We start from the raw sequence: 69315 nt of genomic DNA, 5'->3' as shown, positions 1-69315 counted from the left end.
AAAAAAACTTATTGTTAAATGTAATCCCATTTACTCTAAGCTTATACTTATGACTAATGATTATGACTCTAAGTTGATACTTGAAAGGGATTTTTTTCGTGATGTGCAAGTACGTATGTATGCATTTTGCATAACTCAAAAACGATTAGTTATAGAAAGTTGAAATTTTGTATATAACATCTAGATGTGCACCTCCCTTTTTATTCCAATTGGTAATGCTACCAAACGTAAATATGTATATATATATCAAATAAATTATAATTAAATGTAAAGTACATATATATATGTCCTTATAATTAAATTTAAAGTACACACACACACACACAAACATATATATATATATATATAATAAAGGCTTTGGCTTTTATTTTATTTAATTATCACTAAATAAGTTACTTGACTTTTATTTTCGCAATCATTGGTTGTAGTCAGGACTTAATTTTTAAAATTAGAAGTGCTGGAGCTCTATGGAAGGCCATCAGGAAAGATGAATAAATAAATAAATAAATAAAAATAAATAAAATAACTATTACAATAATAAAATAATTAGCAACTAGAATATTAAATGATTATTATTATAATTCAATAAAAATTTAAAGACAAATGAAAATTTAGTTAATTCTTAAATTAATGATGAATAACTAAATAATGAAATAAAGTACCAGACATCGTCTTGTTTGGGGGCTGCTGCTAAAATTGCAATTTAAGAACTAAGCCGAGCATTAGCTAAATTTAGGCTTTTGATGAGAAAATAATGTACTGTTTACCAGAGTATAGATAGAAATTTGGTTATGTAGCCCATTCTTCTAAAACGACGTTTCGTTGCTGCCTTCCACCACCAATTCTCTTTTTTTTTTTTTTCCGGTTTCGGTTTATTCGGTTACAGCAAAGCACACTAGGGCTATTGCCCCTACGGGAAGGGAGGCCTTCGTGGAGGATTTTTTAAAGGGAACTGACTCATATGCAAGTTACACACGGGGAAAACCATGAAAACGCCCGTGCAGCTAGCCGTTAGCCGGGAATTGAACCCCGGACCGAACTATTAGTGCTCACCGACTTTACCGCTCGAGCTCTGGTGGGCTCTTTTTTTCTTTTCATTCGCTGTTTGAAAAACGGTTGTTCACTTTACGATAAAGTAAGCACCTGTTTACTTCAATTAAAATGTGTGAGACGATATGACTCTTTCTACTTTAATCTCACTTAGCTTTTGATTTCTAATATTGATTCAATGTTTTCTGTAGACAAAGTATTCTGATTAGAATAATGGATATCAAACATGTTCAAAAGGTGTGTATCTGAATATAATTAGGTGTTTATAACATAGGGCCCATTTTATTAGTTTCACATAGTTCTAAAGTAATTGACCACAGTATCGCTGTTTTGAAAGAAAGTAAAAATGTGAGAAATGTATAATGAACATTAATATACAAGCTTTATTAAAAGTAGTCAGCCTTTTAAAACGTGACCGTCTATGCTTTTATATGATTTTTGGAGCTCTGTGCATTTGCTCTCGCATCTTAAAAAAGTGATGTTCAATATCAACGTATGTTTATGTTCTCAAAAATACAGGTTTCTTTCAGAAAGCGACCTCTTAGAAGTCGCCAATAAATCATTCAGTATAGTTATTTTCTAATAGACCATAGAATAAATTTATTTTAACGTCAATTTTAAAATGGCTGCTTGTACTAAGAGTTAAGAGCAATAAGACTCTAATTTTTCTTTCGCAATTAGCTGTCATGCCAGCTGAATTGTTTTCTGCAGAATCTTATTGTGTATAATTGAAATATTTAGCTATGCATTCAACAAATATACAACAAATGGAAGACAAATAATTAAAAAAATTAAAATTTGGAACATTAATAATAATTTTTTGTTATACATAAAATATTATTAATGAATGATGAATTTATATCATATTATATATAAATCAAAATTTAACTCCTATACCTTTATAATAAATTGGAGAAAAGCTATAAAGTGAATTAATTTTTAAAAACAAAACGAAAATTTAAAAAAAAAAATTTGTCATATACCTAGAATCTAAAACTGACGAATACTGAATTTTACGCCTCATGTGTGTATGCGTGTGTTTAATTATGGCAAAACACACTATGGCTATCTGCCTAAGGGATAGATGCTTTCGTGGAGGACTTTCTAAGGGAAACTGGCTTGTATACACGTTACACATGGGGAAAACCACGAAAACACCCACGTAGCCGGATCGTTCGCGGGATTTGAACCTCGGACCGAACTACCAGTGTTCAGCGACTTTACCGCTCGGCCGCCGGTGGGCCGTTTTACGACTCATATAATAATAAATGCATATTCATATTGTAACAGAAATTTTGTTAGAAGTCTAGCATATGTATAGTTATTTGTGATCTTTTAAAACTGTCGTAACATGATGCATATTTATCATTATTGTGAACCAAAACAGTATGCTTTACATCTTTACAAATATACGTGATAGATTTTAATATTTATTTCTGCATATACTTACGTTTCCCAAAGACACGAAAGCAAGTCAAGCAGATTAAGCAGACTTAAGTTCTCTGTTAGCTAGTGTAACATAATTTCGGATTCTATGAGCCTTCCAGAATTATTAGCAAAATAGTGGAAATGTCTTTACAAAGTGTTTTTATAAGCAAATAGCAGATGTACACTGAGCAGTGATCAACTGATATATTTCTTAAATGATTTGGTTTAGTTGATTATGACAAAACACACTGGGGCTATGTGCCTAAGAGGAAAATGCCTTCGTAGAGCACTTTCTTAGGAAAGCTGTCTCGTATGGTACGTGGTATGCTGGCTCGTATGGTACGTGGTAAGCTGGCTCGTATGGTATGTGGTAAGCTGGCTTGTAAGCTGGTACGGGAAAAAAACCACAAAACGCTTATGAAGCCAGCCCGTTTGTCTGAGATCGAACTCAGGTCGGAACTACCAGTGTTCAGCGATTTTACCGCTCGACCGCTGATGAGCCATTTCTTAAATGAATAAAGGTATACTCATAGCATTATGAAATAACATTGATTGAAATATTTAGTGCTTCACTATTATCTCTAATAAAGTAACATAAAAATGTCCTTACCTTTTATAGATTTCTAAATTTCTTTTAAGTTCTTTCTTAATTCGTACTTAACCTATGCATGTGCGAATGTTTTTATCGATTATATTGTTAAGTGTAAAAAGCAAGTTGACATTTATAACATAGCATTCCTTGTCTCAACAAATAACAGTCTCAACTAGGAGTTTTTGGAAAGGGGATGAATCGGGGAAATTTCACCCTTTCGCCATTAGCGGTTCTGATGAAGGGAATGGGGGAAGCAGCAAACGAAATAACGAATAACGGACAAATAACGAAAGCTAATCTTTAATGCGGTCTCCCAGTTTCTGTATTTTTATTTGGGAAAGTTTTATGGTCATTATGAAAAAGTGAAAATTTGATATGGATTCCGCATGACTTCCTTCTACGACTATTTAAATTATGCTTATTTTTGCTGCACTTCATTTAAACTTATTTCCTCGAATTATTCTAACTCAATTAAGCGATACCCGAAGGCAAGTTACAAATGACACCAAACATTGCAAATTTTGAAACTAAATTTCCCGGTCAATCTTTGTCCTACGGGACTCAAACTTCTTGCATTTTTATTTTTTCATAACAAGTATAAAACTTTGCCAGATATAAATATAGAAACTAGAAGACGACATTAAAAGTTAGATTTCATAATTTGTCCAAAATTAATTCTTTTTTAAATTTGATATTGACAAAATATGAATATTTTCGTCATTTAAAATACTTCTGTATTTTTGTCGCACCGTATTTAAACTTGCTTCCTCGAGTTATTGACATTAAATTACATTAATTCCATTATCTATTTTAAATAATTATAGCAAATCATCTATTTACAACATCTCTAAAAGGTCACCTTTTAAGAGATATTTTGGGGAACATAAACAAACATTGGTAGTGAACATCATCTTTTTAAGACCACCACATGTAAAATCCTCTAAAAGCATGAATGGTTGCATTTAATGAAGACCCATTACTTTTAATAAGGAATGTAACATTAATCTTAATTATACATGTTTTTGATGTGTGTGCCAAAAAGTGATACCGTACTTCCGTTGCTTTAGAAATGTGTGAAATTAAAAAAATGGATACTATACAACAAAAATGTTATTATATTCAGATACACACCTTTTGAACACGTCTGAAATTCATTATTCTGCTCAACATAATTTGTCTGCATAAAATATTAAATATTATTAAAAAATCAAAAGCTAAGTCGAAGTAGAAACAGTCATCTCCAAGGATAAATAAGTCCTGAAGTCTTCTAAGTCCTGAGTCATCTCTTCTAAACCATTTTAATTGAAGTAAACAGACGTTCGCCTTATCGTAAAGTAAACACTTATTTTTCAAACAGCGGATGAAACGGGAAAGAGGGAATTGGTGGGGGAAGGCAGCGAACGAAATAACACTTTTTCGAGCTGGGGATGAAATGAGAAAGGACGGAACGATACTAAGCCAATAAGACAAGATCTGGTATTTTACTTTATTATTTAATTAATCATCATAAACTTAAAAATTATTTTAATTTTTATTTGTTTTTACATTTTTATTAAATTTTACTTATAAGTATTTTATACTTCAGTTGCTAATTATTATGTTACTTTAATTATTCATTATTTTAATCACTATTTTTTATTATTTTAATTATAAAGTTTTTTAATAAGTAATTTTTTGTTATTTTAATTATTAATTAATGTTATTATTGTAATATTTATTTCCTTTCTTTCTTTATATTTTCCTATTTTCCTGACGGCCTTCCGTAGGCGCTTCTGACTTTAGAAACTAAGTCCTGACAGCAATAGAAAATTTAATAATGAATCATATCCAGTGCACCAAAAAATAATAGCCAAAATAAAGTGAATTATTTCTACTCAAAAATGCGACGCAAAACTCCCTATCGCAGCACTACCCAGTTCCCGCGGGGTAGAAAAGCTCACGTGATTCAATGCGATGCGACGTTTCAAGGCCCTTTTTAGGGCCGTAGACCGATAAAATAGGCTCAGGATACGGATACCGATGGATTTTACCGAAAGTAACGAGTAACGATACGATAGTAACGAGTACTGGTTTACCGAGTAACGAATACATACGGGTACACAATTTCTCGTTACTTCTACAGCACTAATCCTGATATCTTTTACAAAAATTTTCCCCAGCTGCTGATTACCTCTCCGATTTAGGTGTAAACCGTCTCTGGATAAACAAGTACTCCAAGAATAGTCAAAAGAGCTGCAAAAGAAAAACCCATCTTTACCTTCGTATGTTGCGAGAAATCTTGAATTTATGTTTAGTATCTTCCTATTAAGTTCTTGTAGGTGATACGTGTTACAATCTCGATATAAATCCGGGCATCGTGGGAGAACACCTGAAAACAGAATGACCTTCGGGTTTAATCGTTCAATTCCCTTATATAGACAACCATATTTACGATGAATTTCATCTGAATCGTCATTTGAATTACTGGTACCAACGTGGACAAAAACTAAATGAAAATGGTTGTTCATAAAGGCAATCTCACGTGTCAACCTTTCAATCCTAGCTCCTGGAAAGCAACGAAAATCAACTTCGTAATCAGCTAAATTCGCAGACAAATATTCTTGTAAATATTTAATCATAGAATCCCCGATTATGAGTATTTTCATCTTTTCAGATTGCTTAGACAAACACATAACTAAAATAAGATAATTAAAACACAAAATATCAGCGCTAATACTACGTACCTTGCTTCCCCACAGCAGCACGTGCAAGCAAAATGGCGAAAACGTGTATTGCTTACTTCGAAAAATTACATTTGGCTTCATTTTTCAATTTTGGCGCAAATTACGGTAACCTCTTAGTGTTGCCATCGGTCACGTGAGACCCGCTAACTTCCGTAAACTCTCAGCGTTTGCCGTCGCATATATCTGCAAACCTCATCAAAGGAAATCGTCTGTTTCCACCAACTCTTGGAGAATTTACAAGCCATCTGATTGCCTCCGCTCGTCCCCCCGTCTGGACGCTATCTCGCATTGGTCTCGACTGCTCCGCACTGTGCTAAGCTGGGATGACGTCACCTCCCTAGGTATTCGAAGTCCGCATTGGTCGTCGATGATTTCTACATGAATATGTTCTGGATGCTCTGGAATACTTATTTCTAGTCACGCTGGAAAAGAAAGAGAAAAGCAAAGAAATTTATCACGAAAAATTCATGCTCGGTATGAAGGTTGAAGTGGAGAGATATAAAGGAAGAGCAGGCCCCCTGCAGTGCTTCCGCTGTCAGGGCTTCCACCATGCTCAAAGTCACTGTAATCACGACGCTCGCTGTGTTAAATGCGGCGAAAAACATCAATCCTCTATGTGCACAAAATCCAAGGATACTCCTCCTAAGTGTGCCAATTGTAATGAAGTCGGGCACACTGCGAACTACAGAGGGTGCGTTAAGTTTCCCAAGCCTAAAACTGCTGTGCAAAAATCTTACGCGGATAGATTTGTTACCAACAAATCATACTCAAGTGCACTCACTGCAGGACTGGCTCCCGAAAGTGTCACGGAAGCTAAGCAAGTGCTTCATGAACTGAAAACTTTCGTTGCACTTATTAAGGACTCGGGGTTACCCCTACTTTTTAAACAACTAGCACATGATAAAAACACAACTGAAGATAGCACCGAAGAAGCAGCCAAATAATGGACAATCGGCCCACAAGTGTTACCCCAATTAAACTCTGCATCTGGAATGCAAATGGACTTAATACCAAATTTTTAGAATTTCAACATTTCATTCAAGAGCATGATGTGGACATTGCATTAGTTACAGAAACTCATGCACAAATGTGTCACCGGCTCAAAATTGCAAACTTTAGAGACTACAGATGTGATAGGACTAGTCATCGTGGTGGTGGTGTATGTATATATGTTAAAAATATCTTTTCTTCATGTTTAATTAGTGTATCAAGAAACTTTAATATGGAAGTTGTCACCGTATGTGTAGTACTACCTACTTTCAACAAATTGTATTTTACTGCGTGCTACAATCCTCCTAATAATAAACTTACAGATTTAATTTTAAATAACCTCTTACCTTCCAACTTACCTACAATTCTAGCTGGAGATTTGAACGCTAAAAATGTTGCTTGGAACTGTCGAAGATCCAACTTAAATGGCAAAGTTTTACATAACTTTATTATCAATAATCCAGTTTCCATTTATGTGCCGGATGACTTCACCTATCGTCCGGAACGCATCGAATTTTCAGACATACTGGATATTGCACTTTCCACAACGACACTTCCTATGGTCTTAGACGTGAAAAATGAACTTTCCTCTGACCATCTTCCTGTACTGGCATATTTAGGAATCACAAAGACAATTAATGGAAAGTATCGCACCAAAGTTGATTGGACTCTTTTCCAAAACGTTTTAGTGACAAGCAATTTGGCTCTAGGTAATCTTAATGACACAAATGGCATCGATAAAGCAATCAGTGACGTAACGCAGTCCATCCAGGTGGCGATCACGGAGGCTACTGAACATCTGAGCGCTAAGGAAAATGCTTTTCGCCTCCCCCGGAGCACACGTGAAAAGATGCGGCAACGCAATAGGCTCCGCAAAGAGTATCACCTGACATGGGACCCGCAAATCAAAAGCGCGATTAATCGACTTGGCAAAGAAATTAAATACGAAATTAATAACTTCAAAAATGAGATCTGGGCTGAAAAAATCTCTAATCTCAATACTCAGGATGGCTCTCTTTGGAAAATTGTCAAAAATTTTAAAAATACTTACGCAACGAACAGACCCATTATGCACAATGGAAACCCAGCCATTACGAATGAAGAAAAAGCGAACTCCTTCGCTACACATTTGGAAGAACAATTCTCGCCTAACTTAACCCCTTGTGATGCAAAATTTGAACATGATACTCTCATTAAAATTCAAGAATGGCTTAACTCCCCTACTGTTAATAACCTAATCCCGCTCACTACTCCGGCAGAAGTATCTACAATAATGAAGAAACTCAAGCCCAGAAAAGCTCCAGGAATTGATGGAATTACTAATCAATCTATTAAATTACTGCCTCTTAACTTCATCTGCAAAATCACCAGTATCTTTAATGCAGCACTGACTAACTGTTATTTTCCTACCGCATGGAAAACTGCAAAAATTGTCATGATCCCAAAGCCGGGAAAAAATCACACCCAGACCGATGGTTACAGGCCAATTAGCCTCCTGCCGGTCCTCAGTAAAATTTTCGAGCGCATCATACTCTCCAGAATCCAACACCACCTGGATGCACTTCCTCCGGAGCAATTCGGATTTAGAAGAAATCTCTCTACTACTAAACAACTGGTACGCATTATCGAATTCGCAGGCTCGGCTCTGCATAACAGACAAAATGTGGCTATCCTCATGTTGGACGTGGCGAAAGCCTTCGACCGCGTCTGGCATGAGGGATTAATTATCAAACTAATGAGCTACAACTTTGAACCCGAACTACTTCGCATCCTTCACTCGTTCATCACTGAGAGGAACTTTAAAGTCTGTGTCAACGATGATCTCTCCACTGAAAGGAAAATTAAAAGCGGCATCCCTCAAGGCAGTGTTTTGGGACCTGTAATGTATATTTTCTACGCTGCTGATTTTCCCAAAATTAGCTCTACCAACTCCATCCTTGCTTGCTATGCCGACGACACGGCTATTGCCGTGAAATCAGCTAACCTCAACCACGCCATCAAAGTCCTACAGAACTTCACCCCATCCATCGAAAACTGGTGTAGCAAATGGAAGATCAAAATTAATGCAAGTAAATCACAACTATTGCTCATCAGAAGAAGAAAACGAAACCGCCCTGTAAATAACAACCTTTTCCTGTTTAATGAAATTGTTCCCATAGTTCGCCAGGCCAAATACCTCGGGGTCACTATTAATGATAAGCTTACCTGGACACCGCACATTAACAATGTCAGGAATCAAGCCCTGAAAGTCATTAATTGTCTCCTACCCATCTTAGGAAAATACTCCAATCTTGATCTACGCAAGAAACGACTTATCTACTTGACTGCTGTGAGACCCATCCTCACATATGCATCTCCTGCATGGACTGCGGCAAAACCTGCCGACATTAATAAGCTGCAAATTGTGCAAAATAAATTCTTGAGAATCGCTACAAACGCCCCTTACTATGTGAGGAACTCTGTGTTGCATAGTGATCTACGTATTGACACCTTAAAAGATTTCCTGCACAAGAGCAACGAAAACTTTTTTCAAAAAGCATTTAACTGCAGTCAGTTAAACTTTTTTCAAACCTTAAACTATGAAATCCTTGCAGAAGACCAATTTCTACGTCCGTTTGCTGCATTTTCATTAAATGCCGACGATAATCATCCTACTTAATCTCCCAAAACCAAGCAGCATCCTTCGAAGGCCACAGTTCGGGAGGGTGGCCCCTCACGTAACCTAGGACTTAGAAAATTTCTATCTCTGCTTTGGATCACTCAGTGCTACTGAAATGACTGCACATATCTGTACATATTTTACTGATTCTTTTACTTTATAACCTTATTTTTATTCTATCCAATGTGTATATATTCCTCAATAAGCTATTTACAACTGCATATTTTCTGTCAACTGAGCACTACTGAGACTGATGAACTCTGTGCTATGCCACGCCCAGTGCTCATAAATTCTGGACTTTGCAGCAATTTCACGAACTGTTAGTGAAAAACTCTTGTGAAATCCATTGACTGGAACTCTTGCCCTTCAGAGAAAAATATGTTTTCAGTATTTGAATGACAAATATTAAAAAAAAAAAAAAAAAAAAAAAAATTTCTTAGCCATCACATGACATGGCTCCACTTTTGACTTTCTACGCTAACATTGTATATTTGTAAATACTCATATTTAACCAAGATTCAATTATGGAACTTCATTCTGAATAATTTTATTTTATTTTTGACTTTCATCATTTCAACTTTTTTGCATATTTGTATCTGATTTGTATTTTACACCACCCCACGATGTTACACTCTTTAGTGGCAAAGTGCTACACTTTCCCTTATTTTCACATCTTGTCTCTGCGACACCTTTGTTCTGTTTTTAGTACTTCCAGGAACCCTTATTAAACGACAACTGGCAAAAAGCCTGCAATCCACGCAGGCTAAGTCCAGTATAACAGCGGAAAATGGAAAATGGAAATCGTCTGTTTCCACCAACTCTTGGAGAATTTACAAGCCATCTGATTGCCTCCGCTCGTCCCCCCGTCTGGACGCTATCTCGCATTGGTCTCGACTGCTCCGCACTGTGCTAAGCTGGGATGACGTCACCTCCCTAGGTATTCGAAGTCCGCATTGGTCGTCGATGATTTCTACATGAATATGTTCTGGATGCTCTGGAATACTTTTAATTTAATTTATTAATTTGTCTTATTTTTATTATCGGTTATAGTGAAGTAGATGTTCAATTATTAAAGACTTTTTTATTACTCTTTGAGTTTTCCGGCATTGAGAGGAATATTTTGTATCGCTTAGTGAAAGTTTTTTTAATGGCGATATGAAAGCTCTATCTGACCGTATAACATATACAAATGCTAAATGAGTCAAATTTGCTGAGTAAAATATCAGCAGATATTATATTCCTGTGACTAATGCAAGGTTGGACTTTGTGTACACCTATGTTTCAAAGAATATCATACACTGTCTCATTTTGAAACATTGCTTACTTTTCGTTGTTTGCTCGTTGAATTTTTATGAAACATGGTTTTAATATTTTTTAATTGTGTGTAGTGTTAAATAAAATTTGCGATTGTTTGGATATTTTTCCATGTATATTTATTTGTGGGAAAAGGGCAAAATTATATTATTTTAGAAGGAGTATTTTATAAAATCTTTAAGGAAAATATAATAATAAAGGTTTAGAATTAATTCTGACGACTACCTGAATGTTCTTCTCATAATGTAACTAAAATTAGAAGGCGAATGTCATTTATCCTTTTTTTTTTTTTTTTTTTTTTTTAAATTTAAGTTAGGCTTAGCATAGTAAATTGCCCATCGTGAACGGGTTAATTCAAAGAATTTAGTTCTCCCCCTTCCTTGAAGTTTAAGATTTAGTTATTATGTCTGTAAGAATGGCTAAATCATAGAACCATGTATGTTCAATAATTTCTTCGTAAGTTTCTTTCCTGGAATTTTAAAATTCTACTATGAAACTTATGTTACAGAAGCTGGGATGGAACACGGGCAGCCAGAGAGAATGTCCCTTCCCCGTATGAAATGTTTCTATCATTTCTTTGAAAGTGACCTTATAATATTTCAGGATCAATACTCGTACACTAATAAATGTATATAGATTTTTTTTAATGTTAATACAGTCAAAAGTCGTTAATCCGGAATGATCTATAATCCGGAGCTCAAAGCTACAAACTTTCTGCGCATGTGTTGTGCGTACGGCAACGCAGTTGATAAACAGACGGCGCGCAATGAACTGTAAGTTGATCTGTCAGCACTATCCTTATCTTCAGGGCAGATGTTTTTATTTTATTCGGCTTATAATGTAGATTTCATCTCGATGTACTCAGTCTTTGATATGATTTAAATCAAATTCCTCGTAATTATAAATATCATGAATACAAATGAAATAGTTTTCTGGTTGCAATTTTCTACTTTCGACTATGCGTAATGTATGCATTACGCATGCGCGCTTTGAAAGAAATGTTTAATAAAGTAAACAAATAAATATTAAGTTTTTTTTTTGTAAATTTTGATACCCTTTAGATCATAATTGCTCTTTATTTCATAAATTACGGTTTCATATTTTTCATTTTATAATTTCTGCATGCCATCTTACCAGATTTAAACTGATGATCTATATAATCCGTAAAAATCGATAATTCGGAATCGCCGAAGTCCCGACGAGTCCGGATTAAAGACTTTTGACTGTATAATGCGTGTTTGATTCTTACAATATTTTGAGCTATTATATCACTAATTCTGTATGTGAATTAAGACAGTTTAATATAGAACACCTGCTTCCAGGCTAAAAGTAAAGTATTTGAATTATGTTTTACCTGTCGTCTGTTTTCAGACGCAGGTTCTATTCTACAATATATAGAATTTCTAGGTATTGGACATCTCAGATAGCTGACATAATTTCATTCTTATGTTTAGGTTTTATAGTACAATAAGTTGAGCATCCCTATATTAGTATATGACTTTTGTTCATTGGAAAGAAAAGGGAGTATCTTTGTTTTCTTGAATTTTTGGTCAAAGTTTTAGTATGTAGGTAATTGCAATAGCTCTTCCACAAAATTGCATTTAAAATTTTTGCAACATTTTAAAATGCTGTATCATTCAATTGTATTTGATGTGTTTTCGCTTTCTGTATTAAAGCTGGGCTGAAACCCGGGCAGCTAGACAACATGTTCTTTCCCTGAGTAAAAATTAATTCTGTTAAAAATACATTTATGTCATTAAATGAAGAGGTTAGATGAAATATTCAAATCGTCTAGCTTCTACATTTAGTTTGACAGTAAAAAGTCTGAAAATAATATTAATTCTTTGGTGAAAAATATCTTTATTTATACCAAGTGTTGCAAATCAATCTTAAGTTATTTCTCAGAATAATATATAAAAACTGTTACCCTCTAGCTACATTCCTGAAAGTAAGCATTAAGTGTTTAACAAATAGATTTGATCATATTTTATGCATCATGCAGATTATATTTCCAGCTCTTTCATTAAAGTGCAATTTATTTTCAGTGTATGAACATGAAATATCTTCTAAAATACTGTACAAGCTCAGTCACTTATTCGAAATTTAATTCAGTTTTCATATAAGAATTAAAATTTGCCAGACAATTGCTTTCTTAACAGTTGTAATTTAACACTTTTAACTATAATGTTTCAGAAATTTGCTAAATCGAGTGTATCTTTGTGTGACCTTGCATCAAAGGCACCGATAATAAATTTGTTTTGGCATTCACTGGTTAAATTTTTAAAGAAAACTTATTGATGTAAAAGAAGGAACAAATTATACTTATCTTGGTAGTATGTCTTATGATATTGTCTTAAGTTATCGCGTCTTATGGTTATTTATGGTGTCTCATGATATTGCAGTAACTTAAAGTGCATTTCATAGAACTTGTTGTTTCTTAAGTTGCATAACCTATTTTCATAACTTCTTGTGATCTTTATGTTTTACTGTTCCATGTTATCAAATATATATAAAAGGTAAATTTCTAATTAAATATTCTTCCATTCACAGCACAGTGATATAATGTGTGTTCGCATTTATTATACAGTTATGATCATTATCCATTATAGAGTTTTATATATTTATTATATGTATTTAATTTATATCATTATGTATTATATAATTTTGCTTTTAGAATACAGTAAGACCCCGCTTAACGCTGTTTCGGTTTAGCGCTCTTTTATTTCAACCCGGGGATTCCACGAAATCGCTTGCAGCATACGGGGATTCCCCAAAATATTATGCAGCGATAGGTTTCAAATACATATCCGAAAGAGTGTACTTGTATTTCTTGTTTGGTGCGGTATTGTACAGACATATTTTGAAGGGGTAAATGTGGAAGATGTCGAAGAAATAATTCAAGAAGCAGCGGCTAGTCTTTCTAATGATGAGCTCAAGGAATTAACTGAACAAGAAGAAAACAAAAATGTTGACAGCAGTGATTCAGAAGAAGAGCAAAATGAACTTTCGATGGCGTTTGTAAAAAGGAGTTTGTCTACCATAACTGAAATAATGGATCAATTCATTGAAAATGATCCGAATTTTGACAGGAGCTCAAAAGTAAGGCGTGGTGTTAGAGATGCTCTATCCGTTTATGAAGAACTTTTAAGAGAAGAACGCAAAAGAAAAAGGCAAACAACATTAGATGCTTTTGTCACAAAAAGGCAGAACACTGAAAACGCGGATGGCTAACTAAATATGACTGACTTAGAATTTTATTTGTTTTTTTTAAGAATATTCGTTTTGTTATTTATATTTTGTTTTCATTTTTGCAAGAAATAATAATGTGGTATTAATTTGGGCTTTAAGAAATAAATGTTTGGTTTTATTTTTATTAAAAAAACATACTTTTTAAATTTAATACCTAACCAATTTCCTAGCCATCTTCCCCTAACCCCAATATTTACATGTAAAGATAGCCTCGTTTAGCGCTGTTTCGCATTACGCTCTATTTTGATGGAATGTATCCCCTGCGTTAAGCGGGGTCTTACTGTATATCACAATATATAATTTGAATTGCTTATAGAACTATTATGTTTTTCATATGTTAATGAGATCTGTGTGTCTTTTAGGTTAATTATTTTCATAAAGGAATTAAAATAAAATCATACCCTTTTAATGCAATTCACATTTTACTATAAAAAAAAAGAATTTTTTAAAGTCACATTTGATAACAATATAAAAAATGTTGACAGAAACTTTAGAATTATTCCTATTTTTATTGGCAAGTTTAAATATTCTTCACAAAATTCCATTTCTCAGCACACACCATCACAATTAATTTAATCAGTTTCCAAATAAAAATTAAATTCAGTATGTCGCAGAGTAAGTACCAGAAGTAGAACTCCATGAAACACACAAGAACATATCCATATTTAGCCAATCACTATTCATTTCTAACTGTTAATGATTGAATAAAAGAAAATACAAGTATAAAATTCTATGAATAAAAGAACAGTTACACTACAGAAAAATTTTTTAATATATATTACATCTTAATTCTATATAATTATTCTTTTGTTTTTCACTTGCTCTTGACATTAGTTGATGACAGCTGATTCATATCAGATATATTGTTCTTTATAAAAAAATACACACATAAATTTTATGTTTTATTATATAGAAAAATCTATGTACTCTTCTGTTATAGGGACTGGATTCAGAAATGTATGTATGTGTGTATGCACTTTTATATGTGTGTTTATATACAAACATACATGCATACGTACATATATACGTGCATATGTGAACGCATTCATACATACATTTCTGAATTCGGTCCTGATAACAGAAGTGTACCAAATTTTGCCGCAGTTGTTAAATGAATAGTCTAAGGTAAAATGGTTATGGTTTATTTGATTACAGTAAAGCTTGCTCAGGCTCATCTATACCTAAGGGTGTAGATGATGCCCTTGTGTAGTGCTTTCGATTGAAAACTGGCACACATTAATATTACATGTGTATAATCAGCTATGAAATATGCACCAAGAAACTGAAATTGTCAACAGTAATTTAGTATACTTTATTCTGTGTTACATACGAATAGTACATTGTTTTTGGACACAGCTATATAAAGCATACACAATCAACCTCATTCAAATACTAAATATTTAAGTATTTTCTGATTATCCAACCCCTAGTTTCAGCATTTTATAAAAGTGTTAGGTTTTTTTTTATGCATTCCTGGTACACGTGCGACCAAAGACAGTGCATACAAATGGTTATATTATACAAATGGTTATGATTTTATAGTTAACCGTTATTTTGCTGGCAAATGCCTTTTTTATTATAATTATTAGAATTCTGGAGTCTATGTACTTATAAGAAAGAAAGCGTCGTCTTTCTTTCAAAATACAATGTTTTCCGTAAGAATAAAGAATAAAAAATGTGCATTATATGAAATTGTACTTTTTAAATGATCAAATTTCTACCAAAGTGCTTTTAATATTCTGTGATGGATGGAATTCTCTTATGAAAATTATGTTATGGTACTTGAAATGGTTTCTTGTTTGCTTAAGAATTTTAACCAGATAATGAAGCTCTTACAACAAATTTTATCTGATTAATGTAATTTATGCCTTTTTTTTTAAATGAAATGGCTGTTGTATATATTGATTGTAGTTGTTTATCTAAGAGGTGTGTTATATTTTCCCATGAAAATGTTATGGCATACTAAAATTCATTTGATAAATATATATATATTTTTTTTTTGGTATTATATTTCTGTTGCAAAGATATTAAGGTATATTGATGATTATCTTCAAACTCCTAATATTTTTACTCAACCTTTGACCATTTTGGGCAAACATAAACTGATAACAATGTATGTTAGCCCCAATAATGGATAAACATGATATCGAAACATACTCATAAATTCTCGTTGGTTTCTTATAGCACTGAGAAATTTTTAATAAACCACTTTTACCTCTTGATTATCGAACCAAATAAATTTCCCCAAATTTCCACAAGTTTCAATATATAATTTTTCAAAGTTTTTTATACGCTATAGCTGTATAGTTTCTGTTGATCATGTAACTCAAAAAGAAATATATGTTTCTCCAAATATATGTCAGAATAATTTTTGTAAGAACAATATTTCCATCAATCTTCTTGACTGACAGGAAAACACATGTGTAGATAATGTGTAAAGTTATTATAGCATAAAGACATGGCACCAATTTTACAACAAATCTGAATTTCTTTTTGTGTGTGTGTCTTTCTTTACTCTAAATGCTATAATTTATTCAGGAAATTTAAATAATTCTTTGGCATAATGTAATTTATATCATCTGTGTTGCTACAATTCTGTTTCAGTACAAGACCGTTATGTCAGTGTAAGATTTTGTAAGTGGAGACTTGGTTTCTAATCTTTGTGTAATATAATACGGAGAAGCTCTTACTGTGAATTTTGATATGTATAATTTATTCTTGTATTAGATTGAAATGGACTCGGTGTTTTCATTTAGGATGTTTCATATTCAAAGAGTTAGTTCAGTGTTTCATATTCAAAGATGATGAAGTTCATACAATGTTATTCATTAATAGACTTATCACACAGACCTTTTTAATAGACTTATTCTTAAATTTTTTGTTCAGACATAATGTTACTAATTAAAAACAGCATTAGAAAAGCAAATCTGGTTAAAAGAAAACTTCATTTATTTTTAAAATTGATATTTTATATTTAAATGCTTTTGTTAATATAAAAACAACAATAAACGCATTTCTAAATAATAAGGTGATTAAGAATCCTTAAGAAAATTTGGAACATTTATAAAGGTTTGCAAGGTGAAAACATCGATTTTGTTATCAATCACATGGATTTGACGTTTTGAGTATGCTCCTGCTGGATTGGTAGAAGCTTGGTGATCCTGTTATGAACAAATCTTAACAGATAAAGATATAACATGTGAATATGGAATCTAAATGAAAGGTAAGGTTAGATTAGGGTCTTTGAATATGACTAAGCACATTGGTTATCAGCCTGAAGAAGAATGCTTTATGAAAACTTTATAGGGGAAACTCGCTTGTATTCGAAAAAAAAAAAAAACTGCACTGCTTGTTCACCCGGATTTGAGCTGAGATTGAACTATCAGTTTTAACCACTCGTAGGACAAATCTAAAGAAAATGCTTGTAATATTATGTAATCAAAAATTAACTACACGTTATATGGCAGGATTGCTTTACAGTACTGAGTACTGAGTACTGAGGTAGAAAATACTTAATCTGCTTTTTTTTTTTTTTTTTTTGAAGTGTTTGGTAATGGTATTATTCATTTCATGTATTTTCTATAATACATATAGAACACTAATATTTCTTTTACAAGTGTCTTTTTTTCATTTTTAAGTGCTTTGCTTGTTGATATTCTCAAAATTGCATCTGATAAGTAGTGCTATTATGTATATAATAGCCAGTGCTTAAATTGCATCAGAGCCCAGAACTGGTACTTCTCAATTTTTAAAATAAATTACAATTCTAGCTGGAGCGCACCGGAGCCCTAACTAAGATGAGGTCCGGTACTTCATTTTACAAAACTGAACTACAATTTCAAGGGGAAAAAAGTAGAATTCCTAACGTTTTAGTTTAACAATAAGCAGATCTTGCAATACTCAATTTTCCTAGAAATGCGAACTAATGAGAACATGAGACGTTCAAGGAAAGTCCCCTCACTGATATTCGGAAACCTTTCCCTTTACGAATGGCAATAAATTTGGGGGACTTGAGTAGGAACGCGTAAATTTCTCGCCATGCTATCGTATCTAGTGTAATCGATGGTTAGAGTTAGTTATCCTCGCAGGAAGGAAAATTTGTGTTCTTAAATGTGCGTAAAGTGACAACGAGTACAATAAGAGTGAAATACTGCAATAAATGGCTCATTGCTTCTATACATCATCTTGTCACAGTATCCACAAGTGTAACCAAATACGGGGAGCGAAAAGTGTAACCAGTAACTTTACATTCATCCTTAGGATTCAGATTGAGGACTCATTTTACCCGTGACACACATCCGTTTAATGGCTATAATTATATCAACAAAGAGCCGCGGTCAAAGAAAACATTCTCTCTCACCAAGATTTCCCTCATTTTTTGTTTCCACCCTCTCATACGCTAACACCATCATTCTCTTTTGCCCTGTTTTCAGCATTATCTGAATTTCCATCAGCTATACTTTATAAATTTTAATTATTACTTTATATTATTTTAATAATATTTAATTTTTGTGATGATAAAAGAAGTTTTTTCACCCTATGATCAGAGTTTAAATTGGGCCGGAGCTCCCCGGATCCCGGCTCCGATGCTTCTTAGTTTTTGTAAAAAATCATAATTCCAGCCGGAGTGCACCAGAGCTCTAAGCAAGAAGGATGCTGCACTTGTAATTGAATATTGTAATTGCAGCTTTTATGTAACTGAATAACAATTTCAGTAGGAATTCTATCTTGAAAATTTTATTTTTAGCAATAAATTTATATTAAAAATCGCTTATTAAATTGAAATTTATCTGTTTACATTTAATTTAATTTTAAATATTTAATTACTTTAATCTTTAATTATTAAATCTTTCAATAAATAATTAACTAATTATCTAAAAGCTATCAATTAAATTGTAATTAATTATATATAATTATTGATTAAATAGCATTTAATAAACAATAATTAAGTAGATATTAATTAATTTCATAATAATTGACTATTGAATTTTAAAATTATTAATTAGTTTAATAGTCGTTTTATTTATTTACTCTTGTTCCCTATTTGCTGACGGTCTTCCATAGGGCTCCGGCACTTCAATTTTAGAAATTAAGCTAAATAGCTATATATTATGTATAAATTATAATATGATGTATAACATATAATGCTATGTATTATGTGTGCTATTATGCATGTATAAATACAATAAACGCATATATAGATCAATATATTTTTAGTATATAATGATTCAAAATAAATTTTATGGAAAAAAAACACACTTTTGACAGCAAAGAATTTCTGGACATCCCAAGTTAAATACATATGAAATCATTTGCTTACATTCAGTGAACGTTAAAATCAAAACAGCGACACAATGATTACAACAGCCAGCAATTCCTCCTTTACATGAACAAGAAATTAAAAAAAAATAATAAATAAATTATTTTTCCTTTTCCAACAATGAAATGTCCGTCGATTTCATGCGATCATTACACTATAGAACTTACCCTTCAATAGGAAGTCAAAATTTGTACATTGGGTTTTTCAAGTAAAATTCCGTGCTTTACCAAATGATGCGCTTTTTAAAATTCTCTCTGCTTCAGTAATATAGCGAGAATTTACGCCTCCTTGAACAAAATCAAACATTTCGCAAAAGCTAAGCAACTCCATTTTTGGATGGACGAAGTCAGATCACAAATCAAAATACCGGTTTTTATCCGCCATACCTACATGCGAATTTAATCGCGGATAAAAAGATAAGGAAAAGTAGTAGAAAATATCATATCTAGAGCTTTAGCAACTTTCCACACAGAATGGTCGGTGTGCGAAAGACTTTCAATGAAGTTATCCCAGCAATTGTTTCTGTACTCTTGGATAAGTTTTCTGAGGTTCCGATTGACAGCATTAAATCTTCTTTTGTCTTGGGTGGAGTGAGAACGTTGATAAATTTTTGTTAGTCTATTTTTCTCTGTAATTTTCTGTCTAATATTCTGTGGGACCGTATAATTAGTCTGTTTTGGAATAAATTTGGCGTGGTTGATGGCTTCGTTGATTTTACTGCTAAGATAGACTGTGGCATCATGAATTTCGCTTTTATTAGTCATTTTAGTGGTAGCAGATATGTTTTCTTCAAGGTGTTAAGCATAGTTTTCCCAATTAATGCGGCACTTTATAGGCGGAAGACCATGCTTTAAGCCATACAAAGTGAAGCGTACTGGTAGGTGATCTGAAGAAAGTTCATTATCCACTTGGAGAAAAGGTATTTGAGGAACATTGAAGGTAATTAGGATGTCTAATACATCAGAAGTATTTGAGATTTGATGAAGATGCGTAGGTTCATCTGGACCATAAATGTTGATATCAGGGTTGTTGATGATGTAATTATTAAGAATAATTCCGTCTGGATTATTTCGCCTGGAGTTCCAGTTAGCGTCCTTACAATTTAGGTCTCCCGCAATAATAGTTGGATAACTTGAGAATATAGTCAAGATCTTGAGTGTTGAGGCTATTGTTGAGTGGCTTATAAACAGCAATGATGAGATATTCTTTATTATCACTGTTCAAAATAGATACACTTGCTTCAAAGCTCATAAGGGGAAGAGGAAAGATGGTACTGTTCAGACATTTTTTCATGAGAATAGCTGTACCGCCACTACGATTATGAAGACGGTCAGATCTATAGATGTTGTAGTTGGGAATTTTAAATTTGTCATTTGATTTGAGGTGGGTTTCACTTCATAAAATTACATCCAGACTGTGCTGGTTGATGCAGTTTTGAATTTCAATTTTTTGATTTTTAATACCATTACTATTATAAAATATAAACTTGGCATAATTAATATGTTGCATGGTATTTGGATTAGTCGTATGGGCGTAATTTTTGGCCGATGCTATTGGCACCACCGGTGCGATTAGCCGCTTATGCTATTCGCACCAACATTAAGCACGCGTGCGCATTGAGTTGTAAAAGGCGGGTTTCTACCTTGGCGTAGTTTATCATATTTTAAGCGTTGGCGACTTTCAAAAGTTTAGAATGGAAAATGGGTTCCTTTTCTTATAAAAAGAAGGAACGCATTTCCTTTTACTAAAGTATATATAAAAAAGGCAGATTTTTATGTGTCGCAATGTTTATCCTTTTCCTGAACGGTTTGAATAGTTTAAATGACTGATTTAAAGGGGGGGAAATCGTGCTGACATTTTTTATACTTCTTAGAATACATTTAGCTTTAAAGATGTGTTTTGCTCAATCATGCCTTTAATTCATTCCTCTTTGAAAAATTTCGTCCGATAAAAGATACTAAAAATTAGACAGCGGATTTCTGTGCAGAAAATTTAGACATGAAATAAGTTAAAAGCGATTATATGAAATATTAAAAGAATTATTTTGTATGCCTGCTTATTTTTTTTATGGAATTCCTTGGCATTTTCAGGACACAAAAAGTACTTCAAAGAACTTTGAAATATTAGTACAAACACATTAATCAATTAAATTGAAATAAACAATGGGATGTAATTTAAAAGACAGTTATAATTTAATGTAAGAGATTTAGATTTAAAAATTTGCACACACAAATGATTTATCAGATTTTGTAAGGCTTTATTTCATAAATAACTTTAATTTTGAAATATGGCATTTAAACCTATAAACCTGCCTGGATACTGAAGAAGTGCTGAATATATAAGAATATTATCATTTTCAGTAAGTTTTTTACTGAATAATAAATTCTGACAGTCCTATGCTATCAGAACAGGTCTAAGTTTGCATAAAAATTCCTCTGTTAAATAAAAGAATTTAAATAATTTCTGTAGCCTTTTTGTCAACACACTAAAGATTTTAACTAATTACTTGTCCTCGCTTGCAATCAGAACCATCATTAAATCCCTATTTTATCTACTCATTTCCTGCACATTTTCATGTATATAGATTGACTTCGTCTTTGTAACTGATAATTATTACTTGCAAATTATTCTCTTGCTGGTGAACTACTAACAAACCTTTCTATTGCTGAGTTAGGGTTAACAACCTTCGCTCTCACTACCGCCAGCCTTACGGAAATAGGCGTAAAATGCTGGTACCTGGGCTGATTGTGCGTATGCGCGAACGTAGGTGGTGTAAATAGACTTTTAGCTATTCGCACCGTCGGTGCGATTAGCCACTGCGGTAAAATGCTGGTACCTGGGCTGCTTGTGCGCATGCGCGAAAGTAGGTGGTGTGAATAGCCTGTTAGCTATTCGCACTGTCGGTGCGATTAGCCACTGCGGTAATTATTCATGCTCGTTCTGGATGAATATCTTTAGTGCGAGCCATTGCATTCTTGAGCCTGGAGTCGGGGTTAGAAGCCTGCTTGTATTGCTGGTAAATTTGGTAAATTTCAGTAATGAACCCGGTGAATTCTTCAAAGGAATATTTTTCTATGTCTCTGTTTACTGATTTTCGTTTATTTTTGGAGGATTGGTCTTCTTTATCGTTATTATAGATTTCTTATTTATAGATTTCTTGAGGAATTTCCTGTCATTAACCGTGTTTGGGTTGCTCTTGGTAATCGCTCCATATGTTTGGTTGTACGGGGCAGTGCCCAAATTACGTGATTTGGGGGATTCCGAGGATGGACAGCAAGAGTGACGGTCGCTCGTGTGACGAGCTCCCGCCAACTCAGCTTAATTCGGGGAATTTTAATGTCGATAATGATGTTATTGATGCGAATATGTGTGATATTAGGGATCAGGCTCCCCCTGTGCAATCTGCGTCACCAGATGACGAACGAATGCAACTCATCATTCAATTTTATGACCTCAAGCAACAGTTCGAGGCAATCCAGCGCCAGAACGTTATGAAAAGAACGCCTTCGCCCCTGGACTTAGCTGGATTGAGCAACTGGACCAAGCGGGTAAGACCCTTTTTCATAACATCAACGACATTGCCAATATCTTAGATGTCCCAATTTTCCACCTTCCCTCGGCCAGAGAAGAATTTCTTAATATTTTGGAGAGCGAGCGCTTAGCCAAGATGGCTGCCGCTCAATCCACAGAAGATCCTCGCAAGCAAGAGGCATCTATTCTCACGCACGAGGTGCGGGGGAAACCGGTCCAGTCGACGTCATCGCGGAAGCGAAAGACGCACACAATCGACTCTGACGGGTTTATCACCCCCGCGGCTCGAAAGCAAGGGAAGGCGCCTACTGTGGATCTCCCAATAGATGATTTGGCACAAAACGCTAAAGAAACAAATGCTACTGTTTCAAATTCTAAATTGCTAACCAGTTCAAAAAATGCTACTCCTAAAAAGGAGAGGAGTAGTAACAAGTACGAAAAAATTAAAAATTCCTTAATCAGCGATCAAACCAATGACGCAGAAATAGCTACTGCAAGTACTACTGAGGGAGTTAATTCCGAGCAGGCACGGAACGTATCCCCCCCACCGCAGTCTGAGATTCCGGCAATACATCTCAAAAGCAGCAAGAACTGGAAGACACAAGTGTCTTTCATGAGAGAAATTGCCCCTAATTTACGGAGCATCCTGACTGGACCCTATCTAAAAATTTTTGTTCAAACAGAGCTGGAGTTCAGGGAGGTCACCCGCTGGATGAAGCAAGCCGGCATCCAGTTCAAAACTTTTGATCTCAAGCAGGACCGGCCAGTCAAAATTGTCATCGCCTCCCTGTTGAAACAGATGTCCGGGACATCAAAGAGGAGGTTGAGGCGATGGGATTTAAAGTGCATCGCATCGTTCGGCTTACTCAGCCTGGCTCCAGACGCCCAATGCCACTTGTGTATTTACAAGTCATCCCTCACGCCTTCATCGATCATCTGTTTGCTGTCACTGACATGTGGGGCACAGAGATCAGCATTGAGCATTACCGCGGGCGCAAGGGCCCGATAAAAGATACTAAAAATTAGATCAGTGCTTTCGGTGCCAGGGCTTTTCCCATTCTTCGGAACTCTGCACCCTTCCAATCCGTTGTGTCAGATGCTCTGGACCCCATTGGGCACGTGAGTGTACCAAAGGCTTAGATGTACCTGCAAATTGCTGCAACTGCGGTGGAGATCATCCTGCTTCTTATAAATTTTGTCCCCGCTACCCAGGTAACAAACGGGCTCGTGGTAAAAATTCCGCGCCTAAGACTAGGGAAGCTGCTCAGACAGCCCCCGCAGGGTTCTTCTAAGCCCCCAGCAACTGCTGAGACAAGACGTCCCATGCCTGCTCCCCAAAGCAACGTCAGTTCACTATCTTATGCACAGATGGTGAAGAACACCACCGAGCACGGATTCAAATCCACGAATCCCAGACTGCCGGCTGCAGAAGCCCCGCAGCCCCAGCAGTGTCAGCCACAGCAGAGTGTAGCAATGATTACGACGATGTCTTCTCATCTACACTAAAATGCTTAATTGAAATCTCCCGCGACCCAGCGGTAGACAAGCATATTCTGCTCCTTGCCTTCAAAAAAGCAATGCCTAAACTCAGGCAAGCAGATGCTTTAATGAGGGCATTTTATATCTATGAAAGCTATGTTGAGCTTTCAACCTAATTAGGCTTTTTTAGACCCATGTCTTCTGTTTTTCAGTGATGAACCTCTAATAACGGCTTAAAATTCAATTTTATGAATAACAGTTCAAACACCACCAGAGAACTGACCATTTGCACTTGGAATGCCAATGGATTAACATCGAAAATTCACGAAGTTCGTGATTTTGTAGTAGAGCACGTTATTGACGTGTTTTTAGTCCAAGAGACTCACCTTACCCCAGGGAGTACTCCGAAAATTGGGAATTATGACATTTATTGTACTGACAGGGTGTCACAGGGCAGAAATCCCTGTGGTGGCACTTGTATCTGTGTGAAGCGTTCGTTAAAGCACCACATGATACCGTCCCCTGATTTAAATTTTTTGGAAGCGACAATCATCAAAATTTTCCTTCAAAATTCCTCTCCGCTGACAATAGTCTCAGCTTATCTACCTCCACTGTCTACAGCACGTGGAAGGCCAGCTTTTCCTGTCAGTGATTTTGATAAACTTTTGAATATTTCAAATCACCTAATAATTGCTGGTGATCTAAATTCACGCCATACCGCATGGTTTTGTTCTAATAGGAACAGGTGTGGTATTAGTCTAAATTCATGGTGCCAGAGTAACCATGTACAGATCATAGCCTTACCCTCCCGACTTTTTACCCTGTTAGAGGGTCCCCTGCAGTTCTTGATCTGGCTGCCTTTTATAATATATTTTTTCGGCATGAGATAAAAGTAATTCAGGAATTGGACTCTGATCACTACCCCGTTTTAATAACCCTAGATATTCAAAATCGATACTCAAAATTAAAGGAGCAAGTCTCAACAAATTGGGACGACTTTAGATTTATTTTGGAAAAAACTTCACTCCCTCCCATCAAAATTTCCAGCAATTCGGACTTTGACAGGCATATCAAAAGTCTGGAGTCTTTACTGAAAGAAGCGAGAGCTGCGGCTTCAAAACCACACAACCACCCAGGTGCTAGGCTCCCACCTGAGAATAATTCAAAATTAAGCAGCGAAATTACTTGCGAAGAATTTGGCAAAGGTCACGAGATCCCAATATCCGTGCCAAATTTCGCAAAATACAGAACGAGATAAGGACCGAAACCCGGTTATTAAAACAAGCGGAGTGGAAAACATACATTGAGTCCCTAACGACTGAAGACAAAATGATTTGGCGCGCAGCCGCCCGATTACGCAAACATAAAACATACATTCCGCCCCTTCAAACGGCCGATGGCGCTCAGATGGCCTACACTGACTCAGAAAAGGCGAATGTCATAGCTGACAGCCTTGCAACTCAATTCGCACCAAACCACGACTTCTACTGTAACCGCCCGGTTACACAGGGGCGCATACAAGCACGGGTTAAAGATTTTTTAACACAACCTATCACAACTGAAGTCAGGCCAACGGACCCTACTGAAGTCATGGTTTTCATAGATAAATTGAAACCTGAGAAGGCACCTGGCATAGATTCTATTTCGAATCGCATGATCAAAAACTTCCCCCCTATGTTTATCGTATGGATCACGGTACTCATAAATTTAATGCTCAGGAGAAGCTATTTCCCCGACTGCTGGAAAATTGCAGCAGTCGTCCCCATTCCAAAACCGGGACAAAATTTAAACCTGCCCATCAATTACAGACCCATCAGTCTGTTATCTTCTCTCTCTAAGATCTATTAATTTGTCTTACTTAATCGCCTGAATGAATTCTGTCGGGATCAAAATTTACTAATCCCGGAACAATTCGGCTTCCGACCTACACACTCCACGGTACACCAGTTACTCAGTGTAGTGGAATTCATTCATGAAGGCTTTCGTAAACGAGAGAAAACTGGAATTGTCTATCTAGACGTTGCCAAAGCTTTTGACAGGACTTGGCATGACGGGATTATTTACAAGCTCATGCGGCTTGGTTTTTCGGCTCATCTCATTAAAATTATTAACTCGTACTTGACCGGACGCAGTTTCTGCGTGCGAGTTAACCACGAATTCTCCTCTCCCCGCCCAATCTATGCTGGGGTGGCTCAAGGAAGTCTCCTCGTCCCCGCAATCTTTAACCTTTATGTAAATGATATTCCTAAGGCCCCAAATATCGATCTTGCTTTATACGCAGACGATACAGCCATCATTTCTCAACACTCCAACACCCTCCAGGCAATCTCACAATTGCAGAGTTACCTTTCGACCTTAGAACTCTGGCTCGGTCTGTACAAAATCAAAATTAATGTCGCAAAATGTGCTGCCACCATGTTCATCCGAAGAAACATCCCAAATTTACCTAACTTAATGCTCTTCGGTGAAACCATTCCCTGGGTCTCTTCTTACAAATATCTAGGTGTTTTACTAGACTCAAAATTAACTTGGCAGCCTCACATCCGCAAAATCATAGCAGGTGCGACAGCTGTCAAAACCGCCCTACGCCCCCTCTTAGCTAGTCATAGCGACCTGTCAACTGATAACAAAATCTTGCTCTACAAATCAATGATTAGGCCGGTTCTTACGTATGCGTGTCCCGTATGGGGCCCATGCGCACTGACTAACAGAAAACATGTCCAAATTTTTCAATCTAAAATGCTTCGGCAAATTCTAAAAGCTCCGTGGTTTGTACGGAACGAAGAGATTCATAACGACCTCAAAATTATGCCCATTAATCGCTATATACAGCGACTTTCGGAAAAATTTTTCAAAAATATTCAACGTGTTGCAAATCCTGTGCTTCATATGCTACCCGTATATGATCCTGCTGTTGCTTCTTCCCGGAAAAGGCCCAGAGCGGTACTTAATAGGGAATATTCGGCTCTGCCATTTAAACGGGCTAGATATGAGCACACTGATAACCACGTGAATAACTACCTCTCGTTCCTTAACCCCCCCCCCGCCTCTAAAGTTCTTTAATGCACACGGCATTAACTCGAGGAACCTCCTTAGCGTTTCTTTAACAAGAAACATCACAGTCAGATAGGACTGATTTAACTTACTCTAATCTTTCAACTAAAATAAAACTGAAAAAGTTCTCTCTAAAACTGATAAAGATTCTTTAAACTTTAACTTCTCTCTTCCTCTAAGAAGGAACTTTCTTAGGCGCTTAACAGCGTCCTTTTTGGCTTTTAAAAACCGCAATGAATAGCGGTCAAAAAATGAAACTTCTCCCTCCCAGCTGATCACTGACAGAACCACTTTTTCGACCTGTAAACAGGTTCCCCCTCCCCCCCCCACCTCGAAGAGCGCGCATCGGAATTCCCATGCGTGTCCTTCACCTGACGTATGCAAAGAAAATGATTATCAAGGTTCAAGGAAACTTCACCTTTTATTTTTCTAGTCAAAATTTTCTGGCTGCCATTATCTAAATTATTCTGGCCCTTTTTCGGCGCAAAATTAAGACCTTCTGAGTTTTTTGCCTTTTTTTGACTCAGTGTGAAGGCACTTACTCCAAGTCATTCGGCTTATCAAAATTGTTACCTTATTTGACAATACCCTCTTTCGGACGATTAAATTTCCTTTGAAGATGTGGAGGTAAAGGCGTAATTGCCTATGAACTCCGTAAATTGCACTTCCTTGATCCTTGATCCTTACGTGATTGGCTGAGAGTAGAGTGAGTCTGTTGATTTTGCATATTTGGGGAATTTTTTGGTGTATCTTCATTAATTTTTTCAATATCTATATTTCCTCGTCTTTTGGGGCATTCCTTACTACAAGATGCATGTCCTCCTCCACAGAGGCAACACCGACTCTACTTCAAGCCTAAGCGCGCGGTTCGAAAATTCGTGTGACGTCACGACTTCTGGTCATAATAAACTTCGGAACGCATGCAGTGGCTCTTTGCTGATTGCTGAAGCTTCTTACGTTGTGCGAACGCTGAAGCAGAATACTTTGATTTTTTTATGGTTTTAAGGTTGGATGTATTTTAGAGAGGTAAGAATACATTACTTTACTTCTGTAAAGTTATATTTTTCTAATTATATCAACGTTTTTAGGCGTATGTTCTAGTATACATGTGTTATTTCTGGTAGAGACAAGGCTGCTGTGCTATGTATAATTTCTTTTTGAATAATGTTGTGTCAGCCCATCGTAGAATAAACGGGCTTCGCATAGTTATATTACCTGATCTGTTTCAGAATAAAACATCTTTTTATGGACCTGTATAAATTTGATGTTATAATATAAGCTAACACAGCTTATTCTTAAAATTTTACATGCCATTAGCTATACACTATAACTATTTACTCCCTTTTATATTTAAAAATAATTAATTTATATTTTATACATAACTATTTACTCCCTTTTATATATTAATTTAAATAAAAACATTTCAGTTATTAAAATGCCGGGTAGATGCTGTGTACCATTATGTAAGGGAAACTACCCAACAGGACCAAAAGTGTCTGTATTCTCCTTTCCTAAAAATGAAGATTTGAAGAGAGAGTGGCTTTCTGCAATCCAACGGAAAGACTTTTCATCCAAAAAGAGTTCAAAGGTAAGTAAAGTAGAGTTATTAATTAATAGTGTAGATTCTAATTACATATAAGGGTTCATTCAGAAATTTTTAAATGATAATATTTTGTTACATAAACCAGGATATACAGAAATAAAGGATTGAAATAGAGCTTTAATCACTGCAAATATTCTCTGGTTCTATCTGTGAAATGAATATTCTTTACTACAAATGCTCAGAATGAACCCTCTGATTTTTAAACTATTACTATTAACATAATGTTTTTTTTTTTTTTTTTTTTATTTTCTCTAAAGGTTTGTGAATTGCATTTCAAGGAAAGTGATTTTAAAGTTGAAGCTTCAGCATTTGATTCTAAGAATGGAATTTTAATTTCTGCTCCACTTCAGGTGCGTAGATTAAAAGAAAATACAGTGCCATCAATATTTAAGGACTATCCATCTGTATACAGTTCAAAAAGTAGCACCATTGTACGAGAAGATCCTGATGCAAAAAAAAACTGCCCGCGAGTGCCATAATTTACAGAAAGCATTGCGTGAAAGCCTTAAAGAATATGAAATGTATAATAATGATTTGAAAATTAATTGTTCTAATGATATTTTGTCATGTATTGATCGCTATGGAATATCAGCATTTTGGCATGTATACACAGTTCCAGATACCTCAACTGTTTGCTTTATTCATATTGTTTTTAGTCCTGGGCCATCAATTGATTATTCTGTAGTTGTGAATGACAATCAAGAAATGTCTGTATTTATTAAAGGAAAATCTATTATGCAATTATCTCCTTACACATTCCCACATAAAGTTACAAATTTTAATGAAATTAGGACTGTTTTAGATAAATTGGCTAATCTTCAAACCAAAGAGTTAAATTCAAAATTAACCATAACAATTGATATAATTAATGAATTACTGCAAACTATCTCTAACGACAAAAATGAGAGCATTATTAAATTTTTGCAAGACCAGATGAATCTTTTACTTTGCCCTAAAAATAATTTTAGATGCAATCCTGATGTACTAGTGTTAGCATGCTTGTTAAATACTATATCACCACATGCATATAAATTTTTAAGGGATAGTGGCAGTATTATTATGCCTCATCCTTCGACTTTAAAAAAAATTTGTAGCAATTTAGTATTGTCACCATGTAATGAAACAATTGATGAAAATTTTTTAAAATATATAAAAAATCGTGTAACTTTCCTTGAGGATCGAGAAAGAAAAGTGATTCTTTTGGTAGATGAAATTTATGTTCAGCCATATTTTGATTACAAAGGAGGCTCTGTCGTTGGGGCTGCATTTGATTCTTCCAGTCTGGCAACCAGTGCATTTGCTTTTATGATATCCAGTTTGGAATCTTCATTCAAAGAGGTAGTACATATTATGCCTGTTAACACAATAAATTTTGAAACATTACATTATGTAATTAAAAAAGTGATTAGAGGTCTTGAAAATATGGGAATTATTGTTATTTGTGTTATTACAGACAACAATGCAATAAATAGAAAAGCCATGAGTTTGTTTTCAAATCCACCACGTAATTCATTTGTTTACAAACATCCAATGAATGGGAATAGGCCTCTTTTCTACATAACAGATGCAGTTCATTTATTTAAAAATATAAGGAACAATTGGCTGAACCAGAAAAATCCTGTACATGTATGTTTTTTCCAAATATTGAAGATCTTTCAAAGAAGCACTTCAAAACTGCTTCGTTTATGTCTTTGAGAAAGCTACATGAAATTGAAAATGACCAACTGATTGCATTTTCTAATGGTTTAACTCTAAAAAGTCTTTCACCTTCTAATTTAGAGAAACAAAACATTGAACTGGTTCTTAAGATTTTCAATAAATTTACTATTGAAGGTCTGATTCATTTGGGTCTTTTGCATGAAATACCACACTATTCAGATACATCTGAGTTTATATCCATAATATGCAAATGGTGGGATATTATGAATGTTAAAACTATGTTTAAAGGTATACATCAAAAGAGTGAATTTATGAAGCCATTAACAGCAGATGATTCTGATCCAAAAGTTATTTTCCTCAATCAGTTTCTTAACTGGTTAGATGCATGGGAATCAATGAAATGTTCAACAGGCATACTTACAAAAGAAACTCATGCAGCTCTCAAACAAACTACTTATGGTATACTGGAGTTGACTAGATATTGTGTTGAAGAGCTTGGAATGAAATATATACTTCCAGGAAAAATTCAGACTGATGCTCTTGAAGCCCGGTTTGGTAAATACAGACAACTTTCTGGTTCTCAGTATCATATTTCAATGAGACAGTTATTAGAATGTGAAAAAAAATTAAGAATACAATCAAGTATTAAGTTAGAATTGATTATTAAAAATACTACTGTCCCTTTAACATCATTTGAATATGATGATAATCTTCATGATATTATAGAATTAGATAATACAGTATATTACCCATCATTAAATATTACGGAGAGTGATGTGAAGGGCATTAGTAGCCATCTGCCAGTTCTGACTTATTTGGGTGGTTACTGTTGTCATGCAGTTTTAAAGAAAGTAAAATGCTGTACCTGCAAAGAAAACATTACAATAAATTCCGCAGTTAATCATGATCAAACGTATGATCTTATAAAGAATCTTGATGGTGGTGGACTCAGGTGGCCAAAACCATTTATTGTAAATATAATTATGTATAATTATTTAATTGTAAATAAGCTGTATAGTGAAGAATATGAAGATTTTTTGTTGGAACAAAATCAGAGGAAAATTGTTGCAAATTTGACTTTTAAAATTTTAGAATTAAAAGAAATGCTCTTTGATGATATTATTTGTGATAATGGTCATACAAGTGAAAGTATAAGCAAACTGATAATTTGGATATCAACAAATATCATACTCAAGAATCTTTGCAATAGGAAAAATGACGATATTAAGTCCAATAAAGAAAAAAAAAGAAAACTTCAGACACTTGCAAAGTAACATTGATGCTGTCTTTAAAAGTAAATTTTAAAGTTCTCTCAAACTGCATCTTTGCTAAATATCTACGTGTCATCTTTGGTGAGCAGCTGAGATTTAAGAAGCATGTTTGTTATACATTTAAATTGCTTTATGCCAAAATTTATTTTGGACTTGTATATATTATTCTTTGCTTATTTAACCAAGTTTTTAATATTACTCAAGATTTTATATAATTTTTAATTTGCTTTATACTAAGTTACTTCTCAAGGTCCTGAAATTTCTATATTGTATTTACAAGCGCCTTTGCTAAATATCTACGTGTCATCGTTGCTGAGCAGCTGAGATTTAAGAAGCATATTTATTATACATTTAAATGCTAAATATCATAATTTATTCTGGACTTGTAGATATTATTCTTTGCTTATTTAGTTATTTAACCAAGTTTTTGGCATTACTGAAGATTTTATGTTATTTAAAATTTTCTTTATACTCAGTTACTTCTCAAGTTCCCAAAGTTTCTATTTTGTATTTCAATTGTGTTTCTTAAAATGTTCATCATTATTTAAGATTTTGTATCCTGCAATTACATGGCATAGTGTAGTAGTGTAGAAAGAACATATTACATGGCATAGTGTAGTAGTGTAGAAAAAAGACAAATTCCATAATGTCTTCTTTCTGCACAATCTAACTCCAATATTTCTATTTATGCAATAATTGTATGGACTCTTTCTGGATAGTACTACATGTTCAGCTCAAGTAATATTTGCTCTTCACATTATTCACAGTGAATAAGCACAAATAAATATACTAATATACCCGTGTGGTGACCGGGTGTGAAAGAATAGTCCCAATGTAGCTCATACGTGTCGTAAAAGGCGACTAAAATGGGTACCCAGCGTCTGGGGGTATAGCCGGGCACCCTGCCCCTGGGGATTATATTAGGGAACTGGTCCTCCAGGTTGGGGGTTGGGTGTGGGGCTAACTACCCCACCCCATAAAAAATCTCACTGTTAAGAAATCCAAAGATAGAATTAGCCGGACTGCTTCTACTGGAAAACGACTTGGAAATGGCCTAGGGACTTTTCATTTTGGAACATGAAAAATAAGCAAACAGACTAAAAATTTGAAAAGTTATTGAAATAAATAAAGAATGATGAAGTGTGACTGCAAGGGACGTCTGGTATCCTTTTCTGTCATTGCACTTTTCCTGACATGATAAGGCTCTACCACGTACACTTTGGTAATGAGGCTTGGAAACCTCGGCTAACACCTTGTTGTTTATTAAAAAGAAAAAGAGACATACAGCAATAATTATATTTCATAATAATAATTTTGACCCAAGCTCTATAAATATATCATGATATTAATTTATAAGTCTTTACAAAGTTATATACATAGGTCTTTATAACATTTCACCTGTATAATAGTTATATGATATATGATTTAAGACTAAAAAATAAATTTGTTCTGTTTTTTCTTTCTTTGTTTCAGGTATTCATAACGAAGAAAGGAGTGTTTTTATCATGAAATGGCTCTCAGGTGTAAAAATGCATAGGATATATCTTAGTTTATTGAAGTTAAGAATTGGTGCTTTGTGGACTAAAAAATATGTGCAATATCCATTGTCACACCACTCTGTTCAAGAATATCGATCAGTCCTGAATGATAAAGAAAATGATTAACAAAGGAATATCTAGAACTTGATTGTGTGCATGATTTAATTCCAAATATAAGTATTGGAATAATTCATCCTCCTTATTTTCAACAAAAACTCTTCATTTGGTAATATACATTTGTGCTTATCAGTGTGGTGTCTTGTGTAACAAATCGTCAGTATTATAAAATAGATGGAAAGATCTTTGATTATTGCAAGAGCTTTATGTGCTGAAGAAGTAAAAAAATGTCCCAGATAATTGTGGATATTATGAAACTGAGTATCATAAGAATGGAAAAATATTTCTTAAACAAATTACCTTGTGATGCATGTAATGGGTATGTTTATTTTATTTCATATAACTGTAAATTTAATTATTGATAATAAGCAAACTTTTTTTTTTTTTTCCCCTAAAATGCCATTGGTGTATTGTCATTATTCTATATTGACATGTATTCTCTTACATTTATCATTGAAACCAGAGATTTTATAATAGAATATGGGAAACTTGTGTTGAAGGCCTGTTGATTGAAATACAAGTGACCATTACATCTTTGGAATTTGCATTCTCATTGCCAATTTTGAAAAGACATTCTTTTACATTTTCTTAAAAAAGTTAACATTCTAATGACTTTAGAAGTAAACATTGGCGACTTCATATGAACCAGTCTCTTGGCGAGTTTAGCAAAAAATTTGCCGATGGCTTCCCCATAACAGAACTGTACTGGATTCTATACCTGAATATTGCATTAAAAGGAGAGAAAACCATTTATTATGAAGATAATAAATGATTCATATTACGAATGTTCATTTCTTATAATGATCGAGTTTTATATTCTTGCATTGTATTTCTTTTGTGTCAACGCAGAATAAATTGTGTCGGATTTCAGTTATAATGATATGTGTAAAGATGCTGTAATAAAATTTGTTATAAATGTACTGTTGTGTATTTTTCTTTAGCAGTTAAATTTATGAAAATTTGTATTATTTTCTAACAAATAAAATTTTATATTTTAATATAAATCCATCTATGGACATTACAACAGATATTATATTCTGGAAAATAATTTATTATGCCTTTTCAAAACTAAGTTTAAAATGAAAACAAACTTGAATGCATAATAATTTTTAATGAATAAATAAAATGTGAAATATGAAAAGTGTTCTGACATGTCACATTAAGACTGCAATCAAATAAAGAATTCTTTATACGTGCATTGGTTTTTGTTTACAATTTGCATAGTCTTGATCTAAATTCATTTTAAAAAATTTGGTGTCATGATGAGTAGTGATTTTAGGTAAAAGTTTACAATTGGGTATCCCTTGTATTTTGGCGATTCTTTTTTGACACCAAGATTGGCGTCAGGAAGGCACAATTTCAAAATGGCCGCTATACAAAACCAAAATAAGAAGTCAAAGAATCGCACAAGCCCACCAGTGGGCAAGCGGTAAAAGCCGCTGAACACTGGTAGTTCGGTCCAGGGTTCGAATCCCGGCAAATGGGCTGGCTGCATGGGCATTTTCGTGGCTTTCCCCATGTGTAACTTGGATATGAGCCAGTTCACCTTAAAAAGACCTCGGTTTAATCCTAGTATCCGGTGCACACAGGATTTGGCTACTTTTGGCGACTTTATGATGAGCAGTAAAAACGGGACATATATGATGAGTAGTAAACGCGTCATTCAAAGAATATATATAGTTATACATAGCATATACTATGTATATAATGTATAGTATATACATAGACGTTCTTTGGGTCATTTTTGGTGTTGGCGATAAGTTTCAAAATCGCACCAAGGCTGCACCGTATACTAGGATTTTAAAAGTTTAATCCTAGTATCTGGTGCACAAGGGATTTGGCTACTTTTGCCCACTTTATGATGAGCAGTAAACGGGACATATACGATGAGTAGTTAAACAGGTCATTTTGATGTTGGCGATAATTTTCAAAATTGCACCAAGGCTGCACCGTATACTAGGATTTTAGCAAGACCTCCACGGGACATTCCTCCTTTTCCTGTAGTGCCTAAAGGCGGAGCATGTAATAAGTAAAAGGAAAAAAAAGAATTGCACGAACTCTGTGTCCATGTACACATCGATATGTTTTCACTTAAAAAAGCATCCTAGAATTGCACAAACTAGGCATTGTGCACTGCCTTAAATTTGTCCATGTACACATCAATCTATTTTCATTTAAATAAGGAAGCTAAAACAAAGTTAAAACTATCATGGTAACCTGAAGCAAGGTTTCACTGCCAAAATTAAAAAAAAAAAAAAAAAAAAAAAAATGTCGCTAATCAAAGGGGCACCCAATTCTACACTAGAGCCTGATTTTATTTTCTTAATATATATATATAATGTTTAAAAACTGATATCATTTTTACTTTAAACAATATTCCCGAAAATATATGCTCTCTTTTGTGAAATGTTTACTTTATAATCTGTGCAAAATATTACCATAAATAAAAAAAACTTAATTATTTCTTAAATATAAAGTAAATAAATACTTTTATTATCCCTATGATTATAAGAATTATAACTGAAAGGGCATAAACAAAAACACAATTAAAGGAAATGCAGTACTGAAAGTTTCTGGTTAGCGAATAATTTGCAACAGAGCAAGCCATTACAATACTATAAGAATTGATTAGTAAGGTAAACATTAGTTGAGCATTCTTCCACAGTAGCAATAAATTTTTCATTTATAATTCTTAAAACACGCCAAAACAGATTCACGATTGGTGCCTCTGATTTAAGGTCACACAAAAGTAAATTTGATTTAGCAGACCAAGAGATATTCCATGTCAAATTTACGAGAAAGATCTTCACCAATGTTAAGCTTATTATCTAATATTCATAACAGTTTGGTTAGTTGACTATCACAAAGCTCAAAAGTGCTATCTGCTCATGGTGAAGGACTTTCTAATGAGAACTGGCTTGTATTCACTTTATACGCAAAAAAAACTAAAAAAAAAAAAAAAAACCATGCAGACAGCATGTTCAGAAAAAGAACAGAAAATGTACTCTTAGCATTTAGTAACCTTAACCATTCAGCTACTCGTGGGTATAACTATTGTTCTAAGAGATAAGCAACAATTTTTCAGCAATAACTAATGTACTTTTTCACAGACAGAACTGAACAGTAAAAACTTCTTAAACTGTCGATTCAGATTCTAATTTAGTTTCTTCCTTTTAAAAGCAGGAGCTTCAAAACTTTCCTCATGCTGCTTTTTATTTTGAATAAGCCTCTTGAAAAAAAAAAAAAAAATTCCATGTACAATCAAACATTTTATGATCTTTGTTTTGATATTGTAACAGGAGGGAATATTTACCTCATCTGATTTCGCATATTTATAAATTCTTCGTCCATAGTTATATTTCCACATATTATTTTGTCTTGAAAATTTTGGATTATTTTTTCACATAGAAAGCATAATTTAAAAATTTCAGGACTTTTAAATCCCCCCTAAATTTGCAAAATTAATTAATTAATACTGCTAATTAAAACATATTTCCTGTTCACACATTGAAAATAAATTTAAAGTAACTATAGTTAGAAATACAACATGAAGGTTTACTATAACATAAAAGCATGATAATAGGATCAAAATGATGCATAGAATATTTAAATTAATACTTCTTCAAAATGCCTAGACAAATACACAATTTATTTATATTAATATAACGAAAAACCTAAATAATTTATAATTTAGATCATAACTATGTATCCAATTTTTAACAAAGGTGCAAACCAACAGGTTTGGTGACAATACATCAAAATATAGCATGCGACTTTAAATTACCAATCGTAGAGTAAAATTGAAACACAAAAAGTCATATCACATTTCTAACCAAGCACAAAATTTACATGAAATGTAGTGTACAATTTTACAAACGATAATAAAAGAAACATCACAAACAGTATCGGCTATAATTTACTGCACAAACACACACACATTCCGCAGTTTATTTTGTATTTATAAAATCATTTGATCATTAATAAATGATAGTTAAACGAAAATGCACGTTTTAAAGAAATACGAAGAGTAATTTATTCTAACATTCTATGAGAAAATTCGATGCTGAACTTACCTCAAAAACATGCTTTTGAAACCGGAATCCATTGATTTTGACGAGAATTAATTATCCATTTTCTTCATCTTTGGCGAAACGTCCTAAACTTATTTTTTGAATGATTGGAACAATTTGATGCAACACATCCACCCATATTTGTCAAAATTAAGTCGGAATCGACCAACAAATATGTCAACAAAAGGACACTGTAAAATAGCAATAGCAACAAGCACGCTTCGTTCGTTACAACGGACGACGCATCAAATCCCCGATGACCACAACTTGTGACGTCACAAAACCGCCATCTGGCTTGTAGTAGAGTCGGTGTTGACAGAGGACACATTTCGCAGGAAATTCTTTACCTGTTTGACGGCACTGGAAGGATTTGAGATTCTCGGCGCATCTGACGTTTTGTCAACGAACGTTTCTTCTTAACACGTGACATAGCTAAAGCCTTTGACAGGGTTTGGCATGACGGACTTATTTACAAGCTCATGCGACTTGGGTTTCCGGCTCACATCATTAAAATTATTAGCTCGTACTTAGCCGGACATTTTCTCGTTTTAACGAAATCGTGACCTCTCGATATGGCTCGTACTAAGCAGACTCTCTCTCCTGAGGATGGACAGCCAGCGGAACCTACGGGCATTCTTGATGATGCGATACCACCGGACAAGAGCGCAGCCTCGGATCCCACTACGACTAAGCCTAACGCCCCGGATATGGACACCGACCAGCCAAGCCTGATTACGGACGCCGAAGCAGCTATTCTACGAAAAGAGATATACGGACTGGAGGAAAGAACGGCTACCCTAGTGGAAACACATAAGATGCTCTGCGCGCAGCGACCTGTTACGGACAGAGATTACCACACGGTTCTCCTACGAAAGCAGATTGAAGATAAGCAGAAGAAGATAGAGCAGCTGAGGGGTAAGTTAGATTTTTACCTATCACATGCAAATACTTTACAATCGCAAACAAATACCAAAAGAAAACAACATGAAGCTCACTCGGACACGGAAATGGATGTTGACGGATTTAAGAAGCCCACGAAAACAGCTAAACTACCCAAAATTGCAAAACCAGCAGTTAACCTTACCACCATACAAAATAGCTTCAGTGCTTTATCGGTTCACCCGACAGGAAATTCTACTACACCCCAGGCAGGAAATAATACTACACCTGTGCCAACAAATACTTCAGATACAAATACACGCTTACAAAATTACAGCACTCCTACACCAATCATGATCAGGCCAACAGATGGCGCCACCTACAATGAGTATTTGAAAAAAATATCCAAGCTGACCACTGCCACATTCTACGGTAAAGTCAACGGCGAATACTTGAAATTACTCCCCAGCACCACAGACGACCATCGCCAACTCACACTCGATTTACAGAAACATAACATTGAACACTACGTTATTACCCCACGCCACAAACGTCCCATTAAAGTAGTTATCAGAGGATTACCCATCACCACCACAAAAGAAGAAATCATACAAGAATTAACACACCTTGGGTATTCTGTATTCAAGGTAGTGCAGCTTACACGCTTTCGCACCAAGCACCCCATGCCCCTATTCCAAGTCCAACTGAACCCTACAGATAACATAGAAAACATTTACACTGAAACACATCTTGGACTTTTCATGATCACCATAGAAAAATACATTAACAAGAACATAGTTCCACAATGCCACAATTGTCAAAGATTTCACCACTCCTCAGACAACTGTTTTTTTACACCCAGGTGTGTTAAATGCGCACAAAACCACAAAACGACAGACTGCCCCACACCTGGACACATTGATAATCCCATTTGTGCCAATTGTCAACAAAACCACCCAGCCTCATATAGAGGTTGTGAGAAGTTCCCCAAACCACGCACAAACATAAACAAAACCACCACTACACATAACACCATCATTACTCCCTCAGCCACAGTCACAAGCACAAAAACCTACGCACAAGCAATCATTCGCAGGGTAGCCACCATGAGTGACGGACGCACGTTCGAGAGCTCCTCACCTAGCAACAACGCGAACGAGAAGCCGGAAGAAATGGCTGGCACTTCACGAACCCTAACCGCTGATCCTATGGATACGACAGCAGCATCTGAATCAACACTCCCTGTCTCTTCGGACAACAATGGAATTGATGTAAATCCTGAGAACCTTCTAATTCATATTAAGCAACTATATCTGCTAAAGTCCAGGTTCACTGAGCTAGAACAGCATCTATCGAGAGCCAGAAGATCGACGCCATGTGCTTCCTTTGACCTCAAGTGCATCAAGCAAGAGTCACAGGTAACTCTCTCTTCCTTAACCTCTCTTGCCAAGCGCCTAAACTTGCCTCTATTCAGCATCCCTCCTACAGAGGAGGAATGCATCCAAAAGCTGGTAAATGTCACTAAAACTACTAGTAATAATTCTAAAACTGACGTTAAAGTCAGCGACCAGGACAAAAATGTCGGGAAAAACTCCCCAGTCAAAAGATCCCTCCTAAAACCGGCAAAATTACAAGCCGACAAAATCATTGCTAGCAATAGCCAGAAATTAGAAAAATTAACCATCAGTAAACGAGAAATTACTCCTACCTCGCCCAAAAACAAAAAAATCAGGAAAGTGGACAAAGATTGCTTTCAACAGCCACCCCGCCATCTCATCGCACGTAATGCCGATAACAATAGCCTGCCTCCATTTTGGAGCGAAAACTCTGACGATCTCCCCCCCACCCAACCCACAGAGCAAAGCTCGTTGCCTAGGCAACCAGTCATTCAGATCAACGAGGAGAGCGCTGAAACCGGTACTCCCCCCCCCAAGCAATAGCTCGTCCGAAGGGTCGAAAAAGAGAATTCCCTATTTCTTCGTCGACCCTAAAGACTTTGAATTCCTCACTTCACTTGTGCAGTCGGAAGTTCCAACAGCCATATGCCGCATGAAAGGCAAACATCTCCGAATAGAGATGCAAAACGAGAATGATTACCGCTCGGTCGCCCAAATTTTAAATAACCAGGGGGCCGAGTATAAATCATTCAACCTCAAGCAAGATCGCCCTGTAAAGGCCATGTTAAGGGGACTGCCAAGTAATGCAAAGCCCGAGAAAATCAAAGCCGAACTTCAGCTTCTTGGCTATTCGGTGATAAGTGTCACGCAACTGCGTCGGCATAAATCCCGTTATCCAATGCCCTTGTTCTTAATTCAATTGAACCCCTCGTTGAATGTTTACGACATCTTCGAGGAGACTCTCATGTTCGGAGTCGAAATAAAAGTGGAAAAACACCATGGAAAAAAGGGACCCAGTCAGTGTTGGCGCTGCCAAGGATATTTCCACAGTTCAGCAGTGTGCACGCTCCCCATCAAATGCCTGCGGTGCGCTGGCCCGCACTTTGCGTACCAGTGTACCAAAGACCCTGAGGAACCAAACACATGTGCGAACTGCCTTGGTCAGCATGCGGCCAACTGGTTCCACTGTCCCAGGAATCCAATGAACAAGGGCAAAAACCCCAATATTCGTAAGGATAGCGGGAAATCAAAATTTGTACCGGCGCCAGCTAAACCTCTCCTTAGTGTTACCGATTCCCTATTTAGTGAAATCGCTTCCGGACGAAAAAATCCCGGACTTAATATGACTTCGGAGCAGAAGCAAGCCCTCAAGCAAGCCCCGGCACTGCAACCTGCGCCACAGCCAGCACCACCGGCCCAGGCTTTAGCCCCAACTCCAGAGGACTCCAACTCCGATACCCTCCGTTGTGTATTCCAGATCTCTTCAGAGTTTGGAATAGAACATAAAACCCTACTGAAAGCCTTCAAAAATGCCCTGCCTCAGCTACGGACAGTCGCCACCGGACCTGAGAGAGCATTTTATATCTATGAAGCCTACGTTGGACTCCTCAACTAAAACATCAAGTTCAACGACTCAAATAGAGAAGAAGATCTCCTGATTTCGTTCTGGAATGCCAACGGAATAAAAAACAAGATCCACGAAGTCCGGGATTTTATCAATGAGCACCACATGGACCTCTTCCTCGTTCAGGAGACACATCTGGTTGAGGGACTTAGCGCGAACATCGCGAATTATTTCTGCTACCGAAATGATAGAGAGGTATGCATCAGTGACACTGTTCGTGCTAGTGGCGGTACTAGCATCTATGTAAAACGCTCTTTAAAACATTCTAGAATACCCACGCCACCACTGGAGGCCCTAGAAGCGACAATTATCCAAATTCATATTCAAAATTCCCCCCCCCCCCCCAATAGCAGTAGCGTCCTGCTACATGCCTCCGAGACAGGGACCTGCATTTCTCTCTGATCTCAGAAAATTAAGTGGTGTTGCAAATAACCTGATTATCGCAGGAGATTTAAATGCCCGTCATAGAAGTTGGGATTTTGTCACTGCCAACAACTATGGCGATAAACTCAAAATTTGGGCTCAGGACGCCCGTATCCAAATTATAGCGCCGAACTCACCTACCCATTACCAGTTTCCTGGGGGGTTAGGTGCTCCTTCCATTATTGATTTGGCCTTATTTAAAAATATTCCATTAGACTATTCGATCAAAGTGATTCCGGAATTGTCCTCTGACCATTATCCGGTTCACCTCACCCTTAAAACTACCAAAATCAATCAAAATTTACCGGCGCAAGTCTCGACTAACTGGGACAACTTTCGGTATGTTTTGGAAAATGGTATTCTCCCCCCTATCAAAATTAACGATAATCAGGAGGTTGACTTAGCCATTCACAGGCTCAACCAAACCCTGGGAAGTGCGTTCACAGCTGCTTCCAAACCCAAATTTAGACCTAACCACTATAAATTACCAGACTTCATTAAAGATAAAATCAAAATTAAAAACCGTCTTCGCAGAGATTGGCAAAACACACGTTTAGAATCCATTCGAGTACAACTGCGAAGAATCCAGAATGAGATCAAGTCTGACATTAAAAAATTTGCAGACGATAAATATACAAATTACCTTAAGTCCTTAAAGGCTTCTGACAATAGCCTCTGGGTTGCTAGCGCACGGCTTCGCAAACCCAAACATGACATTCCCCCCCTAATGGGCACGGTCAATGACCGGATGGCATTAACAGACACCGAGAAGGCTGAACGCATTGCGGACAGTCTTCAAACACAATTCTCATTAAACACTGGACCCATGTTCGATACCTGTGCACCGCACACGCATGAAGTCCAACACCAAGTTGAAGAATTTCTCTCCTCAGATACACACTCTGAGGAACCCATCACCACAACCATGACTGAGATTTCTGCAATTGTCAAAAATCTCACCCCTGCAAAAGCCCCCGGCCTTGATAGGATTTCTAATCGCATGATTAAAAATTTGCCTATTAAATTCATATTTTACCTAGCAGTTTTGATTAACTCAATGCTAAGGTTAAAATATTATCCTACTAGCTGGAAGAATGCTTTAGTCATTCCTATTCTAAAACCTGGCATGGACCCTAAGGTCCCTCAAAATTATAGACCGATCAGCCTTCTGTCTTCACTTAGTAAAATCTACGAAGCTATACTGCTTAGATACCTGAATGATTTCTGCCGAAGTCGAAATATCATTATTCCTCAACAATTCGGCTTTCGCGCAAAACACTGAACTCAGACCCAGCTACTGAGGGTAGTAGAAATCATTCACACAGGATCTCGCAGTGGAAAGCCTACAACTATAGTCTATTTAGACGTAGCAAAGGCTTTCGACAGATGTTGGCATATCGGAATTTTATTCAAGCTCATGCGACTTGAAATTTCGGCTAATTTTGTGCACATCATGCACTCTTACCTCAATAATCGCACCTTTTCTGTTAAAGTAAAATATTCTGTCTCTTCTCCTCGCCCTATCCTGGCGGGGGTGCCTCAGGGAGGAATTCTTAGCGCTACGCTCTTCAACTTGTATGTAAATGACATACCACAATCACCAAGTGTCGATCTAGCCCTTTACGCAGACGACACAGCCATCATTTCTCAGCACCCAACACTTAACGCCACTCTTAATCACCTCCAACTTTATTTAACAGACTTGGAGTCCTGGCTCATTACCTGGAAAATCAAAATCAACGTCGCAAAAAGTGCCGCCACCGTTTTCTTTTCCAGAAAGAGGAATGTCCATAGTCAACTCCAACCACTCAGGTTATTTGATGAGGAGATACCCTGGGTGGAATCCTATAAATATCTCGGAGTTTATCTGGATGCGAAGGTACTCTGGAGTACTCATATCAACTATACAATAGCCAAAGCACGAACTGTCAGAAATCAACTAATGTCACTTATCAACCGTACCAGCAACCTCTCTCTCAGCAACAAGATCCTACTTTATCGCAGCACCATCTTCCCCATCCTCACCTACGCAGCTATCATCTGGTCAACCGCAGCCAACAGTCACCTAAAGAAACTCCAAGTATTCCAGAGTGTTACGCTTCGCATACTCACCAATGCTCATTATTTCGTCCGGAATGAAGTGCTTCATAATGACCTCAAAATTTTACCCCTGGATGCCTTTTTTCGGCAAAATTCGGCAAAGTTTTTCAATAGACTATCTCAGATTGAAAACCCAGTCTTGCACTCACTTCCTGCTTATAATTCAGCAGAGCCTAACTCTGCTAAGCGACCTAGGAGCGTTCTTGATAGAACATTTAACATCTTTCCTAGGAAGCCTAAGCGGAGGTGCTTACTTGACTAGGAATTCTTTCTAATTCTTAAAACTAAACTTTAACCAGCACTTCATGGGCCTAACCCGGCGACCCTTAATTAACTCTCTTTTTTACATCACTGCCCGCTAAACCTAATCTGGCCTCGTTTACCGCGACCCACATCTGTACCACTAAACATGACCTCCCCCCATTTATCAGGACCTCACCTTTTCACATATCACGGACCAGACTTATAACATTAAAGTAAATTATTAAAAAAAATAGCAGCAATAGTTTAATTATTTAACTACTATTAAATTCATTAAAATTTAGACTTAAATAATATTGCAATAGCTATGCTACTCTATAATGATTCCTGCAGTGCTTCCTCTTACCTAAATACAACTTATCAATTCTTTATTTTCGCACAGGTATCACAAGCTTGCATTTCATCACTACAAGACCTTCTTCAATAATTAAATTTAAATCTCGCTTCCTTAATTCCCCTTACTCCCTTCCTTTGCTCTATTTCTGTCCCTTTAATTCCTCATCTAATAATTTCTCCGTCTTTTTCACAGTTAACTTTCCTCACGGTTCTTTTCCGCTCCAGTAGCTGCTCCTATTCTCCTCTCGCCACGGGCGGTCGGAGAACTTTTCGCCTTCCTGAATAGACTCTCCCCCCCTCCTCTTCGCTCCTTCTTCCCTGGATTCAGTTTTAGTCGTAAGACTCTTCCCCCCCCTCGCTCATCCCCAAGGCATTAGCTATCACTGCGGCTGTCCGTATTACCTAATATTACCTTTCCCAAGCCCTGGAAAATTATGTTTCCCGGCTGATTGTCTTCCAACCTTTCCGATTCCATAAACGCAATGCGTTCTGGAATTCGCCTCAACCAACTCCTTTCTCTCTTTCAATCTTAAATTACAAGTTGAAAGCAGAGAGAATTGCTCGTCCCATATGCGGACTCCTTATTCATTTCTTTCTATATAAACCCTTAATGGTTGTTCATCTCTCCTTTAGCCATTGCTTTTTCTTATCCAACTCAGTCTCCTTATCGATGTTGTGGAGGTAATTGCATTAAGTTGCAAAGGTACTCCGGAAGTCAAACGCCTTGGGCCTTGGGCCAACACAACAAAACCTAATACTCTCAACAATAATAGCACTACAAACACCAACCAGTTTTCGGACTTCTTTTCGACACTTAAGGACATTTACACAGCATTTGGCACAGGAAAACTATCCAAACTACTTCAACTCCTAAAAATCAACATGCAAGCTATCAAGGAAGCAGAAACACCAATGGAGAAATTGCTAATACTTTTCAACATATGCGAAGAAGCTAATATCTTTAACATACAACATGCATAGTACAACATGTGATTTCTCTATAGTTACATGGAACGCAAACGGCCTCTTTCATAAACTCACTGAACTAAGAGACTTCGTAAATGAGTATAGCCCCAATAACATCTTCATACAAGAACACATGCTTGACCCAAACAAGAAATTCAGCATCAACAATTATGTTATGTATAGGTTTGATAGACCACGGAATATGAACGCGATTCACCATCAAGCAAGAAGAACTGCAGGCGGAGTAATTATTTTAATTAAGCGCTCCATCCCTCATTATCAAAAAACATTAACCACGCCTTCAGCCATTGAAGCTCTGGCAATTACAGTTACACCCACACACTCACAACCAATCACATTTGTCTCCATCTATGTGTCTAGGGGAGCTACAACCACAGAAATCACAAATACCCTAGATACAATTTTTAAACTTAATAATCGAGTCATATTAGGTGGAGACTTTAACGCAAAACATCAGGCATGGAACTGCAATACTATAACCGCACATGGACGATCAATACACAGATTTGCTAATTCAGCCAACCTACAAATTGCAGCTCCGAACCACCCAACACACTACAGTCTGGGATTCTCCACTGTCATAGATTTCTTTATCCTAAAGGGAATAAATTGCAGCTATACAGTGGAAACACTCGACGAGTTATCATCGGATCACTACCCCGTGATCCTGAAATTCGATGATACTCACTGTAGTACACCACAACACCGAGCCTTTATTACAAATTGGCGTAATTACACCAAAGCTCTCAACAACACTCAGTACACACCCACAACACCACAGAAGGAGGATGAGTTAGACACGCTAATTGAAAAATTTACATCTGACCTTACTAACGCACTGAACCAAAACAGCAAACCACGAAAAGAAAAAAACAATAGTAACTCAAAACTCAAGCAACTCATTAAACAACGTAACTCCGGCAGAAAAACCTGGCAACGCTCAAGATACCCTGCCGATAAAAAAATCTTCAACAAACTACAACACCAGATCAGGGCTCTCTCCAAAGCACATTTCGCAGGGTGTCTCTCGTAGAGTGCGGACGCATGACAATGAGCTCCCCACAAGCCACCTGCAGCGATGCGAAGCCGGAAATCATGGCCGGCAACCCCTCCGAAGCAAGCGCCGAGATGGACACATCGACGTCCACAGACATCGACGTCCCTGTCTCTGACACCAATCTTGACCAACAGATGAATCCGGATGACCTCCTGATCCAGATCAAACAACTGTACTTACTCAAGGCCCGTTTTACTGACCTAGAACAGAATATATCGAGAGCGAGGAAATCAACACCACTGGCAAGCTTTGACCTCAAGTGCGTGCAACAAGAATCTAAGGTAACACTTTTTAATCTTACCACTCTTGCTAAACGCCTGAACCTGCCTCTCTTTGCCATTCCCCCAACTGAGGAAGAATGTATTAAAAAATTACTGAAATCGGCTAAGGAACTTAGTAACGACGAAATCTCACTAAAATCCGATTCCTTGGATAAAAATCAAAATTCGGCCAAAAATCAAAATTCTAAGCAAATACTAAAACCGGCTAAATTACAAGCAGAAAAATTACTATCTAGCACCAAAAAAATCCAGAAACTAACTTTAAACTCACGGGAAAATTCGGAATTACCAAAAACTAAAAAGATTAGAAAAATAGATGATGAAGGATTTCAGCGGCCTCCTCGCCATCTTGTTTCACGAGGAGCGCCGATTTCCCCAGAAAAACAGGTCCCGAACAATAGCCTGCCTCCATTTTGGAGAGAACAACCAGAGGAGGAATTGCCTCCCACCCAACCTGCGGTTAGGGTGGAAGAGAAAAATGATCTCGCGGAGCAACCCGGAGACGGTACTCCCCCCCTACTGAAAACTCTAACAAAGCTAAAAGGAAAATACCTTTCTTCTTTGTTGAACCCAAAGATTTTGAGTTTCTTACATCTCTAGTCCAAGCAACTGTGCCTACGGCTATTTGCAGAATGAAAGGTAAATTTTTACGCATTGAAATGCAGTCTGAAGAGGACTATCGTTCGGTGGCCCAAATTCTAAATAATCAGGGCGCCGAATATAAGTCATTTAATTTGAAACAGGATCGGCCCGTAAAGGCAATACTTCGCGGCCTACCTAATTCTGCTAAAGCTGAGAAAATTAAGACTGAATTACAACTCTTAGGATATTCTGTTATCAGTGTGACTCAGCTCCGTAGGCACAGGTCCCGCTATCCTATGCCATTATTCTTAGTCTAGCTAAATCCGTCTCTGAACGTTTATGACATTTTTGAAGAGACCTCAATGTTTGGCATCGAAATCAAATTCGAAAAACATATCGGGAAGAAGGGGCCGAGCCAGTGTTGGCGCTGCCAAGGCTTCTTCCACAGTTCCGCAGTGTGCACACTGCCAATCCGGTGTCTGAGGTGCGCCGGCCCGCACTACGCGTACCAATGCACCAAAGACCCGGAGGAAGCCAACACCTGCGCGAACTGCCTTGGGCGGCACGCAGCCAACTGGTTTCACTGTCCCCGAAACCCAGCCAACAAAAATAACCCCCCCTATTAGATCGGATAGCGGGATTTCAAAATTTGTACCGGCTCCGGTAAAAGCTCCACTTAGCAGCACGGATCCCTCATTTAGTGATGTCGTTTCCGGACGGAAAATTCCCGGACTACCATCATCTACTAAGGAACAGAAGCAAGCTCCTGCGACGAAGCAAGCGCCGAAGCAGAGTCCTCTTCTCCAGCCAACTCCACCGGCCCAGGCTCCAGCCCCGACCGTAGATGATGGAAGCTGCACAGATACCCTCCGGAGCGTCTTCCAAATCGCCTCGGAATTCGGTATAGAACATAAGATCCTCCTCGAGGCTTTTAGAAATGCTCTCCCTAGGCTCCGAAATGTCTCCACGGGGCCTGAGAGAGCATTTTATATTTATGAGGCATACTGTGGCCTCTTAAACTAAAGGCCTCAAGTTCAACTGTGCAACTAGTGAAGATTTTCTCCTGATCTCCTACTGGAACGCTAACGGAATCAAGAAGAAGATTCACGAAGTCCGGGATTTTATTAATGAGCATCACATGGACCTCTTCCTCGTTCAGGAGACACATCTGGTTGAGGGACTTAGCGCGAACATCGCGAATTATTTCTGCTACCGAAATGACAGAGAGGTATGCATCAGTGACACTGTTCGTGCTAGTGGCGGTACTAGCATTTATGTAAAACGCTCCCTAAAGCATTCTAGGATACCCACGCCACCACTGGAGGCCTTAGAAGCGACTATAGTACAAATTCATATTCCAAATTGTCCCCCAATAGCAGTAGCGTCCTGCTATATGCCTCCGAGACAGGGACCCGCATTTATCTCTGATCTCAGAAAATTAAGTGGTGTTGCAAATAACCTGATTATCGCAGGAGATTTAAATGCCCGTCATAGAAGTTGGGATTGTGTCACTGCCAACAACTATGGCGATAAACTCAAAATTTGGGCTCAGGACGCCCGTATCCAAATTATTGCGCCAAACACACCTACCCATTACCAGTTTCCTGGGGGGTTAGGTGCTCCTTCCATTATTGATCTGGCCTTATTTAAAAATATCCCAGTAGACTATTCGATCGAAGTGATTCCGGAATTGTCCTCTGACCATTATCCGGTTCACCTCACCCTTAAAACATCCAAAATTAACCAAAATTTACCGGCGCAAGTCTCCACAAATTGGGACAACTTTCGGTATGTCTTGGAAAATGGTATTCTCCCCCCTATCAAAATTCACGATAATCAGGAGGTTGATTTTGCCATTGACAGGCTCAACCAAACCCTAGGAAGCGCATTTACGGCTGCTTCCAAACCCAAATTCAGGCAAAATTATTATAAATTACCTGATCACATTAAAGATAAAATCAAAATTAAAAACCGCCTTCGCAGAGAATGGCAAAATACACGTTTGGAAAACTTTCGAGTGCATCTGCCAAGGATCCAGAATGAGATCAAGTCTGACATTAAGAAATACACAGACGAAAAATACGCAAACTATCTTGAGTCCTTAAAGACTTCCGATAATAGCCTCTGGGTTGCTAGTGCACGGCTTCGCAAACCAAAACATGACATTCCCCCCCTAATGGGCACGGTCAATGACCGGATGGCATTAACAGACACCGAAAAGGCTGAACGCATAGCAGACAGCCTTCAAACACAATTTTCACCTAACACTGGACTCATGTTCGATTCTTGTGCAGAGCACACGCATGAAGTCCAACACCAAGTTGAAGAATTTCTCTCCTCAGATACAAATTCTGAGGATCCCATCACCACAACAATGACTGAGATTTCTGCTTTTATCAAAAATCTCACCCCTGCAAAAGCACCTGGCCTGGATAGGATTTCTAATCGCATGATTAAAACTCTGCCAGATAAATTCATATTTTACCTAGCAGTTTTGATAAATTCAATGCTAAGGCTAAAATATTATCCCCATAGCTGGAAGAATGCATTAGTCATTCCTATTCTAAAACCTGGAATGGACACAAAGGTCCCTCAAAATTATAGGCCGATCAGCCTTCTGTCTTCACTTAGTAAAATTTACGAAGCTATACTGCTTAGATACCTGAATGATTTCTGCCGAAACCGAAATATTATTATTCCTCAGCAATTCGGCTTTCGTGCGAAACACTCAACTCAGGCCCAGCTACTGAGGGTAGTTGAAATCATTCATACAGGATCTCGCAGTGGAAAGCCTACAGCTTTTGTTTATTTAGACGTAGCAAAGGCTTTCGACAGATGTTGGCATATCGGAATTTTATTCAAGCTCATGCGACTTGAAATTTCGGCTAATTTTGTGCACATAATGCACTCTTACCTCACTAATCGTACCTTTTCTGTTAAAGTTAAATATTCTGTCTTTTCTCCTCGCCCTACCTTGGCTGGGGTGCCTCAGGGAGGAATTCTTAGCGCCACGCTCTTCAACTTGTATGTAAATGACATACCACAAACACCAAGTGTCGATCTAGCACTCTATGCAGAGGACACAGCCATCATTTCACAGCACTCAACATTACATGCCACTCTCAATCACCTACAGCTGTATTTAACAGACTTGGAGTCCTGGCTCATTACCTGGAAAATCAAAATTAATGTCGCAAAAAGTGCCGCCACAGTTTTCTTTTCCAGAAAGAGGAATGTCCATAGTCAACTCCCTCCACTCAGATTATTTGAAGAAAATGTACCCTGGGTGGAATCCTATAAATATCTGGGAGTTTATCTAGATGCGAAGCTGCTCTGGAATACCCACATCAATTACGCCATCTCAAAAGCAAGAACTTCAAGAACCCAACTGATGTCTCTCCTCAAAAGAACCAGCAACCTCTCCCTCAACAATAAGATCCTTTTATACAAGAGTACCATCCTACCGATCCTGACGTACGCCGCTGCCGTCTGGTCAACTGCTGCCAATAGCCATCTAATGAAAATCCAAGTATTCCAGAGCGTCACGCTTCGTATCCTGACAAATGCTCATTATTTCGTCCGTAATGAAGTGCTTCATAACGATCTCAAAATTCTACCCCTAGATGCCTTTTTCCGGCAAAATTCGGCCAAATTCTTTAATAGATTAACGCAGATTGAAAACCCAGTCTTGCATTCACTTCCTGCTTACGATCCAGCTGAGCCCAGCTCAGCTAAGCGACCTAGGAGCGTTCTTGATAGAACTTATAACATCTTTCCTAGGAAGCCGAAGCGGAGGTGTCTGCTTGACTAGGAATTCTTTCTAAAAATTTTTAAATTAACAAGCACTTCACGGGCCTAACCCGACGACCCTTAATTAAATCCATACTTCCACATGCCCGCCGGACCTAATTCGGCCTCGTTTCTCGGTTTATATCAGTGCTGCTATAGGTAACATGCCCCTCCACTTGCCAAGACCTCATCTTTTCATAAAACACGGCCCAGACAATTTTAAATCAGACTTGCAATAGTTTTAACGTTTCTCTATTATTTTATCACCTAACTTAATTATTCAACTTAAACTGCCTAATTTTTGAAATTTAAATTAATATTCTAATCTTCTAAATCTAACTCCCCCATATGCTACTCAAAACACTTTTTTCATGAATTTTTGTTCCAGCAATCTGCATATATACAAGCTTGCATATCTTCAAACACCAACTGCAATCAGGTAATTTTGGTTAATTCTGTCCCCATTTTTATTTCTTTCCACTTTTTAATCCACCTCTCCTCTCCAACTTTTAACGTTTTTCTTTACTTCCCTTCCCTTTAACTATCCTAAAACTTCTCCGTCTTTTCTACAGTTAACTATTTCACGGTTCTTTCCGCTCCAAAAGTTGCTCCTATTGTACTCTCGCCACGGGCGGTAGGAGAACTTTTTCTACTCTTGAATCCTTTCCCCCCTTCTTTTCGTTCCACCATCCATTGCTCTGCTTTAGTCGTAAGTCTCTCTCCCCCCCCAGCCCATCCCCAAGGCATTAGCGATTACTGCGGTTTTCCGTATTACCTAATATACCTTTCCCGAGCCCTGGAAAATTATGATTCCCGGCTAATTGTCTTTCAATCTTTGAGATTCCATTAATGCAATGCATTCAGGAATCCGCCTTTATCCGTCACCTCTCTCTCTTTCAACCTAGTAAAACAGGTTGAAAGCAGAAAGAATTTATCGTCCATAGAATGGACTCCTTATTCACTTCCTTCCCCGTAAGCCTATAATGGTCTCCTTCATTACCCTTCAGCCAGTGCTTTGTCTTAATCACCTCAGTTTTCCTTAACGAAGTTGTGGAGGTAATTGCATTAAGTTGCAAAGGTACTCCGGAAAATATCGCCTTGGGCCTTGGGCCAAAGCACATGCACAATACTGCTGGGCTAATTCACTAGAATCGCTATCCCCAGACGATAACTCGCTCTGGAAAGCGATCTCTAGTTATAGTGTAAGCCACAAAACCATTCCGCCCCTTAATGGCCCCTCAGGAATCGCTTACACAGATATTGAGAAAGCTGAGTCCCTTGCGGATTACTATGCATCTCAATTCACACTCAACAACATTTCACACCCCCAAACGGAACTCACAGTCTCACAAACCCTTACACATTATTTTACAAATACACCCGCAGACAACACGATTCCAGTCAATCCGTCGAATGTTTTTGGATATATCGACCAGATGAAAAAGAAAAAAAAAGCCCAGGAATAGACCACATAAGCGTCAATATGATTAAAAAATGGGGGCACTCATGTTCTGCAGACTGATCAGGATCATTCAATTCATCTTAAAACTCAGATACTTTCCAAAGGCGTGGAAAATAGCAGTTATCTCACCAATTTTGAAGGCGGATAAACCTGCAGACCACGTGACGTCTTACCGCCCAATTAGCCTCCTTCCCATCCTTAGCAAAATAACAGAAAAAGTGATTCTAGATAGTATAAACCAATTTATAACAGAAAAAAATCACACACACACACGAGTCGCTTCACTCATTGAGTGAAGTCTTGTTTTTTGCTCTCTCTTCATCTTGATTTTTTGTAAGTATGATTTTGCTTCTTCAAACCACCTGATTGCCAGCAAAATGTCGATTGATAACAAAGGCAAATGCCTCAATAAGCCGAGGACGACGACTGACTTTGACAATGAAGTTCAACAAATTGTTCATCACATACAAGAGCTCAAAGACGCCATAGCAAAAGTTCAACAACTTCCAATCACAAAAGAAAGCGTTCAGCTACGTCGCTCAATGCAAGCCGAACTCAAAACCCAAGAGCAAAAGCTCTATTCATTTATTCCAAAACGATGTGTAGACGCTATCATATCGCAGTTCCCGCCTTCCACTAGCGGAAGCGCTAACGATTGGTCAGTAGTTAAACCAGCTAAAAGATCGCGCCGCGATAGTGGATCTTCCTACAGTTCACAAACGATCAGCACTTCATCCCGCTTTGACTCCCTCAACAACGAGAAAATGCTTGACGCGAATAATGACGACGCTAATAAAGAAGATATTAATATGACCCAACCAGAAAAACCTAAGAAACCCAATAGCCCATATCCTAAAAATACTAAAATCCCTCCAATAATAATTACTGATCTCAATAGTAACAATTGGCCAGAAATCCGCAAACACATAAAAGAAAATTTAAAGATTTGCAAACTTGAAACCAAAACCGAAGGTGATACCATAAGAGTACAATTTTTCAATGAAGACGATTTCCGAAAAGCTCAAGACTATTTAGAAAAAGCACCCATCCCTTTCCATACCTATTTATTAAATAAAGAAAAGAACCTGAAAACTGTCATCAAAGGATTAACCGCGCAAACTCCCATAGACGAAATTAAAGAAGAATTAAAACTACATAACATTACCGTTCTTAAAATCCATCAATTACAAAGGATGCGCGATGGTATTCCAACATTACTACCTATTTTCTACGTCGAAACGCCAAGAACTCAAGAGGAAAAAGAAATTTTTAACATCACTCATATCTGTGACATGAAAGTGCGTATCGTAGGATATAACTCAAGACCGGGTCCAGTACAATGTTTTAGATGTCAACGTTACGGACATATGCAGAGAGCGTGCCATAACTTACCCCGGTGCGTACGATGTCTAGAAAATCATCTCTCATATCAATGCCCAATCAAAGAGAAAAAAGAAATCCCAGCAAGATGCGTGCTTTGTAGCGGTTTTCACGCCGCTACAAGTATTGACTGTCCAGAGCATCCAAGCAAAAAATTCTTACAAAAGCAAAAAATTCAACAAAAAATTCCGCAAAAAGATGACTTCCCCAAATTCAATACACAAAATCCAGAACCAATCACAGAAAACAATAATAAGAAAACTTATGCTAACGTTGCAACACCAAAAGAAATAGAAAAAACTAAACTATCAGACGTCAAAAACTTAGACGAATTTAAATCTCTCATATTCAAACTAAAAGATCTATACCACAAGTTCACAAAAGTCTCCAATGAAAATGAGAAGTTAGATTTCGCCCTCCAGGCACTGGAACTATTCGTATAAGCCCTTTTTAGCGCTTAGCAAACAGATGATGACGTAGCCGAGTGGCACAGACCTAGGAACATTTTTGCCCAACGAGATCGAAGGTTCGGTCCTACCGAACGCTTAAAACACAAATAGGACTTGTATTATATTTATCTTCTCAGTATTTAACCCAGAAAAATTCTACTACTTATATTTCTTTTTAATTATTATTGCTTATTTTTGTGTGAATATTATATTTTTCAAAAATTTTTAAAATGTACAGCTATATTGTCAAATGAAGACTACAACAACTGAAATTCAACTTTGATTATTGCCAAAAACAGCTTTTATTAAAGCTTTACGAATACTCCATGATGTCATCGAAGAGATTTATATTAGTCAAAGCCCAACAGGGCTGATGCTTCTTACATGTCTGAGGATCAAGGATCAAGAAAAATCTCATTATCCCTGCACAGTATGGCTTCCGGAAGGATCATTCAACCGCGATGCAACTATACAGGGTGATTGAACAGATTTCCAGTGGACTCCAAAATAACTTGCAAACTCCTGCAGTCTTCTTAGATATAGCCAAAGCATTTGATCGCGTTTGGCTGGAAGGCCTAATATACAAGCTTATCACTCTGGGTTTCCCAGAACATATCATCTCCATCATTAAATCCTATCTTGCAGATAGAACATTTGTCGTTCGCATCAACAAAACAAATTCCACTAGAAAACACGTCAGAGCGGGCACTCCTCAGGGATGCCTTCTCTCGCCAACACTATTCAACATTTATGCGAACGATATCCCACATACACACAACACTACACTTGCCATGTACGCGGACGATACAGCGATTCTCACTCAAAGTGCTACACTTAGCTCAGCAATACAACAAATACAAGATCACGTTCATGCTATTGAGTCCTGGCTGGTGGCCTGGAAAATACAAATCAATGTATCCAAGTCAGAAGCTATTCTCTTCTCATGGAAAAGAAATATACCACACAGCTTCATTATGTTCAACGAAAGGATCCCCTGGGTCAAGCAGACCAAATACCTAGGTGTTATTTTGGATAGGAGACTCACATTTTTACCCCACATCAACCACTTAATCTCAAAGTTTCGAGGCAGTAGACATACACTTGCCCCCCTAATCACTCGAAACAGCGTTTTGGACTTAGACCATAAATTACTCATTTACACGGCCGTATTGCGTCCCATCCTAACTTATGCCTGCCCTGCCTGGGGATATCTTTGTAACACGCACCTCAATAGACTTGTATCACTTGAAAACAATACACTTCGCATCATCTCAAAAGCACACTGGTATGTTAGGAATGAAGCCATTCATAGAGAACTAAACATTACCCAAATCCACGAATTCATGAAACACATATCAACCAAATTCTACAAAAACCTACATAAATCAAATAATCCTAGCATACCAGCACACACATATGACATCAACCTACCCGCCAACCGAAGACGACCCAGAGCCATTTTACGAACTGTGCCTTAGTCATAAACATATTATAAAAATTTATATATATATAAAAAAATTTAGATGTATATATATATATATGTATATCTGTGAAAATACACCAAAAAATATGGAAAAAATGTAAAAATAAAATGATATAGAAAAAATAGAAAATACTTTGAAAAAAATCTTTGACAAAAAAAATAATAATAAAAAAGAAAACTTCTTTCGACTAAGGCACATTACAACATTCAACATACATTAACAACTATTACAAACACTTCCACCAATCCAAACACTTTGCATGTGATATCCCTCAGCCAAACTCCAATCTCTCGCCTCGAAGAGACGGCATTGGATGCCCGCAAGCACGTGACAGCCACCAGCCCCTCCAAAACGCCAGCACGACTACTTCAGTCCCAGCCAAGACCTCACCGAGGAAGGAAGCTCTGCCTTACTGCACGCCGACCGTGAAAAGCTGCCTCCGCGGACTTACCCTCCGGCTTCTAATTGCAGTCGTTTTTTATCATCCTACTTTTCGATTATGCCATAACATCGACACAGCAACAAACGTATCCTGCTGAAAAGATATGCCATACAAAAACTAATAGCTCCAAGGATCGAAAAGCAAAAAAGACGTCGATCGGGATAGGACACTTCCGTCCAGGCGCCCGTTGATAGGAACCTGCCGGTTCATGGATGATACTTAGCCAGACGAAGCTTCCGCGTACGAGTTAACCACGAACTCTCCACTCCCCGCCCGATCCATGCTGGATGTCCTCAGGGCAGTCTTGTCTCACCTCTGCTCTTCAATATCTATATCAACGCCGTGCCTAAGGCACCTAGTATCGATTTAGCTTTATATGCAGACGATACGGCCATCCTAACTCAACATAACAACATCACCACGGTAATCTCTACATTACAGAGTTACCTTTCAGCCTTAGAACTCTGGCTCGGACTGTATAAAATCAAAATTAATGTCGCTAAATTTGCTGCCACTTTATTCATCCGAAGAAACATCCCTCGTTTAGATAATCTAATTTTCTTCGGTGAACCTATTCTCTGGGTTACAACTTACAAATACATTGGTGTTTTACTAGACTCAAAATTAACTTGGCAACTTCACATTCAAAAAATTATTGCGAATGCGGAAGCTGTCAAAGCCAACCTGCGCCCCTTTTTCGCTAAAAATAGCGACCTGTCACTTGATAACAAGATCTTGCTTTATAAATCTATCATAAGGCCTATTCTCACTTACGCGAGTCCCATCTGGGGCTCAGCTGCTCTGATAACCGTAAACACGTCCAAATTTTTCAATCAAAATTTTTACGGCAGATATTAAACGCTCCATGGTTCATAAGGAACGGTGACATTCATAACGACCTCAAAATTATGCCCATTAATCGCTTTATACAGCGACTTTCGGAAAGATTTTTCAAAAACATCCATCTTGTTGGAAATCCAGTATTACATACCCTGCCGTTATATGATCCTGCAGTTTCCTCTTCTAAAAAGCGGGACAGAGCAATCTTACAATCTGATTATGCTCAACTACCTTTTAAACGGCGTCGGTATTGGAATACAGACGCCCAAGTGGATGGTTTCCTCTCGTTCCTAAACCCCAACCGCCCCCGCGTTAACAATGCGTAACGGCATTGACCGGGGAAACCCTGTTCTTTAACTCTTTAAGAAGAGTCTTCTAACGTTTCTTTAACAAGGGACAACTTATCTACGCAGCCGCACGCGACTGCACTTAATTTCTCAATAGCTTCTTAAAAGCTTCTTTTCCACCCGCTAAACGGGTTGCTTTCGACCCCCTAAGGGGACCTTTTAACGTCGCACTAAATAGCGACCAATAATTTTCTTCTCCTGCTTCAGTGTATCACACTGAACTGCTACCAGAACCCGCCCAACGGGTTCCGCCCCCAGCCCTTTTTGCCCAACTCTCCGGATTGTCCTAAGGATTTTATTTTGCTGTTGATATCAAGAATCAAGGAAATGTATTGCACCTTTTCATTCTTTTCAAAACTTTTTGAATGTTGACTCCTCTCTCAAAATTTATTCCTGGCCCTTTTTAAACACAAAATTTAATTTAAAGACTTTCTAAGAGTTTTCCTTTTTTCTCATGCGGAAGGCATTATCTGAAAAGCTTTTAGTTTTTATAATTAGGCTTCAAAATTTTCCCTTATTAGATGAACCCCTCTCTTGATGTAATTATTCTATCTCTGATGATGCAGAGTTAAAGGCCTAGCCTAGCGCACTCCGTAAATTAACTTCCTTGATCCTTGATTACGTCATTGGCTGAGAGTAGAGTGAGTCTGGTGATTTTGCATATTTGGGGAATTGTTTGTTGTTTCTTCATTAATTTTTTCAATATCTATATTTCTTGGTCTTTTGGGGCATTCCTTACTGCAAGATGCATGTCTTCCTCCACAGAGGACACATTTCGCAGGAAATTCTTTACCTGTTTGAGGGCACTGGAAGGATTTGAGATTCTCGGCGCATCTGACGTTTTGTCAACGAACGTTTCTTCTTAACACGTGTTCCTCAATTTCCTGTACAGGCGGTCACAAAAGTATTCGATTACCGGTACCCTATCAGAAAATGACAAGATGGCATTTTTTCTCTCTATCTCTCTCGTATTATTCCATCCTAGGTTTTCTTCTTTCCCCATCTTGGAAAAGACTGAAAAATGGTCACTATCTCTCTTTGAATTGGGACGCCATTTTGAGAAAAGAGGACGACATCACCTTGGAGAACGGATATGACCCAAGGAGGTTAGAATATAATGAGGAGGGTTCGCAGTTTCCTCCACTATCGGGAAATGAAACTTCACCGAACAAGCGGCGTCCATGTTTGTAACTTCAAAACACTGCATTACGTCAGTGAAAAGTACGTGTTTTTAAGCTGTTCCGTGCATGTATTTTCCACTAAATATATGTAAAATTTATAATGAAATTTTACATATTTTATATATGATATCTTATAAAGATGATAATACCCGTAATTTACTACGTACAGAAAATCATTAAGAAATAGTTCGAAATCTAAATGCATGTGCATAACATTACAGCCTTTAAAAATAGAATTTGTTTAGGTTTTATTAGCAACCTGTTGGGTGTACTTTCCAGTTTTTCCTTTAAGAAGTGATATTTCTGATTTATTCACAGTATTGTAAAATTTTAAAGAATCATTTAAAATATATTGAACCTGAAATTAATAGCAGATAATTATCTAAAAAAATAGTCACAGGTTGCATTTTTTTTAAATGAAAGTTTTAAACTCTTTTCACAACTAACAATCTTATAACAACAAGAATAAAAATATTAATAAAATAAAACAGATTTATGTGAATTCAGTGATTTCAGTTTATGCGCGTTTCATATTTAAGAATCTGAAAGAAATTGGCTTGAATTAACCTAAATTAGAGAAATATACCTATATTTTTGGATACATCTTTACACATGTTCAGTTGTGTAAATATTTTACTTACTTTTATTGCTATACTGCCCACAAATTTGTAAATTTATGCAAAAACATTTTAACAACAGAAAACTTCACGGACTGGAGGAAACGGCGTTCGCCAAAGTCCTCACCTCCTTTCTTCTTGCTCAAAAGCAAGATTGCTACAGATTGCTACAGAACAAGAGAAAAGTTAGTTTATCTTGATCAAATGCACAAATTATATTCTTAACAGTTCAAAAATTTTAAATTGAATAATAATTAATACATAAAGAAAAGCATTACTTTATTTAATACCTTTAAAAACCATAAAAATAGTAACAATTGGTGTCTAATTTTTCATGAAAATTATCAAACGAATTACCTAAAACGTTCAAATTATACAGTTTAAATCCTAGCATACATCATTGTGTGTTAAGGAACAAAGATTCCAGCTATAAACAGAAACATTAAAATGTATTTAACATATTTTGATTATTATTAAGTCCCTTTTTTACATCTGAAAAAAAAAAACAACATGACATTGTGATATTTTTTTACCATAGTTATCAAATTACATAAAAAAAAAAGAAAATCAATACTTACGCGTGAAAAGTAATCCCAGGAATCTTTTTCAAAAATCTTTTTGTGCATCCATATACAACACAAGATGACATGCTTCAAAAAGAAAAGAAAAAAAAAAAAATATTCCAATTACAGACTTCCTTGCACAAGTCACAGCGATAACAGGAACATGGCCGCCAAGCCTCACCGTTTGAGTTGAACCTTCCCGCCTTCTATTCTAACCTCCTTGATATGACCAAAAAATATGTATTGTTGTTACATAGACATTCTTTGATATGACCGCTCACCACGCCCAAAGAATCTCCTACCGCTCTCCCTCTCTTTGAATTGGGACGCCATTTTGCGAAAAAGCGGACGACTCCATCTTGGAAAAACGGCATTAGATATGTTATGGCTTGCTGTATTTAAGTCGGGGTGGAATCCAGTCAGCTAGGCATGTTCTTTTCCTCGGTGAAATATTGCTGTCATTTCGTTGAAAGTGACCTGGTAATATTTCAGGATAAACCCTCGTACGTTGGGCTAAGCTGTCACCTCTCATGCATGAGAGTACCTAGGTAAAGAACTTAAAATTAGAAACGTTTCTTACGTTAAAATTCTGATTGAAATACTTCTTTTAAGTTATGTAACAGTTATGTTTCCAAAATGTCACTAATTGTGTGTGTGTGAATTAAGGTAGTTTAATATATAACACCTGCTTCAAAAATAAAAGTAAAGTTTATTTGTCATTTAAAATTACCTTCTTATTGACTTTCGGTGCCATCTTTGTACCAGCGCTAAAATTATTTTCTTTTCTCGAAGATCATTATCCCTTTTATTCTGTGTATCTGTAATAACTGTGTAATTTTTTTTTCTTTCATTGTTCATGTAGTACCCATACATTAAAAACCTCTTTCGCTTACTGTACTTCTGTCGTATTAGGAAAATCATTTGCTTTCCTATCGACTGCAATCATGATTTTAGTAACAATGTAGCACATTGCTGGAATTTAAAACAAAGAAGGCTACTTTTGAAGTTCTATATATATAGAAACAATATTAGATATTTCTCTTTGTGTATAATTATTCTTTAACTTCAAAGTAGTTAAAATCTAATGATTCCTTTTTTCCCCCTCTTGGCCTCTTCTAGTGTAATTTGTCATCATTTTTGTGCACTCTTGGATTGCAGAACATATCATAAAGAAAAAGAATGGAAAAATAGTGCAGAGCAAAAAGACATCTGTGGCTGGTAATTCTTGTTTTATATTAACTTTATTTTCACTAGAAATGCTTGAATGTTATAATTTGTAGGTCCCTTTTCACATGTTGCTTTATATTGGAGTTTTACTACTTATTTATTTTACGTGAACGCTTCACATTATGTTTTAATGTTTAGGGTAGCATCTATGCATTATTTTCTTAGGTTTTGAATTCCATATTGAAGTGTCTGAATTGGTTCTTTCTTTATATTGTATTGTAATATACGAAGTGAGGTTGAACTGTTAATCACACTATAATTATCAGAAGTCTGAAATTTGTTAGAGTTCTGTTGCTTCTTAGTGGTTTCAAAATTACTGTAGTGTAATTTTTTCTAAGTGGCCTCCTTTCGCATTACGAGGAGGAGGCTAAGCATTTTCCTCTCTGTCTGGCCTAATATTTTCCTTGTCCAACGGGGTCTTCTCTTCCCAGCAGGTCAGTGTAATTACTCAGCCTGTGTATAAACCAATTTTGTTTCAGTTTTTTCCGAATTTAGAGTCTCTCTATCAAGTGCTGTTTCTCTTAAAACCATTGAAAGTTAAATGTTGAACAAAAAAAGAAATGTAAATAAAAATTTAATGAGTACTCGTAAAGAAAGTTAGTGAGACCAAATTGTCTTATGTTAAGGCTGCTCAAAATGTGCTTTTTATTAGTTGTTTTAAGCATACTTTATTAAATTATTCCCTTAATCTGAACTATTTTGGCATATAGGGAAGTTTTATGAACCTATTTGCGAAGATCTATTTAAAATTGATTTCACAAATAAAAATTCGTTTTGAAATCAAATCAGAGATGTTTTATTATTATCGAAGTAAAATTCTGCAGAATAACTTTCCACTTTGTTTTGCAAAGCACTCTGAAAGTTTCTTTTGGACTTCTTTCCGTTCTCTTGGCAAATGCATGACAGAAATATTTTTTGAGAAAGCTGATGTCTTTTGCTTATAAGAATGATTGATGCAACTGTATGCGTGCCGCTGTAAAGAGCACATGTTTTTTCTTTAATTGGGTAATTCTTCGCTAGAAGATCAGACATTGCTTTTTGTGTTATTTAACAATTTCTTCATCTTATGTTCAGTTAAAAGCTCTTCTTCATAATGAGCGCTTTTATTATCAAGGGTTTTATAAGACCCCAATTCTTCTTTTGTAATTTTCTGATTCATTGTTTGACTTCTCTGTCTTCCATATGTGAAAATTCTTCGGCATCGATTGCTTTTGAAATTTGTAAGATTTTTCGGACTTCATTTTCAGTCGATGGAATTCTAGCAGTGGACAAATAAAATGGGGTCTTTTAAAATACTGCTCTACGCGAAATCACGCTTTACAAGTCTGCGCTCAGCAAGTACCTGCCATATTAAAAATGATAGACTACAAAATATGACTTGAAGAATTGTATGAGTTATTTGGAATGCAGATTGGGAGTTTAGTCGTGATAGGTAAACAGTCTATACACATGACCGGAAATAATAAAAATTTAGATGGGTGTACTATAAAGTATTTTACTCCTGGACCATGGATTAGTCATAAACAGTACTTGTGTAAAAACAGATTAAAGTATATGAATTCCCTGTTTAAGAAAGGAATTTCTCTATGACAGTATGCAGTCTGTATCATAGCTGGAATAGCGAGGTGTTGTGTCTTGAGGGAAACAAAATCTGTTATTCTGTAATTTTTCCTGAAAATGTGTGTTTAAATTTTGTTACCTAGGTAACCTATTTTTAACTCATTCTATATGAAAATGAAACCAAATACAGACAAAGAAATAAAATTGCATTCCTTCCCTTGGTGCAGTTATTAACAACTTTAACTTAATGGGAGCCAATTTTAAATTTATAAATTTTTGGCTAGCTGCAATTATATATTGCACTTTTAATATTTCAGTTATAAGTGCATTACACAAAGTATAAAAATGTGTGGTATAATATCTTAAAGAAAAAGTATACTCTTTGTATTATTTTAAAAAAAATTCAGCAAGATGAAAATTAAATACAGGGAAATCATATTTTAATGTGAAATTTAACATTGCATTTCTTCTGAGCTTTTTTTTCTCCCTCTGGTACATGCGATGTTATTGCTAAATCCATTCAGTCGTCCGGATGTTTGTTTGTTATTCTGTATCTGAACATTCATTTTAACAAGTTTGTTGTTGAAAATCCTCTTTCACATTTTTAAGTAAATCGAAAGCAGGAATTTATCTTTTTAAAAGTTTAACAGTTCATGATTTTTCTGATCTAGGACTATTAAATGGCTTTTTGTGATATTCTTCATCTTAATTAGGATGAAAACCAATTATTTCTATTTCTAGATCAGTAGAATTGTTAACATATTTGCAATCTTTTACCATTTTTCTTAAATACTAGTCTTATGTAATGGGTTTGAAGTGAACGTTGTAGTTGGCCTAATTTTAAATACACTCAAAACATCTAATTTGGAAACTAATTTAAGCTCGATGAGATTTTCCAAATGTTTGTTTCAGTTTTCTTATATTTCACGCTTTAGTTCTCCAGATTTTCAAAGTGGCAAAATGTACATTGCATTATGGTAAAAATGTATATTCCTTATATTTGTGTAATATTTTTACAAAATTAATTTTGATTTAAAATGAATTTAAAATAACCTTAAATTCAAAGACTTTAGTTCTCTTCCCTGCTCAAGTTTAAGATATTAGTTATTATGTCTGTAAGAATGACTAAATCGTAGAACGAATTATGGTCAATAATTTCTTCATGAGTTTCGTTTCTAGATTTTTAAAATTCTTCTATGAAACTTTTGTAACAGAAGCTGGGATGGAACCCAGGCAGCCAGACAGAATGTCTCTTCCCTGAGTGAAAATTTCTATCATTTCACTGAAAGTGGCATTATAATATTTCAGAATAAACCCTCGTAACACTAATAAATGTATGTAGATTTTTTTTTAATGTTTATATAATGCGTGTTTTGTTCTTACAACATTTTGAGCTATTATATTACTAATTCTGTATGTGAGTTAAGACAGTTTAATATAGAACATCTGCTTTAAGACTAAAAGTAAAGTATTTGAATTGTGTTTCACCTTTCGTGTGTTTTGAGAGGTACGTTGTAATCTACAATTTATGGAACTTCTCGGTATTGGACAGCTCACATAGCTGACAAAATGTCATTCCTATGTTTAGGTTTTATAGTACAATAAGTTGAGCATCCCTCCATTAGTATATGACATTGATTCCTTCGAAAGAAAAAAAGAGTATCTTAGTTTTGTTGAATTTTTGGTGAAAATTTTAGTATATAGGTAATTGCAATAGCTCATTCACGAAATTTTATTTAAATTTTTTGCAACATTTCAAAATGGTATATCATTCAATGGCATTTCATGTGTTTTGGCTTGCTGTATTAAAGCTGGGCTCGAACTTGGGCAGCTAGACAATATGTTCTTTCCCTGAATGAAATATTGCTATAATTTCATTAAAGTGACGTGGTAATATTACAGGATAATTTCTTGTACATTGGACTAAGCTGTCCTCTCTCATGGATGAGTGTACCTAGGTAAAGAACCTAAAATTAGAAACGGTTCTTGCGTTAAAATTCTGAATCAAATATTTATTTTATGGTTTATGACTTTTCTTTCCAAGACGTTTTTCGAAATCTGTTTTTAGAATGGTGTTTTTGAGCCCTTTCTAAAAAAAAAAAAAAAAAAAAAAAAAAGCTACAAAAGTATATATGTATAGCTCTTTTAATGTCAATATATTGCGAGTTTGATTCTTACTCTTTTTTGATCTGTTATGTCACTAATTCTGTGTGTGAATTAAGATAGTTTTATATATAACACCTGCTTCAAAGCTAACAGTAAAGTTTATTTTGTTTATTTGTCATTTAAAATTACCTTCTTATTGACTTTCGGTGCCATCTTTGTACCAGCGCTAAAATTATTTTCTTTTCTCGAAGATCATTATCCCTTTTATTCTGTGTATCTGTAATAACTGTGTAATTTTTTTTTCTTTCATTGTTCATGTAGTACCCATACATTAAAAACCTCTTTCGCTTACTGTACTTCTGTCGTATTAGGAAAATCATTTGCTTTCCTATCGACTGCAATCATGATTTTAGTAACAATGTAGCACATTGCTGGAATTTAAAACAAAGAAGGCTACTTTTGAAGTTCTATATATATAGAAACAATATTAGATATTTCTCTTTGTGTATAATTATTCTTTAACTTCAAAGTAGTTAAAATCTAATGATTCCTTTTTTCCCCCTCTTGGCCTCTTCTAGTGTAATTTGTCATCATTTTTGTGCACTCTTGGATTGCAGAACATATCATAAAGAAAAAGAATGGAAAAATAGTGCAGAGCAAAAAGACATCTGTGGCTGGTAATTCTTGTTTTATATTAACTTTATTTTCACTAGAAATGCTTGAATGTTATAATTTGTAGGTCCCTTTTCACATGTTGCTTTATATTGGAGTTTTACTACTTATTTATTTTACGTGAACGCTTCACATTATGTTTTAATGTTTAGGGTAGCATCTATGCATTATTTTCTTAGGTTTTGAATTCCATATTGAAGTGTCTGAATTGGTTCTTTCTTTATATTGTATTGTAATATACGAAGTGAGGTTGAACTGTTAATCACACTATAATTATCAGAAGTCTGAAATTTGTTAGAGTTCTGTTGCTTCTTAGTGGTTTCAAAATTACTGTAGTGTAATTTTTTCTAAGTGGCCTCCTTTCGCATTACGAGGAGGAGGCTAAGCATTTTCCTCTCTGTCTGGCCTAATATTTTCCTTGTCCAACGGGGTCTTCTCTTCCCAGCAGGTCAGTGTAATTACTCAGCCTGTGTATAAACCAATTTTGTTTCAGTTTTTTCCGAATTTAGAGTCTCTCTATCAAGTGCTGTTTCTCTTAAAACCATTGAAAGTTAAATGTTGAACAAAAAAAGAAATGTAAATAAAAATTTAATGAGTACTCGTAAAGAAAGTTAGTGAGACCAAATTGTCTTATGTTAAGGCTGCTCAAAATGTGCTTTTTATTAGTTGTTTTAAGCATACTTTATTAAATTATTCCCTTAATCTGAACTATTTTGGCATATAGGGAAGTTTTATGAACCTATTTGCGAAGATCTATTTAAAATTGATTTCACAAATAAAAATTCGTTTTGAAATCAAATCAGAGATGTTTTATTATTATCGAAGTAAAATTCTGCAGAATAACTTTCCACTTTGTTTTGCAAAGCACTCTGAAAGTTTCTTTTGGACTTCTTTCCGTTCTCTTGGCAAATGCATGACAGAAATATTTTTTGAGAAAGCTGATGTCTTTTGCTTATAAGAATGATTGATGCAACTGTATGCGTGCCGCTGTAAAGAGCACATGTTTTTTCTTTAATTGGGTAATTCTTCGCTAGAAGATCAGACATTGCTTTTTGTGTTATTTAACAATTTCTTCATCTTATGTTCAGTTAAAAGCTCTTCTTCATAATGAGCGCTTTTATTATCAAGGGTTTTATAAGACCCCAATTCTTCTTTTGTAATTTTCTGATTCATTGTTTGACTTCTCTGTCTTCCATATGTGAAAATTCTTCGGCATCGATTGCTTTTGAAATTTGTAAGATTTTTCGGACTTCATTTTCAGTCGATGGAATTCTAGCAGTGGACAAATAAAATGGGATCTTTTAAAATACTGCTATACGCGAAATCACGCTTTACAAGTCTGCGCTCAGCAAGTACCTGCCATATTAAAAATGATAGACTACAAAATATGACTTGAAGAATTGTATGAGTTATTTGGAATGCAGATTGGGAGTTTAGTCGTGATAGGTAAACAGTCTATACACATGACCGTAAATAATAAAAATTTAGATGGGTGTACTATAAAGTATTTTACTCCTGGACCATGGATTAGTCATAAACAGTACTTGTGTAAAAACAGATTAAAGTATATGAATTCCCTGTTTAAGAAAGGAATTTCTCTATGACAGTATGCAGTCTGTATCATAGCTGGAATAGCGAGGTGTTGTGTCTTCAGGGAAACAAAATCTGTTATTCTGTAATTTTTCCTGAAAATGTGTGTTTAAATTTTGTTACCTAGGTAACCTATTTTTAACTCATTCTATATGAAAATGAAACCAAATACAGACAAAGAAATAAAATTGCATTCCTTCCCTTGGTGCAGTTATTAACAACTTTAACTTAATGGGAGCCAATTTTAAATTTATAAATTTTTGGCTAGCTGCAATTATATATTGCACTTTTAATATTTCAGTTATAAGTGCATTACACAAAGTATAAAAATGTGTGGTATAATATCTTAAAGAAAAAGTATACTCTTTGTATTATTTTAAAAAAAATTCAGCAAGATGAAAATTAAATACAGGGAAATCATATTTTAATGTGAAATTTAACATTGCATTTCTTCTGAGCTTTTTTTTCTCCCTCTGGTACATGCGATGTTATTGCTAAATCCATTCAGTCGTCCGGATGTTTGTTTGTTATTCTGTATCTGAACATTCATTTTAACAAGTTTGTTGTTGAAAATCCTCTTTCACATTTTTAAGTAAATCGAAAGCAGGAATTTATCTTTTTAAAAGTTTAACAGTTCATGATTTTTCTGATCTAGGACTATTAAATGGCTTTTTGTGATATTCTTCATCTTAATTAGGATGAAAACCAATTATTTCTATTTCTAGATCAGTAGAATTGTTAACATATTTGCAATCTTTTACCATTTTTCTTAAATACTAGTCTTATGTAATGGGTTTGAAGTGAACGTTGTAGTTGGCCTAATTTTAAATACACTCAAAACATCTAATTTGGAAACTAATTTAAGCTCGATGAGATTTTCCAAATGTTTGTTTCAGTTTTCTTATATTTCACGCTTTAGTTCTCCAGATTTTCAAAGTGGCAAAATGTACATTGCATTATGGTAAAAATGTATATTCCTTATATTTGTGTAATATTTTTACAAAATTAATTTTGATTTAAAATGAATTTAAAATAACCTTAAATTCAAAGACTTTAGTTCTCTTCCCTGCTCAAGTTTAAGATATTAGTTATTATGTCTGTAAGAATGACTAAATCGTAGAACGAATTATGGTCAATAATTTCTTCATGAGTTTCGTTTCTAGATTTTTAAAATTCTTCTATGAAACTTTTGTAACAGAAGCTGGGATGGAACCCAGGCAGCCAGACAGAATGTCTCTTCCCTGAGTGAAAATTTCTATCATTTCACTGAAAGTGGCATTATAATATTTCAGAATAAACCCTCGTAACACTAATAAATGTATGTAGATTTTTTTTTAATGTTTATATAATGCGTGTTTTGTTCTTACAACATTTTGAGCTATTATATTACTAATTCTGTATGTGAGTTAAGACAGTTTAATATAGAACATCTGCTTTAAGACTAAAAGTAAAGTATTTGAATTGTGTTTCACCTTTCGTGTGTTTTGAGAGGTACGTTGTAATCTACAATTTATGGAACTTCTCGGTATTGGACAGCTCACATAGCTGACAAAATGTCATTCCTATGTTTAGGTTTTATAGTACAATAAGTTGAGCATCCCTCCATTAGTATATGACATTGATTCCTTCGAAAGAAAAAAAGAGTATCTTAGTTTTGTTGAATTTTTGGTGAAAATTTTAGTATATAGGTAATTGCAATAGCTCATTCACGAAATTTTATTTAAATTTTTTGCAACATTTCAAAATGGTATATCATTCAATGGCATTTCATGTGTTTTGGCTTGCTGTATTAAAGCTGGGCTCGAACTTGGGCAGCTAGACAATATGTTCTTTCCCTGAATGAAATATTGCTATAATTTCATTAAAGTGACGTGGTAATATTACAGGATAATTTCTTGTACATTGGACTAAGCTGTCCTCTCTCATGGATGAGTGTACCTAGGTAAAGAACCTAAAATTAGAAACGGTTCTTGCGTTAAAATTCTGAATCAAATATTTATTTTATGGTTTATGACTTTTCTTTCCAAGACGT

At 36.1% G+C, this 69315-nt stretch overlaps 1 protein-coding gene across 2 annotated transcripts; it reads left to right on the top strand.

Moving 5' to 3' along the window:
- Window positions 1-28228: 28228 nt before the first annotated feature.
- On the top strand, window positions 28229-34497 carry LOC118182936 (THAP domain-containing protein 2-like). Of its 2 annotated transcripts, XM_085807161.1 has the most exons (4): window positions 28229-28415; window positions 28817-28977; window positions 29250-29342; window positions 33396-34497. In XM_085807161.1, exons 2-4 carry the CDS (start codon window positions 28825-28827, stop codon window positions 33429-33431), a joined length of 282 nt encoding a protein of 93 aa, XP_085663287.1. In that variant the 5' UTR covers window positions 28229-28415; window positions 28817-28824; the 3' UTR covers window positions 33432-34497. The 2 variants fall into 2 exon arrangements, 1 of the variants encoding a protein (XP_085663287.1); XR_015038370.1 differs by lacking the exons at window positions 28229-28415; window positions 28817-28977; window positions 29250-29342 and adding an exon at window positions 29520-32029.
- The last annotated feature ends 34818 nt before the right edge of the window (window positions 34498-69315 follow it).

Source organism: Stegodyphus dumicola, chromosome X1, assembly GCF_044657685.1.
Source record: "Stegodyphus dumicola isolate Sdum_Otavi_A_Nest chromosome X1, ASM4465768v1".
NCBI lineage: Eukaryota > Metazoa > Arthropoda > Arachnida > Araneae > Eresidae > Stegodyphus > Stegodyphus dumicola.
The sequence above is the reverse complement of the archived record's forward strand: the minus strand, read 5'-3'. Positions and strand labels throughout refer to the sequence as shown.

Coding starts and splice junctions, on each gene's coding strand:
- LOC118182936 (XM_085807161.1), top strand. CDS start 28,825: ATGCCGGGTAGATGCTGTGTACCATTATGTAAGGGAAACTACCCAACA. Junction 28,978..29,249: donor CATCCAAAAAGAGTTCAAAG/GTAAGTAAAGTA, acceptor TTTTCTCTAAAG/GTTTGTGAATTGCATTTCAA. Junction 29,343..33,395: donor TAATTTCTGCTCCACTTCAG/GTGCGTAGATTA, acceptor TCTTTGTTTCAG/GTATTCATAACGAAGAAAGG.